Below are 72,089 nucleotides of genomic sequence, written 5' to 3'. Positions count from 1 at the left end.
GTTCACATTTGCAGGCTGGTAATGCCCCCATAAATGGTTTAAATCCACAGGTGCAGAAAGAGGGGCCACGAAAGAGTCAGCAACAGGTAAACCAGCATCCATTGCCTCGAGCTCCTAGACCTAATTACAAGAATCAGACTCAGCAGAATGAGGGGGTCGAGGTATGGGAAGGAGGGAATGAGAGAAATGCAGCAACTTCACAATTCCTGTTAAATGATACATTCCTCTGTAATGAACCATACCGACGGGGCCTGAGGGGGGAGGAAGAGGAGTGCGTGCTTGGCGCCTCCTTACCGGTAGACCAGACAGGGCCATACATTGAAGGAAAGGTTGAAGGAAATGACGTCACCTTTCTGTTGGACACTGGTGCTACCCGTTCGACTGTGAGAACAGCGGACGTTCCAAACCTACCCCTCTCGGGAGAAGCTATCCAAGTAGTGGGAGTATCAAATCAGATAATTAGTACTCCTGTAACTGAACCAATGGAGATTTCTATAGGGAATTTCAAAGAAATGCACAGATTTGTTGTCTGTGACTTGTTGTGCAAAATGAACTGTACCATCTTTTGCACACCAAAGGGCGTCGAAATTCAGACTCCAGATGAAGCCTGTACAAACAAATGTTGCTAAGGCCCGATGCAGCAATTAAAGCTCTGACAGTTCACGACTTACTTGAAGAACTCCAACAAAGGGTGATACCAGAGGTGTGGGATTTCACTGGGAGAGAGGTAGGATTAATGGCAAATGTGGACCCAGTTAAAATAGCCATTAAACCCAATGCTATCTACCCGAAAACTAGACAGTATAAAATGAGTGCAGAAGTGAAAGCTGGAGTTGCAATCGAAGTAAACAGATTGCTGGAGGCAAACATAATACAGGAGGTAATGAGCAGTCCTTGTAATTCACCAATAATTGGAATTAAAAAGCCTAGCGGAAAGTACAGGGTAGTGCAGGACCTGCGAGAGGTAAACCAGATTGTTGTACCTTGCTGTCCCATTGTGCCAAACCCTGCAGTGATCCTGTACCAGATTCCATGGAATGCGGAATGGTTCACTGTCATTGATTTATGTCATGCATTCTTTTCCATCCCATTACATCTAGACAGCAAATTTATTTTCTCGTTTGAGTTCGACAGTCATGTCTACGTCTGGAATCGTGTTCCTCAAGGGTACACAGAAAGTCCTTCGATTTTCAATCAGATTTTAAAAAGATGCCTTGAGTCCTTAGTCCTGCCAAAAGAATCTGTTTTGGTTCAGTACATAGACGACCTTCTAGTGGCGTCTAAAAGTCAAGGGGACTGTGTTACTGATACCATTGCCTTATTGAATCATTTAGGCAAGGGAGGACATAAAGTATCACCTGACAAATTGCAGTTCTGTAAAAATTCGGTGAAATATCTGGGGCACCAGATAGAAAAAGGTATCAGAAGGGTTACTTCAGAAAGAATTAGAATAATTCGAGATATGGAGTTACCTAGAACCCAGAAGGAAGTCAGAATGTTCCTAGGGGTTGTGGGATACTGCAGACAGTGGATTGTGGGATTTGCTGTTTTAGCCAAACCATTGATAAAAATGACCAAGAAAGGAGTAGATGATCCCGTTAGCTGGGATGATGAAAGCATGACTGCCTGGATAAAGTTACGAAATTGTCTGTGCTCAGCTCCTGCATTGGGAATGCCTGATTATTCAAAGAACTTTGAATTGTTCTGTGATACACGAGACAATTGTGCACTCTCAGTCCTAACACAAGAACATGGTCTGACCAGACGTCCAGTGGCCTACTTTTCAGCTACTCTGGACCCAGTGGCTGCTGGACTGCCTGCCTGGGTGTCTGAAAGCAGTAGCTGCCACTTGCGTTAGTCTGGAACAAAGTGAAAACATTGTCATGGGACATCCCGTAACGGTTTATGTTCCACATTCAGTTGTGATTCTGTTGACCCGAAACAAGACCCAGTACCTCACACCTAGTCGGCTGACTAAGTATGAGAGAATTCCTATTGGTGCAGAAAATGTGATAATTTCCCGATGTAATATCTTGAACCCTGCAACTTTGTTGCCCATCACCCAAAATGCAGAAGTGGAGGGTGAATTTGAACATAATTGCATTGACTTAACTGAGTTTAGCACCAAACCGCGACCTGATATAAAAGAAACGGCTCTACCTGTAGAGGACCTTGTGATGTTTGTGGATGGCTCCTGCTTAAGACATGAGGATGGAGGGTTGAGTGCTGCCTATGCCGTAGTCACACTGGAAACGACCCTGGAAGCATCCTATTTAAGTGAAATAAAATCTGCCCAAGTAGCCGAGTTAATTGCATTGGCAAGAGCTTGCAAGCAAGGGAAAAATAAGAGAGTAACCATGTATACTGACAGTCAATATGGTTACGGGGTTGTTCATGACTTCGGCCAGCTATGGTTGCAAAGAGAATTTATGACTTCCTCAGGTACCCCTATCAGAAATGGAAAAGTGGTACAAAACCTACTGGAAGCAATCCAGTTACCCAAAGAATTGGCGGTGGTCAAATGTGCTGCTCACAAATCTGGTAATGACGATGTGACAGCCAGGAATAGATATGCTGGCCAAATTGCCCAATACTGTGCCCGATACAAAAGGTCCCTAAAAATTAAATTATGGGGAGGCGGAAACAGCTGCCAACTTATGGTGTTTGAGAATGTATCTTCTTGGAGGGAACTGAAAGAGTTGCAGCAAGCAGCAGAGGAGGAGGAAAAGCAAAGATGGGAGACTGAGGAATGTCAGCCCAGGGACAGGGATGGCGTTATGGTTGATAAGACGGGTGTGCCTGTGTTGCCAGATAGCATGGTTGCCCCAAATGGCCCGTATGATCCATGGAGTCACACATATTGGGAAGGATGCGATATGCCGTATGCTCCATGAAGTGTTTTATAACTCAAAGTTTAGAAACATTGCGGTGATGCTTTGCCAGAGGTGTTTGGTGTGCCAGCAGTTTAACCGAGGGAAGAGGACTGTAGTAGAACAAAGTACAATTGAAAAGGCAGAAGGTCCCTTCGTCAGACTACAGGCAGAATTCATTCAGTTACCCATGTGCAAAGGGTATAGGTATGTCTTAGTGATAGTTTGCCTATTCTCAAGGTGGGTGGAAGCCTATCCAGCAAAGAAAAATGATGCCATTACTGTAGCCAAATTGTTACTCAGGGAGCTAATACCTAGGTATGGATTTCCAGAAACAATTGAAACAGACAGAGGTGGGCACTTTGCCAACGAAGTCTTAACAGAGCTCTATACAGCATTCAAAATTGAGCCTAAGCTACACTGTGCATATCATCCAGAGGCTTCTGGAATAGTCGAACAAGTGAATGGCACTATAAAATCAAGATTGGCAAAAATGTGTAATTCTACAAAATTGAACTGGATAGAGGCATTACCTCTTGTCCTGATGGGATTGAGAAGCATTCCAAACCGAAAAACAGGCCTGAGCCCCCATGAGATACTAATGGGAAGAGTGATGCGACAGGCATGGGTACCTGGACACAAACTGCTAAGTATTTCTGATGATTTGGTACTAGAATACTGCAGGCAGCTGGGTGACCAAGTGCGTTCTATCTCTCACCAGATTGGGGAGGCTGCTGTCGAATGGCCAACAACTCCAGCCCATAAACTGAAACCTGGGGATTGGGTTGTGTTGAAGAAACACACCCGGAAGAGTTGCCTTGCACCAAAGTGGGGAAAACCGAGGCAAGTGATCCTTGTCACTACCACTGCTGTGAAGTGCGCCGGCGTGCCAAAGTGGATCCACGCCAGCCATACCAAGAAGGTAACCGGAGAAGAAGCGACTGAAGCTGAAGGTGGTGCAGCTGAGGAGACTCCAGACGAGGGTCCGGATCTAGCTGATGTCATACTACCGAGCACCAGTCAAGACGAATGGTTCCCAGCAGACGATCTGATTCTTGATCCAATAAGAACCGGAAAGTATTCTTATCTAGATAGAGAGTGGGATAGTGAGGATAAGACAGGACTAGAAGAAGACGGTCAGGTTATCGAGATTCACGTCTGACCTGATCAGGGAGTAGGTCAAGTAGGGACAGACCAAGTCATCTACACACCTCCAAAGACTCCAGAAACCGAAAAGGGACAGATAGTAATTAGGGCTGAAGTTCATGCGAAAGAAAATCAAGGGATCGAAGTGCATGAACAGGAACAGATAGACATAGACGAACGTGTTCAGGAGGCAGAGCCCGAAACAATTGAAAATCAAAAACAAATCCAGAGTATACCTGAACAAGGCCAGTTTAAAAACCAGGCAGAAGAAACTGAAGAAAGACCTGGGACTAGTCAGACAGGAAGGGAAAAAGACACTGCCAAAGCGATAGTGCCACAACAAAACGAAAATAAAAGGGCTCGTGAAGAGGGCCAAACTACAGAACCAGCTAAAAGGCTCAAGAAGAAAAGTGAACCCAGATACATAAAGCGACTGAAATTAAGATTAAAAACAGTAGAAGAAAAGATAGAAGACCGAAAAAGAGCTGCTAGTGAAAGACAGAAAACAGGAACGCAGCAAAACAGACGCAGTACCAGAATAAAAAGACAAAATAAAAACTATCGAAGTCCTGAATGGACCTACTTGGTGCTGGAAGAAATTGATGATCCCGAAATAAGCGACAAAAGTGATCAAGATTCGATTGAGGATCTGAGTCCTGAGGAAGAAGACCCAACTTGAGAGTGAAACTGCGTAAGCCTCTTGTGTTGAGAAACAAAGAGGGGTTGGAAAAGCCACCTGTGAGCTAAAATGTCCGATTCAAATGTGAATGGAAGACCTAGAGGGTATTGTTGTAAGACTTGCTGTAAAATATGCTTATGTAGTGTAGCAATAGTAATAGTGATATGGATAGGACTAACAGTCATTATACCTTTTATGATAAGTAAAGATACTAACTTGTACCCTACTAAATCGATGACACCAGACACAGAAGTTGTACATACCGAAGAAACACCACGAAGTGTAGAAAGACGTGAAAATTCAGTTAGCCTGAAACAAACCCAACCTGACTTAGAAGCACCAGATGAGGAAGGACTACATTTTCACAGAATGAGAAACAGAACACATTTAAATGTCTTTGCAAATCTTTTACTGCATTATGTAGAAGCTATGGAAATAGAAGATTGTTATGTCTGCATGAAGCTACCTACTTCAGTAGCTGAAGGTGTGACCTATCACCATTTACCCCTGACCGATGGGATTTCCTGTAGTATATTAGCAAGCTTATTTTATAGAAGAACTTTACAGTACTACTATTCAAACACTGACGTGATTTATTCTGAACTTCCTATTCGGGGAAACCTGAACATTGTGCATGTTAGAAGCAAAGTGACTCGTTACATGGGAGAATACTTTATTGACTATAGGTGACATAGATTTAAATGAAGCTCGCAGAGATAATTTAACGTGTTCATTACATGAACAAGAGAAAATGTTTTTGAAAATGGCAGAAAAGAGAAGGGAGAATTTCCAAAGAAAGGCCAATGATAAGAGACAGAAAACTCCTAAGTGGGCTGAAAACATGGAAAGTACCTCAAATGGCGAAGCTAATCCTGCATTGTTGTTGGACTTTGAACGGAAAGGGAAACTCTGTCTTCATAGAGAAAAGACTAGTTATTATAACAATGTATTCATCGGTTCCAGTGAATGCGAACATAATTACAAGGTAATTGAAGGTTGGGGTTTCAAAAATGGGTCAGAACCTGTGTTTCCCGGGATTTATTATATATGTGGAAACAAGGCTTATTTCAAATTGCCGGATCACTGGTATGGAAGCTGCTATTTTGGCATCGTCTTCCTGAAAATATACCATGTGAACAACGCCGCTGGAAGCAATGAAAATACTAATGGTTTAGTACGTAGTAGACGTGAAAGTGTAGGAGAAATTATAGGTGATATATTTAGTGCACTGATACCTGGAGTGGGAGTGGTTCTGAATACTCACCGTATTTGCAAATTGTCTACAGTAGTGGATCGGTTATCTACTGACACTGCTGCAGGATTCCTGCTGGTCAATACTGAAATGGTTGCAATCAGATCAATGGTTTTACAGAATCGACTTGCTCTTGATACCTTATTGGCAAAAGAGGGCGGAGTCTGCAGGATGCTGAAGGCGCAATATTGTTGCACTTACATTCCTGATAAGAGCATATAAATTAAGAAATATGTGCAAAACATAACAAATTTGGAAAAAGAACTTAAACCACTGGAGGTTGATAGTGCCTGGAAGAGACTGACTGATGGTCTCTCCTCTGTAGGTAGTTGGTTTTCTAACATAGGGCGAAGTCTTGTCGGGAAAATACTAATGCCAATAGCTGGAATAAGTTTGATTGTGTTTATTATAATAATTTGCTGTAAATGCCAAAAATGCAGAAAGAAGTACACTGTAAATAGGAGGGTAGTGAAACGGAATGTGGATGAGCTGGAATTAGAGGAATTAAGAAATCAAATCTATAAGAAGGCCAAGAGTTTCCATCCTAATAAGGATGCTGAAAAGAGGCTCAACAACAAATTTATTGAGATAGAGATGAGTGAGATGTAAGAAAGAAAGTTGGCATCTGTTTCCATTAATGGTGATGATAGTAAATATCATCAAAGAGGGGATTGATGGAGCAAGGATTCGCACGTAAAGCGACTTGCTCTCAATCAAGAACCTCGTTAACTTGTAATAGTATTAACCAATCCCGTTTGTCATTAATATCGCACTTTTACAGTACACGTGGGTGTCCCAGAGACACTTGCCTATGTGTCTATTAATCCTAACAAAGCTTGCATACTACAAAATGGCTGCTTCGCAGAAATCCAGTCTGCGCATGCGTCAGTCATACCCATGTGATGAGACACACACGCAGGTTTGGAGGGATATTCTCGCTCATGCGCATTACTGCTAAAATGGCCGCTTGTCTTTAAACAAGCTCTCTGCTTGCCAATGCCACTTTGCACTTCTGTCTATTTCTGCATAACTCCTAACCGCTATAGTTATTAAAAAGTAAGGGGTGAAGTGTAGCTTATCATGGTGTACAGTGTATTAATTTCTTCTGTGTTTCTAATTTGTTTTCGCTTACTTTTCATGTACCGTGTATCTTGGGGCCTGGGAGTGGGGAGCCTCTCCATCTTAGAAGTCTATGCGAACCCAATCAGGTGACATGAGAACCGAGCCTTACATCAGTGGAACTCAGCCAGCTGGCTACCGAAGCTGAGATGCTCCTGGGAACCTGCCCCCTGACCCAGGGAGAAGAAGCTGAATTTCACCTGAAATTGTGACATTTGTTTCTTTCCACTGTGTGCTCTATTGTTCTCTTCTACACGTATGACTGGGAACTGGAATGTAAGGGGTGGGTACTGAAATATGAATATTAAATATGGGAACCCAGAATTTTAGGTGGTGACAATGATCTAACCACCTCTCCTGACCAATCATAAGTTGGGGACCCTGTCACTTGCAACATTTGTGGGTGGTCTAGGGACCTGAAAAGGGTATAACTAGCCTAGTTTTAGTTAGAGAAATTGTCCGACTTGTCCGAGTAGCAGACCTGTCACCGACCCTACGAACTCTATAGGTGATTGATACAGAGGGCTGCGGAGCACTCTGTCCGAAATTTCCACAAACTCCAAGGGGTGGAAATAGTCTTAAGTGCTGACAAAGCACTTTGCTGGGAGATTCGAGAACCCAATCGGGGTTACTGGCGGATTCCGTGCAGAGAGGGGGTAGCGCAGGCGTTGCATTGAAAGCTGCAGGTGTTGGTCGTGCCCTTTGGTGAGCCCAGTCCTGACCCAAATCCTGAGGGGTATCCTGTCCTGATTGACCATGAGCTGTACCTGCTCACCTACTGGCATCCTAAATCCTTGAGGGTCCTTGTCCTCGTCTTTTCCCGAAGCTTACCCGTGGCCAGGGTTAGTCCTCATTCCTGTCCTAGGTAAATATAACTTGTGGGTGTTCGTCTTTCTATCCTCCTTCCTCCTGTTCTTTAAATAAAGCCTCTATGCCCATGATACTCTCCCTGTCATCTCCAATGTCGTATATGCAAACTGTTTATTAGTTATGTTCCATTTTTCACTTCCTACCTATAGAACATTACTGATACTGTTTTACTTAATTAACATGATCTAAAATTCACTTGTGTTTAGAATTTAGGTTTGAATTAGCAGTTAGACCAAGATCAGTTTTATCACTTATAGGTCTTTAGAAATTTACTGACTAATGTGTTTTACACGTGCATACCTTAATGTAAGCCTGAAACTGAATAGCATGTTCCCTGTTACCCTTACCCAGTAGATTTTCCACTTGCACTCAATGGTGCTTGCCCTCATTCATAGCTATATTATAGTTGTAATCCTGATTATTGACGTACTGATTTGCATCATCCTTATACTCGTGTCACTTTGAATTTTAATTACTATATAAAATCCTTAAAACCCTTCAGGTGTCTGTGGTCATTTAAAGTTATTAAAAGAATTTTTGAATGATTAAAGTATTTTAGGATTATCTTATCTCTTGTCCTCTGATAGCTCCTGATCTGTCAGGAAGATAAGTGCCTGTGGTAAGTCAGGTACCATGGTAATAGTGTTTAAAAAGACACATAAAAATTACTGATAATGGTGCGTAAACTCGCCCGACTCACAAAAATATTGTCGTAATCACATCATGGGCCCAAGTGCGTGAAATCTGGAAAATCTAAGGGTCGGGCGACCTGCGCGCTCTATCACATGTTTGAATGATAATTCTGCTGTTTTGATATTAATATTTCTTTGTTGCCATAGCTCACTTGTACCTATAACGGTTGTTTAAAGACACATCTGGAAACATTTCAGAATCAATATTGATATTGCTTTTATAACTTTTTTATCATCCCTATTTCTGTCTGAATTGGATATCTGTCTGACTGTGTATCTGTCTGAAATTAATTTGACACCTGAAATACAATGCTTTGAAAAAGACCCAAAAATGTAAAGTGACTTGAGGTAGAAGTGAGCAATATTGATTAATACACTTGGAAAATTGCTCCCCTAATTATTTCAAATGATACTAGGGCATGATAGAGTAGATTGCCTAATTTTTAATGCAACTCAGTCCAACCAAATTTCCTATGCGCATTGCTCAAGGGAAAAATAACAGAGCAGAGCCATATCTGTAACGGTTGACCTGCTCCAGCTGTCTTTGCCTGCTCTGGTGCTCTTAAATGCTGCCTTACACAATACACAACCTCACAACTGTGAGTGTGTGCTGTTTGGCTAAGGATTTCCATTGAAAGCATACACTTTCAGTATAAATTTCTATGTCTAGACAATCATGGAATGATACCATGACTGCATATGTGCAGTGAACTTCAGCACAGATATAATGGCTGGGTTCTTTGTTAATGCTGCGTTCGTTTTTTATGCAAAGTCCGGTTCTGTTATCTTAGTAGATCGTGCTTTGCTTCAAAAACTGTGTGTGTTTGTATGTAATGCCATAGAAATGCCCCCTTGTATTAAAGCAATCCAAATTGATGCAAAGCAGTCTATAGTGCTCTTTGCACTAAAAAAGGGAACCTTTTTCTGCACAAAGTACCTTTTGAGCTAGAACTTCGATATTAATGCATTGCTTTGTGTGAGTATGTATCACTTCGTGATGGTACAAAGTTACAGTAAATTTTGGCCACAGCATTTTAACAAATGTTTAGGTGAAGTATACACAGAATGCAGCATTTTAACACTGTATTTTAAATGCACATTGGCAAATGAGTTGGCCTTATATCCTGTTGAGAACAGGTTTTACTTTGTATATCTGGAAAATAATGAAGTACTTGCCTGTGATACTTGGAGGAGCGACATGCATTATGAAACCAGCACCGCTGGGGAAGCACTGCAACTCCCATTAACTCCAGCTACAGTTTCCTGGACTTGTACTTATTAGTGCACTGTGGCCAATGGCAGGCCCGTCCATGCCCATTGGAGCCCGGAGGAGGCTGGGCGGGCCCACCCCTCTTACGCCCGCCATTCTACCATTTGTTCTTTTCTGTAACTGAAATCAGGATCGTGATGGGAAAGAAGAAGATAATCCCCAGGGTCACCACAGGGGTAACTATATACACTCTTGAATCTTTCCTAACTAAAGCTACTAGCCCAATTTGCAAGGAGATCATAATTCCAGAGAAAAGACTCTGGTTTGTAACGAAGGGTTACTCTCTTCCACTGGGCCAAATGTTAATGTTGTAGCTCAGGGGATTTTAGAGATTAGTAGTTAACAGTTGCACAGGCACTTATAAGTAAACTCAACTCAAAACCAGATAAACTAAGGAAGTCAACACCATTACAGATCAGCAGAGATCCTGGAAAAGACAATTCTGATTTACTGCCGACTCTTGCCCCTCCTGAGGACTTTTGCACTAAGTTATCTTCCATGTTACACCCAATCTTGTTACGTTTGGGTTCTATTGAACTGAACTGAGTTACTAAAAATTAGTACAGCCCCAATAGAAAATACTGCTTCAAACATTTATCCTACTCTTATGTAAATAACCCCCCACATTGCTATAACTCCACACTCCCAGGTTGGCATGGGTACAAATACTGGCAAAACAGGGCTTGCTCTGGAAAAGGTGCCCTGCACCGCCATGGCACAATCAAATAACCGCACAGCACAATCAAGCAGGCGAGATTCTAACTTATCGGTAAGGCCCACTGCTGAAACATCTTCAGACATTTCACCTTTGATAATGCGTAAGGATAAGCCAGTCTCTAGCAGATCGCTGGAGTGTTTCATCAACTCTAACACAACTTACATTAACTTAACCCCTTCCTCTCAGCGCAAATTTCACCACGGCGCGAGGGAGTCAGTGTTGGGTTCGGCGCTCAGGTACTTAAATCACGGTGGGCGGGTGCTCATGACGGCCGGGAGCCGTCAGAACACCACCCACTGATTAATTCTCCCACACAGGTGGGGAATTAACCACGAGTGGGCGGGGCGGCAATGTTCTGACGGCTCCCAGCCGTCATGAGCACACATCTAATGTGACTCATGAGGGCCGGGAGCCATCATGAGCAGTGAAGGTGTTAACACAAAGTGAACCTACTCAGTACCAGACAGAATCTAATCATCAAACCATCAACCTCCCGACCGCTGCCTGCCATTTAGTTTTAGTCCTGGTAAGCGATCCACCGCTTAGATCAACACAAAGAGAATCCATCATTCAACTTATAGACACATCTGGACATTGGCTCTCTAACTACACCAGATCAGGGCATTGAATGAATGAATGAAGGCATTTTTATACCGCGCAAAACTTAGCCCCAAGTGGCATCAAGGCGCAATACAGACAAACATAGAAGTCCAAACTACCAAGTAGCCAGAATAAAACGCCATTGGAAAGGCATAGTCTAATATCGTTGGGCTTAGTCTGGCTACTGTCACCAGGTGATAAGAGAGATTGATTCAGATTGAACAAATTATCAACAGAAATGTAATTTAAATCATGTGAAGAATGAGAGTTTTCTAGTTTGCTAATGACATTTATCTTTTGTTTATTAGTCTACATAATTGTGCATGAATACAGACTTCCTTAAGAAGGCTCACGCCGAAACGCGTTGAAATGGGAATGCACTTCTATATTTTATAAATCAAATGGACTGTTTGTTATTATTAACACTTATTATATTATATCTATTGTTTTCTTGTATGTAATAATTTATAATAAGATAAAAAATACTTTCTATAAAAAAGATGATATAAAAAGAAATAAAATAATAGAATATATCAGTACAATTACAGTGTAAGTTTAGTCATTAGCTTCTAGTTTTCGCTCTCTTAAGGACAACAAGCATAAACCCCAGTGCATTTCAGCTCTTTTTTACCCCACGTGTTGTATCCTTGCCAGGGTTCATCCCATTAGGCAGGGGCCCCTTTTCTTTCAGACTTTAACTTAAAGGCATGCCCAAGAAATAGCATGGATTTATGTGGGATTGTAGATCACAGGGAACCCCCTATTCCCCACTTTCATCATGATCTCCAGGGGGACGCTATAAACAGCATGCTGATGAAATGGCAATTTGAGCTCCGTAATGAAATAGACCTACCTACGGGGCAATATCCCCCCACCTTTCAAAGAGCCGAATGCTCGTCCACGATTGATTATATAATTTCTACTGATACCGTCAGAACAAGCATCACCAAGATGAAGATCACATTTTAAGAATGTAGCCATCATGCTATGCTTTCTTGTGCCTTACACTGGCATGATTTGATAATATGTAATTGTATTGTAATTGTAACGGTATTTGTAGAGCGCGATTGCTGCCCGTGGGCGTCCAAGCGCTGAGCTGACCAGAAAGTGACGGAGGGGGTGCTATGGTACAATGGGTTTGTCAAACAGCCATATGCCAAACCTAACCCTTGCTAGAAAAAAAGGCTTTGTTTTAGAATGGGATAAAATTGATGAGACCACATTAATAATTTCATAGTGGCAAACCAAGAAGATATAAAATAGTGCTTGGACCCACTCCTACATCAAATGAAGGTGATTGATGCGTTCAGTAATCTTAACTACTATTAAATCAAAACTGCCCCGTCCGATATCCGTAAGAGATACTCCACAGCATTGTGGTTTGATAGGAACTGCACAGTAAGCTCATCAAACCTTCGCAAAGCCCTTAAAGCACTACCCAGAGATAAAGATCATGTTCGCACAAGAAGGAACCTTTAAAAAACTAGCAAAGGAGAGCAGGCTGAGACAGCTTAAATCTGAGGTTTGGGATTATATAAAGCAGGCATCCTCTCTCCGTGACAGTAATACTTTTTGGAAGGTGATTCATTTGCCATTCCTGATAGAGAAGAGTGGACCCTCTCTGGATGAACATATTGCTGAAGATTCCTGGATAAGGCACTTTTAGGATATTTTTCAAAAACCAGGCGAGACCCTCTCACTGGATATTTGTCCGCATACCAAGGTCACTACTTACCTCTCTTTTGACCTTGAGGAAATTCAACTTGCTCTGTCCCAATCACCATCCTTGAAAGCAGTAGGGGTTGCTATGGATATCTTTCTTACAGATATTCTTTTTTCAATAGCCAAGACCAGACCTCAACCCTCCTGGAAACAATCTGTGACAATCCCAATCTACCAAAAAGGGGACCCTACTAACCTCTGCCAATTATCGCCCCTTTTCATTACTTGATAGTACTGCGAAACTTATGGAAAGGTTATTGCTAAACACATTGGAATTTTGGGTGGGGGAAAAAGATCCTTGCAGAATTACAGTATGGGTTTACACAGGGGAGGGGAAACATTGATCAGTGCCTCAACCTGACACTAATAATAGGAAAGTATACATTGGCCAAAAAAGGGCCAAATATATATGGCCTTTATTGACCTGTCTAAGGCCTTTTGCAGTGTGGTACACAGCACAATCTGGCACATTCTAAAGGAAATGGGAGTGGATGATGCAATAATTACATTTTATATGGGAGCTATACACGGACACTACTGCTATGGTCCAATGTAAAAACCCATTTTAAATTGAAAGTGGCATTGGACAAGGGTGTGTCTTGGCACCGTTTTTGTTAGTTCGTTACACAAATAAATTAAATGATGCCCTATATTAACAATTCGTAAGATACCCTCCAAGTACTGACATCTTCTCTCCCTATTCTTATTTATGCATATGATGCAGTTTGGCTGGCAAGGACTCCTCTGGCCCTCCAAAACCACATTTCACAATATGCAGACTCTATGACCGAATTGGACTAAAATGTAAACAAAATCTAAAACATTTATCATGGTGAAGGGTGGTGCTAAAAAGAAGATGATGAGATACCAACTAGCTGGGGAAAAAATAGAGCAAGTTCAGGGCCTCATTTATGAAACGTTACACATCGCTGCGAGAAAACAGCGATGCAACACTTTTCCTTGCGCCCTCCGTGCGACACCAATAATGCGTCATATTTACAGTATGACGCATCATGTTGGAAAGAGTTACAGACACGTCAGTATTTCTAACGTATCTGTAGGCGCAAAAATGACTCATTGCTGGAGTATGTCACCAACGTGACGCAACTCCAGCAAGGGGTATTACAGATGGGCAAGTCCCATGTGAAATGTGCCTGGGTCAGTCTTACGCCTGCCATGAGGCAGGCGTAAGATATTGACGCATTTGCATCCTAGAAGTGGCGCAGTGAAATCTTAAAGATTTCACTGCGTCACTTCTATGATCCTTTCTTGCGTCAGAATGCCCTGTGCATACATTATACCTCTCGCAGATATAATGTGGTGCACGGGTTTACAAAGTGACGCATCTACCTAGATGTGTCACTTTGTAAATATGGCGCAACAAGGCACATTTTTTACGCCACTGGTGCATCACAAAAAGTGATGCACCAGCAGCAAAAAAGTGATGCAAGGGCTCATAAATAAGCCCCTCAGTGTTTTAAGGGTCGTTTTTGATATTGAATTATGCTGAAAGGAGATGCTACATCTAGGGAAAATCATATGGCTGAAAGTATTGATGCTATACTTAAATTTTCTACAAGAACTGGGCTGCAAGCCAATACCGCAAATGTCCAAAATGTATCTGGCCAAAACTATATAAATTTTCACCTATGGGGCAGCAATATGGCATACAATGAACTTCAAGTTATAGAACATGTAGGAGAGTAGGGTCTGCTTCCTATGGTCACCCCCACTTTTTGCTGTAATTCTCTGGTTTTTCGACTTTAGTGTGGCTGTGTGCTTGCTAATCAGACCCACAGCCCAGCTGTTCTCTCTCTAAATTGATGCCATGTACTTTAGGTACATACCGGATTGGTTACTGGGTCACCCTTGTGAGCCCCTGTATAGTGTACCCTAGGTACCCAGGGCATAGGTGCATCCAAGGCCTACCAGGGGCTGCAGCATGCATTATGCCACCCCTGGCTGGCCATCTAAACTGACACCACAGGCTGATCACTCAGCTTGGGTAAGGTGGTGTAATCACCCCTTACTTAGATATAGTATATCTATATCTACCTTATATATAGACACATAGACACCTATAAATCACTCCTAAGGCAGGCCTTACAAATCCTGGAGGCAGAGTGCTTGGTTTTATGTGAGAGGGTGCCATAGCATGAGCTGAGCCCTCTGCAGCTTTCAGAACCATCTCCTTATAGCTGTTCTATGATATAGCCATACCATATACTCTTAAGCACATTATAATCCTCGCGGCTAATTCTAACTTTGGTTTGGCTTTATTGAAAAATGTTGTGTAAGATGTCAAACACTTTGGAACGCTACCCCCCCCCCACCAATCTGGTGGGGAAGGGTAGCATTCCATCCTTCTAGAGGGAGAAGACATTTATGTACTGCTTTACCCGGTTAAAGTTAAACAGTGCCTCAGCATCACAAAATGGAGGCTGCTGCCACAGACACAAGTCTGACCTCCTGCTGCTGGACGAAACTCCGGCAGGGGAGGCCTGGGCAATAGGTTTCCTGTCCAGGGAGGTGCCAGCACCTCCCCAGACAGTGTTTTGTCTATTGGGGCAGGGAGGGTTGCATCAGCAGATACTTTTCCAGACACTGCCTGGAGAACACAAGGTGCTCCATGCATAACCCGGTTGAAACCAGTTGCTGTGGCACTCCAGCCCCACTCTGGCATGAAACTGGACAAAGGGAAATGGGTGTAACCACCCCTACCCAGGTTCACCCATAGGAGGGACATAGAAGATAATCCAGCCCCTTTTATCAGAATAAAGATAGGAGCTGTATCTAGAGAGTTTAGATTATCCTGGACGGAAACTCTGAAATGAAACTCTTGGACCTTCGACGTTCTATATTGACTAGAAGACTGAAGACATCTCTCTTGTGGTCAAGGAGTGACCACCATGTGCAAACAGGCACCACCAGTAACTTGACAGTTTGCTTTGTCAATGCTCCTTTCGGAACCCGAAGACTCAGCTACTCACGAACTGGACTTCAAGACTTCTCCGACTCCGATCCAGATCCACAGCAAAGCTGAGACCCGTGGCGGACACGAGAAACGTGGGACCGGACACCCTGGACATCCTGCATTTTGCTAACTGAATCGACTCCTGAGGTAACTTGAAGTTGTGAATTGGGGAACAAGAAGCCCCAGACCCGAGCACCAACTGCACCAAAGCACAGCCCCCCACACTCCATGAGTGCTGCGTGGGGCCTGCCTTTGCATTTCAGCTTGATGCGTCTTCCCTGTTCCCAGTCCGTTGGCAAGTGAGCCCCCTGAAAATTCCATTTTGAATTTATACTGCTGGTCTGGTTGCTCCATACTTGCTCCTGCTTCCCTGCAAAGGAGAAGCACCCCAGACCTTGCTGGTCTGAACTGAAGCCCATCTTCACTTCCTGCATGGGTTGCATTTGCCAAGGCTTGTTGGGTCCAATTCGGACACCGATACCACAGTCAACTAGATCCTTTATGGGACAGCTGAAATCCAGCTCCTGGTTGTTGTTGATGCCTCCTGGTCCTCTTGGCTGAAGAGACAAGCTTCACCTTCTTCACCTGATTTGACGCAACATCGCCTGGTTTCTTCCTGGTTCCTTCCTGGTCACTGGCTAGTGACCCAGACTCTGTCCCCTCTGCTTTCAGGTTCTTCAGATCTTCGATCCACCCTTGGATCCACCGGACACTTTTCCTCTGGTCGCCTGCAGCACTTCTTTGCAGATCTCCATTGAAAACGACAACGAAACCCAACACGAAAATATACCTATGCACCCGGCTTCCCTGGGTGAGGTAACTCCAGTACTCCGGTGCTCCAGTGGGTCTTGACTCTTGAAGTGTCCTAGTTTAATAGGGTTCCATCCAAGTCCATCCGTAAGTGTCTTTAAATTGTACTTTTGTAACTTCTTCGATTCCTATTCTAAGTCAATGGTAACCCGCGGATGTGTTTAGACACTGCACGCGTCTCCCATGGGCCTCCTACTTCCTATCCTTTGGTTGTCTAGTGTAGCCCCAGCGATTCCCTAGGCCCTAGGCCTATTCACTATTTCTGTAGTGGCTCTTATACCACTATTTTAGTATATGGTTTGTGAGGCCCCTAGGGAAAAACTGTATTTGTGAAACTTATAGTGTGCTAATTGAGTAACTTGTAATGTACTTTTGCCTCTGACATAAAGAGTTCAGAGGGGTTGTGTTAGTAATAAATACATATATATTTGATATATACCTTGTGTGGTGTCCTTTCATTTGGTATTCAAGGGATTATAATTGGTAAAACAAACAGCTTCACATGCTCTTTGGAGTTTAGCCTAAGACTGCTGGCCCATGCTACCACTAGGATTGCTTGTCTATAAGGTTGACTTTACAACCATCATCAATAAGGGTCGATTTGGACTGCTGCAAGGTGCCACTAGATCTAGTGACACCATATGCCAGGATAACTTCTCACATTGGTGTGCAGCGGATGGGATTAGAGCTTGAATTTGTTTTACCATATAATCTTGTAATATCATTTGAAAGATCACATTAAGGTACCAGGAGGTACATATAAATCAAGTCTTATAATACTTTAAGTTCCACCGAACTTAGTTGTTGTAGAGAGAAGGGCTTAGCACACCCTGACTACAACACTAGAGAGGTTCTAGTAGATACCATTTAGTGTAGGTAGGTGCACACACCACACCTCACTAGAAAATGTCCTTAGAAGCAGGGCCTAGTGTGCCTCTGCCAGAAGTTGATCCTCCCAGGGTAGCTTCTAAATATGGCTCCTTCACTTTTCAGGAGTTGAGGAGTCTATGCTCAGTCAGAAGACTAAGACAAGGACAGAGTCCAACCTTTAATCACCTGGTAGATATTTTAATGGAGTATGATGCAGAAAGAGCATCCAACCCAGATCAAGCAGGAGGTACAGAGGGGGGCCATCCCTCATCTGAAGACCCCACTGATAAAAATCAAGGGGGCCATGAAGATGAAAAGGATGATAGCCAGGCAGAAGTCAGGGACTTGAACCAGGCTAACCTGGGACTACATGGGACTGAGAGTGGAAGGATCCAATCCAGACCCCCAAGTAGGCCTAACACTGAGCTCAAAAGAGCCAGATCACTCTCCAGTGACTCTAGCCACTCTGATGACTCAGTAGGGTCCAATGCCTCAGCTTTAAGGAGGATGCCATCCCCTCAGAGAAGAGAGCATAAAGCAAGGATGAGGAAATCTAAGCTTAGGATCAAGAGGCAAGAAGTTGCCCTTGCAAAAGAGACCCTGGCTCTTGAGAGAGAGAGTAAATTGTGTGGACTAGAGTCCACTGGTGGCAGCATAATTCCTAGAGATAGGGAAAGGTCTTATGACCATAAAAACCTGAGCAAAATGTTCCCTCCCTTTAAGATAGGGGAGACATACACAAGTGGATAACTGTTTTGGAGAGGGCCTGCAAAGTACAGCAGGTACCCCAGAGTCAGTGGGCAGCAATTCAGTGGCTCTCCTTTACAGATAAAGGTAGAGATAAGCTCCTAAAAGTACATGAACAGGATGCTGACAACTACACTGTCCTGAAGAGTGCTCTAATAGATGGGTTTTGCTTAACCACTGATCAGTACAGGTTGCTGTTCAGAGATACCCAGAAGGCACAGACTCAGGACTGGACTGACATTGTATATTGTGATACTAAGGCTCTGGAAGGCTGGTTACTGGGCAGTAAAGTAAGTGACTATACAGGATTGTATAACCTTATTATGAGAGAACAGATTCTTAATAATTGTCAGAACCAGTTATTGCATCAGCACCTGTTTGACTCTGATTTGACCTCTCCCCAAGAATTGGGTAAGAAGGCAGACAAATGGGTCAGAACCAGGGTAAAGCAGAAGGTACAGAACCAAGGTGGTGATCAGAAGAAGCAAGACCAAAAGTGAGGTTTTGTAAATTACGAATTCCTTCGTGCTCAGCCTCCATTTTGAGATCGCCGCCATTTTGTGTTGCCCTCACTCAGGAAGCTCGGCGAACACGATGTTTTTTTTGTTTCTGCCTTTGCGTGTCAGGTGGCTTCCTCGCCTATGTTTGCTAACGAGTGTCAGGGTCTGGCCGAGTACACTAATTCCTGTCTGAGCTGATTAATCCCTGTCCGGACTACATGTCATTTCACACCATTGTTTCCCTTAAGTTATCTTATCTGCTGCCCTTCGCTACACATCTCATGCATTCTCCTGTTTCTCGACTGTCCTTCTGTGACACACAGCTGTGTTTTCTCTGCTAGTAAACCGAATTGTGTGGATTCATTTGGGATTTACTTAAAGGGTCGAGTGACAAACAGAACCGGGAACTCAAGTTGTTTTGGACTTAAAACATTGTTTGTAACATTTGCTTTTAGCTCATGCTCGTGTGTGATTGTATTTTTGCATTGTGCTGTATGATATATAAACCTGGGTGCCACGGAGTTAAGTGGCAGTCTCTTTTGAACCTCGTTGTACTGACAACTTCTAAGACCACTGTACTAGCTGCAGCTAATAAATACCATCTTCTACGCCAGACGAAGAGTCTGTGTCTCTGTTTTGACAAGGCAGGTGAATCCCGGGGATTTAGGTGTACCCTGCACCACTGGGCCCTAACCCTGCGGTTCTCCAACTGGCCCCCAACGTGGGGCGACTTCAGCGGTAGCGGTTGAGCCCGAGGGTCGTGAGGAGCCCCGCAAGAAAACTCCGGAGGAGGCACACCACGTAATCGAACCCTGCATGTTGGAAGTGTACCGAAGGTCTTTGACGGCGTGGCTACTCCTCTCCGACGGCTGCTGACGACTGCTGCCCTGACTGTCGCCCTGCCTTGGACCCTTCTGAAGTTTTGGTAGAGCGAGACAATAGACTGACCTTCGCTGGCGCAGAACGATTTTTAGTTAAGTTTTTTTAGTGGGTCGCTCCCACAGACCTTTGTTTGAAAGATTTTGTTGTTTGGGTTGTACAAGGGATTCCCAGTTGGAGGAGTCATGTCCGATTCCTCCGGTTGGAACTCCGACTTATGAGCTCTATTCAAAACATGGTATTGGTCCCATTACCTTTAAGGAGACATGGGTCCGATATACGAAAAATAGTGGAGTTTTGAGTTGGCCCCAGAATGGTAGCTTCTATCCCGCTATATTGGATAATTTGGAAACAATTCTGTTCAGTAGAAAAGCCCGGCCGGCTATGTTTGACTCCTTTCGCCTCTGGCGTAAAGAAGCCAAACAGAAAGAAATTAAACAAGCGAAAAAGGATGAGAAAGCACAAGACATGTCAGTCCATCAGTCTGCTCAGCAGTGTAAAGATAACGAAGTAGATGATGCGAAGAAGATATCAGAGATACAATATCGTATGGCGATAGATAGATGCTATCCGATGTTGCCTACTTCCTCTTCAGATAAGAGTAAAGAATTAGAAGAAGATTCCCTAATGACTTGTTTATTGAATTCACCTCCGCCCTATGTTCAGAATGTGACTGCACCTCCGTTGCACCCTCCTGTTGTTCAACAAGTGGTTGCTCAATTACCCATTGTCCAGCAACCAGCTCAGCCCCTTAATGCTTCCTCGTCTACTTCTGCTCTGCCTTCGCAGCTTGTACTTCAGCCCCCGCCTTCTCCCACTCCTATTCTTCAACATGCTATGTCTCAGTCTCCATTGCCTTCTATATCTGTAATGCCCCCTATTCTTTCGAGGGATTCTCCTGTTTCACAGAGGAGGATAGCAGATGCTGTTACAAATTTCTTCTCTCCTTTTGTTAGGTCCCTGAAAATGTCTCCAGCTTTCTCTAGACGACAATCTCGCTGTCAACTTCCTTTTGCGGACGAGAAAGCAGCTCTGGGTTCTCACGCTCGCAAATGGATTGAGCATGGACCAGAATATAGTACCGATGATATTATGAGTTGTTTTCATCAATGGGGGGAGCCTACGCAGAGATATGTTTTCAACATCATGTGTAAAACTCTTATCAAAGGTTGGGAAGATATGGAGTTAGATACAGTCCCTTCGGACCTCCTGAAATTCCAAGGTGACTTTGACAAAGGTTTTATTGTAGGACACCGAGTTGAGGAAGCGGTAACTAGGCTCATTGCGTTTCGAACAATGTTTCTATTCCTGTCCTTTTCCGAGGTTGATTCCGTCAATAAAAAGGGTGGCAAGAATTATCCGATGCGTGAAGTCCCTCCCGTATGGAGAGACGCGGTGGTTGGTCCAACTGCTGTCCCTGCTCATTTCCAGCGTATATGGGTTCACGAACCCTAGAAGAGGTCCGAAGTATTGGCGCTTAAGCAAACTCTTCCCGACCCCTGTAAAAATCCTGCAGGATATTATAAAGAAGTGTTCCAAACAGTTGATGCTTGTATTATGAATTTGGCGGACATTGATATGTTATTTGGAAATGTTGTTCCGCAAGGTATATGGGCACGGATTTGTTGGGAAGATCATTTGGCCGAATTAGGTGGTGATTGGGCTGCTATTAGAGCTGCGGATGCGAATCAGGTGGGTGATGCAAAACCCGAGGATTTGATTACGGCTCTTCCAGGTAGAATAATAGAGTTAATGAAGACACTGATGCCGGCGGTACGAGTTAATTGGGATAAGTTGGCCGTGTGTAAGCAAAAGAAAGATGAAAGTGTCTCGGACTATTTCACTCATTTCGAAGAAACGTTTATAGATCATAGCGGTCAGGATTTGAGTGTAGAGGGTGGCCAGCGATTGTTTGTGGACAAGTTTGTATATAATTTGCTCCCAGAATTATTGAATAAATTGAAGAGTTCTAAAAGTGCATGGGCTGTCTCTTCTCCTGCCAAAATATTGGCTACTGCACAGTATTATGAGAATAGGGATAAGGAGGAGAAGGAGAAACAAGAGAAGAAACATAAGGATTTGAAAACTAAAGTTCTTCTAGAGCAGTCGTATCCGCCTCGTTCGAATCAGCATCAGCAAAACCCTCAATTTCAGAAGCCTCCACAGTTTAAGAGACTGTTGCAAAAACCTGAGTATTTTGCACCGAGACCTTTATTAGGTCCTAATCAATGTGCATATTGTAGAGAGGAGGGACATTTCAAGAGTAGTTGTCCAGTCTTATTACAGCGTAATAATGGGACGTCTGCTTCTCGAGGTCGTGGTAATTTTCAAACGGGATCTAGGGGAAGGGGACGAGGTGCACCCTCTCAGGAGCAGCATTTTCATGTCCCATCTACATCAAATTACTTTGACCAGCAGGCAGTTCCGTCTACGCAGTATTATAACGATGATTATTACGTTGAAGAAAGGGCTGACAATTTCCAGACAGAATAGGACAGCCAAGGACGAAGTGAGGGAGTTGTGTCGATTCCAGTAGATCAAGATGGGCCATATGTCACTGTTAATACAATGGGTGTCTCAGAACCGTTTCTTTTGGATACTGGTGCGATGAGAAGTTCGATTATTCATTCTAAACTCCCTGGAGCCCCTTTGTCTGGCTTAATAAATACTTCTGTGGGATTTTCTGGTGCTCCAGTTTGTAATCCGGTTTCTTGCCCCCTGCCTGTTTCGATTGGTCCTTATGATTTGGAAGCTCCACTGATTTTGACAACTGGTTGTAATGAGAACTTATTGGGTTTAGATTTGTTAAAAAGGTTGCATGCGACATTGTATTGTTCCCCGTCTGGTGTGCATCTCACGTTGGGGAAAAGATTAATGTCCCCTATGTATTTATCTCGGGACAAGTTTCCACCTGAGATACGTTCTCTCCCAGAAAGTCTTTGGGCCACGGGTCCGAATGACGTGGGTCGTCTTGCGATCCCACCGTACGTCGTCACAGTTAGAGATAATGTTCGAATGCCACTCATTCCTCAATATCGTATTTCTAGTGATGGAGAGAGAGCATTATTGGCCATTGTTGATGACTTCATTCAGAAAGGTGTCGTCGAAGAGACTAGAGGCACTGACTGTAATAACCCTGTTCTGCCGATCCTTAAAAGGACGGAACCTTCACAGCCTCCTGTCTATAGATTTGTTATTGATTTAAGGGAAGTCAACAAAATAGTGGTACCAAAGTTTCCTGTTGTGCCTTATTGACGATGATTCCTGCTTCGGCAGCTTGGTTCTCAGTGATCGATCTAAAGAATGCTTTCTTTAGCATCCCCATTGCTGAGGAGAGTAGGGATATTTTTGGTTTCTATTTAGGTGGCCAAAGTTTTTGCTTTAAGAGAGCTCCTCAAGGCTATTGTGAAAGTCCTTCTATTTACAGTAAAGCTCTTAAATGTCAACTTGATACTTTTCCTTTGCCTCCAGGTGCTACGCTTGTTCAGTATGTGGATGATTTGCTGGTGGCTGCTGATACGGAAGACGTGTGTAGGAGTGTGACTGTTGCGTTGTTGCATCATCTGGCTGTTCTGAATCATAAAGTATCCCTCTCCAAGTTGCAGTATGTCTGACAAGAAGTGACCTACTTAGGTCATCTCTTGTCGAAGAAGGGAAGGCGATTGACCCCAGAACGTATTCATGCTATTTCACAGATGTCTGTACCCACCACACAGAGAGAGGTACGTGCCTTTTTAGGTGTCACTTCCTACTGTAGACAATGGATTTCCCAATTTTTCTCTCTTGGCGAAACCATTGGTGGTATTAACGCTAAAAGATACGCCCCATCCGCTCCCTTGGACGGATGAATGTCAGAAAAGTTTTGTTGATTACGTACTGCCCTGTGTTCCGCTCCAGTGTTGGGTACCCCGGATTATAGTAAGACCTTTACATTGTACGTTCACGAGAGAGAAGGTTGCGCGTTGTCAGTCTTGACACAGCAATTCGGAGATAAGCAAAGGCCATGTGCCTATTTCTCCGCTACATTAGACCCAGTAGCTAAAGCTTTGCCCAGTTGTCTTAGAGCTACAGCAGCTGCCGCAATTTCTATTAGACAGTCTGCCGGATTAATATTAGACAACACACTCATTGTTATGGTTCCACATGCAGTGGATACCTTTTTAAATAGAACCAAGACGCAGCATCTCACGAGTGCTCGTTTGTCTGGTTACGAGCAGACACTTCTGGCGAGTCACATACATATCAAAAGATGTAACACGTTGAATCCAGCTACATTAATGCCACTCCCAGATGAGAAAGATGACCAGGAAAAGCATGATTGTTTTCTTCGAACAGAAAAAGAAAGGAAGAGGAGGATTGATTTAAAATACACTCCGCTTAAGGACCCGGACGGGATCCTATGGGTGGTAGGTTCTTGTTTTAAACTTCCAAATGGAGAAACCACTTCTGCCTATGCTGTTACCACCTTATGCACTATTGTTGAGATGGCACGTATTAGACATAATTCAGCCCAAGCAGCTGAATTGATAGCTTTGACTAGAGCATGTGTATTGTCGAAGGGAAAGAGAGTGAATGTGTATACAGATAGTCAGTATGCGTTTGGTGTTGCGCATAGATTTGGAAAGTTATGGAGGGAGAGAGGATTTTTTACCTCTCATGGGACAAAGATTCAGCATGGTCAGTTGGTAACTGATCTTCTTGAGTCACTTACTTTGCCAGCACAGATATCGATCATAAAGTGCAGCACACATAAGAAAATCACAGATGATGTGGGTCGTGGAAATGCGTTTGCAGACGAGATAGCGAAAACTACTGCTAGAAACACCACTAGTCGAATGTATGTGGCAGGCCCTGCAAATTGGGTGAAGGAAATTGGAATGTGTGAAGATACGATTGAGAGTGTGAAAACGATTCAGGGAGAAGCTACTGAGAAAGAATTGAGTATGTGGAAAGAAAGGACGGGAATGTTAGATCCAACGGGTTGTTGGACAGAGTTGTCGGAACATCAGCGATGGTTGTTACCGGACGCTTATGTGTTGCCGGTCGTGACCATGGCTCATGGCCCAGCTCACATTAGTACAAAAGGCATATGTAAGCTCTTGGCTTCTGTATGGCAGAATGGAGGAATTCCGAAATGTGCAGAAAATGTGGTTTAATGCATAACCCAGGAAAAGGAACCCCAACTCCAGCAGGCCATTTCTCTCCCCCGTCATATCCCTTTGAGGTGTTGCAGATCGATTACATTCATATGGATCGCTGTAACAACCTCAAGTATGTTCTTGTGGTGGTATGTGCCTTTTCCCGCTGGATAGTGGCCTACCCCTTAAAAGATAACACTGCTTTGTCAACTGCTAAAGTACTAATTAAGGAATTTTTCCCTAGGTTTGGTTTACCGTGCATTGTCTGGAGTGACAATGGAAGTGAATTTGTAGGCCAGATAATGCAGAAAGTATGTTCTGATCTCGGAATCAAACAAAAATTCCATGCGGCAAACCATCCACAGTCAGCGAGTTTGGTTGAGTGTTACAATGGTACGCTCAAGCTTAAGCTAGCTAAGATTCAAGCCAGTACAGGTCTTGCTTGGCCAGACGATTTGCCCCTAGCTCTTTTGTTAACCAGAACTACTGTACACTCTCGTATGGGGCTTAGCCCATATGAGGTGGTATTTGGACGTCCAGCAAATGTTTGGGGTGTCCCTCGTCCCAAAAGATACTCAGACATACCATATCCTCTGTTAATTGACTATCCGCACGATTTGACTACTAAATTAAGTGTTATTCGTCAACAGGTACAGAGTGTTCTGCCAGAGGCCTCCCCAGACCCAGGTCACACCATTGTGCCCGGCGACTGGGTCTGTGTGAAGAATTTTCAACGGACGAAGAATTTGGAGCCTCGGTGGTCCCCGCCTACGCAGGTGTTGCTCGCTACTTGCACGGCTGTCAAGGTGGTTGGAAAGCGCAACTGGGTGCGTGGAGTGCAGTGCAAAAAGGTGCCACTTCCATTACCCTTTGATCAGTGGACTCGCAGTGGTGTAAGAGAATCGGACACTGCAGCTGTTCCTTGTTTTGTTCCGTTCAGTGATGCTCAGATTTACGGGACTCAGTCTGAAAAAGCAGATGACGATATTCTTCAAGTTGCTGTGCCTGTGCATCGTCGAATAGACACCACCAACCCAGCAATACTGATTAAAGATCAGACCGTTCTGAGCAAAACACGGTACAATTTAAGACAAAGACCCAACGAACTGAACTCTTGAACACTTTTAATAATTGAAGACATTCTTTTTGTCCTTTTTGCCTTTTTGCGTAACATTAGTATTAGATGTGCCATCTGTCTCCGTCGCAGGTTCACGATAGGAGACTCAGACTGTAACCTGATTCTGTTCTTTAGTAAGTGGCTAGTGCCTCAGGTATACAGAAGTGATTAGCTGAGTGATTGGAGAAGAGTGCCGTGAGCTACATTTTTTTTTTAGATAAAGATGGATGGTACAATAATTGTAGGTAGGGAAAATAGGAAGCAAGAAATGAGAGCTAAATATTATAAATTATTACGTAGTCGATTTGGCGTAGCTTTGTGTGTTATTATGTTTTGTGTATTTTATTAGTCTGTCTCACACACAAGAGGGGAGAGGATCTAAATTACTGTCTACCACCCCGAACCCCCAGTAACAGCTATAATAACCACACAAAAGAGGGGTGGAGACAACAAACAAAACAAGCATAGACTCAACACCCAGGTGCAAATGTTGGCACACTTTTGTTTGTTGTCTTCACCCCTCTTTTGTGTGGTTATTATTTTATTAGTCTGCACAGGATGGATTGTTCATATCTTTTAATCAAGGAATGTTGCTAATACTATGACTTCTTTGCCTTCTCGACTTTCTGTCTGCTCACATAAAATGCATACTTTACCTCCACATGAACAGATAAGGAGAGCCGAGTATATGAATAATACGTTTATTCAGTTGTTGCACCAACATCAGTTGGCCATTAATATGACTGACTGTTGAGTGTGCGGACTTATGCCACATAATACACAAAAGGGAATGCCATATCTGGTTCTTCCTTTTTCATACCAAGGTTCAGCTTGGGCCTATTTGACAATGTTTTCGGCCGCATACCACAACAGACTTAGAAGCCCTGTGAGAACTCCTGGGAATGGATTACATTTTAGTCATAGCTCCTTGATGAAAAGCATAGTGGTAATGGCCAAGATTGTAGAAAAGAGTAAGATTCCATTGGATGAAAAGAGAGCTTATGATGGATGGAATGTTGCCCACTATGTCTCCATTCTCAGCGATAAAACTAGAAAAGGCGAGTCCTCCCCAGTGTGGACTGTGCCCCATAAAGGAAATCTTTGTCTCCAGATTAACAGCAAGAAAATTGATGATATCCAGAAATGTACATATACATATGTTCTTTCATCTCTTGATTTCCCTCCGCTAGTTCCATCTCAAGGAACATATTTTGTTTGTAATGATCGAGCCTACACTTGGTTACCTTCTAACTTTTCTGGAACTTGCTACATAGCTTTTCTCCTTCCCCCTACAAATACGGCTTCATTGGACCATCACAGAGTTAGACATAGCAGAGGCGTGTTCGATGCCAAAGACACAGCAGAACAAGAGGGAGGAGATTTCCTTAAGGGATTCCTTCCCTTTTGGGGTCCAATGGTTAACAGCAGACACATTAGGCAATTGGTTCGAGTGGTTGAGACCACTATTAATGTTACCGCAGGTGCGATAGGTAACATTACAGCAGAGCTACAAGCGGACCGTCTTATGACGCTTCAAAACCGAATTGCGCTAGACGTGATTCTAGCAGATCGAGGAGGTGTCTGTAGATATATCGGATCTAGTTGCTGCAATTATATTCCGGATGACGCTCCAGCAGTATACCAAGCTATTTCCAAATTGCACACAGTCTCTGAGTCGATACATCAGGATGAAGGAGATTGGTCTTTTATGAGATGGTTTTGGGGAATATTGTCAACTTGGGGATGGAAGATCTTAACATTCCTTGGAGAAATTCTAGCTGTCATATTCTCTTGTTGTGTGGTCCCGCAGTTTGTGGCCTGTTGGCTACCTTGTGCGTCCCACGATCTGCTGCTCAGAAGACAGAGACTATTAGAATGGTGGTGCAGCAACAACTTGAAGATCTCATGAATATCAGTGTTGACTCTGACTCAGATTAGCATGAGTTGGTTTGTTTTTGCCTGAGTATTGGCAAAAGGAGGGTCTGAGGTTTTGTAAATTACGAATTTGTTCGTGCTCAGCCTCCATTTTGAGATCGCCGCCATTCTGTGTTGCCCTCACTCAGGCAGCTCGGCGAACGCAATGTTTTTTTCATTTCTGCCTTTTCATGTCAGGTGGCTTCCTCGCCTATGTTTGCTAACAAGTGTCAGGGTCTGGCTGAGTACACTAATTCCTGTCTGAGCTGATTAATCCCCGTCCGGACTACATGTCATTTCACACCATTGTTTCCCTTAAGTTATCTTATCTGCTGTCCTTCGCTACACATCTCATGCATTCTCCTGTTTCTGGACTGTCCTTCTGTGACACACAGCTGTGTTTTCTCTGCTAGTAAACCAAATTGTGTGGATTCATTTGGGATTTACTTAAAGGGTCGAGTGACAAACAGAACCGGGAACTCGAGTTGTTTTGGACTTAAAACATTGTTTGTAACATTTGCTTATAGCTCATGCTCGTGTGTGATTGCATTTTTGCATTGTGCTTTATGATATATAAACCTGTGCGCCACGGAGTTAAGTGGCAGTCTCTTTTGAACCTCGTTGTACCGACGACTTCTAAGACCACTGTACTAGCTGCAGCTAATAAATACCATCTTCTACGCCAGATGAAGAGTCTGTGTCTCTGTTTTCACAAGGCAGGTGAATCCCGGGGATTTAGGCATAACCTGCGCCACCGGGCCCTAAGGCTGCGGTTCTCCAAAAGGGTGGGGAGAAAGCAAAAGACCAGAAGTCTTCGCCAGGTCCCCAAAAAGCTTATAATGAGGGGCGTTCGAAGAAATCCCAAAAGAAAGAAGGTCCAAAGAAACCATGGTGCAACTTTTGTAAAAGTAATACTCTCTGGACCAGTGATTGCACCAAGAAGGAGGCAGATCCAGCCACCATTGCCCGAAAGGCAACGGTTCCCCCTAGTACAGCTAATAGTTGTGGTTCTCAACAAAAGGGTGTAGTAGGGTTAACCCTGGGAACTGAGGTGGATTCTGGCCTAGTCAGAATACCAACTCAAGTTATCCTGATCTGTGATTTGGACATGGCTATGTCCTCTACTGTGAGCCCCAGTAACTTGGGCAAGTACAGACAGCCTCCTATGATTAATAACAAAGTGGCTCAGGCCTACAGGGACGCATGTGCAAGTGTCACCATGGTGACACCCAAATTTGTGGAACCTGGACAGATAATACTGGGTGACAATTACCTAGTGACCAATGCAAGCAATGTCACTACCACCCATAGTTTGGCAATTGTGAATTTCTCCTGGGGTGGGATAACTGGCCTCAAAAGGGTTGTTGTTAGTTCAGACCTCCCTGTAGAATGTTTGCTTGGCAATGACCTAGAATCTTCAGTCTAGTCTGAAGTGGAGTATAGGACTCATGCACAGATGTTAGGTATATCAGCCCATGTCCTTGCTGTGACCAGGTCATAGGTCAAAAATTGCAATACTGAGCAGGCTCTGGATCCTGAAACTAAGGACTAGTTGCCTACCAGGAGAAAAAGCAGGAGGGTCAAGGCAGTGCCTTCCCCCTTGCCTCAGAATGAGGATCAGCCGTCCCAGGAAGATGATTGTGAGACCCAAGAAGGAACTGCCCTAGAAGAGCTTCAGCCTGATCAGGTTGAGTTTCTTTGGACAGGGGGACCTTCAAGGGAAGATCTGAGGCAGGCGCAGTTGGACAGCCCTACTATTGAACCCCTTAGACTGCAAGCTGCTGCTGAGGCTGCTGGGAATGCTAATTGTACCCATAGAGTGTATTGGGATGAAGGGCTCCTGTTTTAGAGGCTAGTGACCTCAAGCCTGGTGTTTTCAGGAGGTTTGTCATACCTCTGGCATTCAGGGGCTTCCTTCTCACCTTAGCCCATGATAGTCCCCTAGCAGGACATCTTGGCCAGACTAAGACTTGGTACGGGCTTGTCCCTCACTTTCACTGGCCCCATATGTCAAAAGATACCAAGGAGTTTTGTCGCTCCTGTGTCACCTGCCAAGCCAGTGGCAAATCAGATGGCACCACAAAGGCCCCCCTAATACCACTACCTGTGGTGGGGGTTCTCTTTGAAAGAGTTGGGATAGACATTGTTGGACCAATGGATCCCCAAACAGCATCTGGGCACAGATTTATTCTGGTGGTAGTGGATCATGCCACCAGATACCCAGAAGCTATTCCCCTAAGGAGCACAACTGCACCTGTTGTGGCAAAGGCCCTCCTGGGTGTTTTCTCAAGAGTGGGTTTTCCGAAGGAGGTTGCCTCAGACAGAGTTGCAAACTTTATGTCTGGATATTTGACTGCTATGTGGAAAGAATGTGGACTGAACTACAAGTTCACCACACCCTACTATCCACAATGCAATGGTTTAGTTGAGAGATTCAACAAAACCTTAAAGGGCATAATTAAGGGTCTACTTGAAAAGCTCAGGCGAAGATAGGACATCCTACTGCCCTGCCTTTTGTTAGCCTACAGAGAAATCCCACAGAAGGGGGTTGGCTACAGCCCTTTTGAACTTCTGTTTGGGCATCCTGTAAGAAGACCCCTTTGTCTAGTGAAGGAGGGATGGGAGTTACCTCTCAAAGCTCCAAAACAAGACATAGTGGGCTGTGTACTTGGTCTCTGCTCCAGAATGGCTGAGTATATGAAGAAGGCATCTAAAAACCTTGAGGCTAGCCAGGAATTACAAAAAGCCTGGCATGACCAAAAGGCTGTACTGACTGTTTACCAGCCAGGACAAAAAGTGTGGGTGTTGGAGCCAGTGGCCCCAGCAGGTCTCCAAGACAAATGGTCTGGACCCCACACTATTGTTGAGTAGAAGGGAGAAGTCACCTACTTGGTTGATCTTGGAGCTCCCAGGGGCCCCCACAGGGTGCTTCAAGTCAACAAATTGAAACCATATGTTGACAGGGCTGACATGGGCTTGCTCATGGCTACTGATGAAGGACAGGAGGAAGAGAGTGACCGTCTCCCAGACCTGCTCTCTCAGAACCCTGGTGATGGGTCAGTTGATGGTGTAGTCTTGGCAGACAGCCTCACTGATCAGCAGCAAGTTCTGCTGGCCTACAGACATATTTTTTCCCTGACTCCAAGTCAGACAACCTGGTGCACTCATGAAGTGGACACTGGGGACAGTCTGCCTGTTAAAAGTAAGATTTACAGGCAATCTGATCTTGTCAGGGATTATATCAGGACAGAGGTCCAAAAGATTTTTGTATTTGTATTTCTTTGCATAGCACTAGAATCGACCCCTGAAGGGGTATCTCTGCACTTTTGCAGGGCTGTGAAGGAGTGACTATAGATTTAGGGGAAGAAAAAATAATACATATTAAATACGGCAGAAGAGGAATGTTTTGAGCATTTTTCTGAAATGAAGATGTTCGGGGCATTGTCTCAGGTGCACCAGGAGTTTGTTACAGAGGAGGGAGCCGCAATAGGCAAGGGCTTTTCCACCTAGTCTAGCCTTTCTTATTCGCGGCACCACCAACAGATGTTTGGCACCTGAGCGTAAGGATCTAGAAGGTATGTAAGGCACAAATTTCTCTGGGAGATATGAGGGGCCCAAGTTAGTCATCGCCTTATGGATGATACAACATATTTTAAACTGAATCCTTTTGTGGATCGGGAGCCAGTGCCATTCTCCAAGAGTTGGGGGTCATTGAGCCCTCAGAGAGCCCTTGGGCCAGTCCTGTAGTTCTAGTGCCTAGGGCAGAGTAAGGTTGTATACCTGGGTCACCTTGTTGGTGGAGGTCAGGTTCAACCATTGGATAGCAAGATCCAGACCATAAAGGACTGGACTGCTCCCACAACCCAGACTCAGGTCAGAGCTTTCTTGAGCCTGACTGGGTATTACAGAAAGGTTGTCAAAAGTTATGGGTCCATTGTGACACCTCTCAATGACTTAACGTCTAAGAAAATGCCAAAGAAAGTTCAGTGGACAGTAAGCTGTCAAAAGGCATTTGATGACCTGAAGCAGGCCATGTGCACTGCACCTATTCTGCAAAGTCCAGACTACTCCAAGGAATTCATTGTTCAAACAGATGCTTCTGAATTGGGTGTGGGTGCTGTTCTTTCACAACTGAATAAAGATGGTCAAGACCAGCCAGTAGCTTTTATTAACAGAAGACTGACCCCTAGAGAGAAACGTTGGTCAGCTATTGAGAGGGAGGCCTTTGCTATGGTTTGGGCCCTGAAGAAGCTGAGGCCATACTTGTTTGGTATTCACTTCAAGATTCAGACAGACCATAAGCCCCTCTTGTGGCTAAATCAGATGAAGGGTGAAAATCCCAAACTGCTCAGGTGGTCCATTTCCTTACAGGGGATGGACTATACAGTGGAACATAGACCTGGGAGTGACCATGCCAATGCAGATAGACTCTCCAGATATTTCCACTTAGAACATGAAGACTCAACTGGTCAAGGTTAGTTTAATGTCCCTGTGTTTGGGGGGGGGGGGTTGTGTAGGAGAGTAGAGTCTGCTTCCTATAGTAACCCCCATTTTTTGCTGTGATTTTCTGGTTTTTCAACTTTAGTGTGGCAGTGGGCTCACTAATCAGACCCACAGCCCAGCTGTTCTCTCTCTAAATTGATACCATGTACATTAGGTACATGCCAGATTGGTTACTGGGTCACCCTTGCGAGCCCCTGTATAGTGTACCCTAGGTACCCAGGGCATAGGTGCATCCAAGGCCCACCAGGGGCTGCAGCATGTATTATGCCACCCCTGGCTGGCCATCTAAACTGACACCACAGGCTGATCACTCAGCTTGGGCAAGGTGGTGTAATCACCCCTTACTTAGATATAGTATATCTGTATCGACCTTATATATATAGACACATATACACCTATAAGTCACTCCTATGGCAGGCCTTAAAAATCCTGGAGGCAGAGTGCTTGGTTTTATGTGAGAGGGTGCCCTAGCATGAGCTGAGCCCCTCTGCAGCTTTCAGAACCATCTCCTTATAGCTGTTCTATGATATAGCCATACCATATTCTCTTAAGTGCATTATAATCCTTGCGGTTAATGCTAACCTTAGTTTTGCTTTATAGAAACATGTTGTGTAAGGTGCCAAACACTTTGGAATACTACCCCTTACCAATTCTGGTGGTGAGGGTTGCATTCCACCCTTCTAGAGGGAGAAGACAAGTATGTACTGCTTTACCCGGTTATAGTTAAACAGAGCCTCAGCATCATAAAATGGAGCCTGCTGCCACAGACGCGAGTCTGACCTCCTCCTGCTGGACAAAACTCCGGCAGGGGAGGCCTGGACAATAGGTTTCCTGTCCAGGGAGGTGCCAGCTCCTTCTTAGACAGGGTTTTGTGTATTGGGGCAGGGAGGGCTGCATCAGCAGATGCTTTTCAGACACTGCCTGGAGCACACAAGGTGCTCCATGCATAGCCCTGTTGAAACCAGTTGCTGGGGCACTCCAGCCCACTCTGGCACAAAACTGGACAAAGGGAAAGGGGTGTAACCACCCCTTTCCCAGGTCCACCCATAGGAGGGACCTAGCAGATAATCCAGCCCTTTTTATCAGTATAAAGATATGAGCTGTGTCTAGAGACTTTAGATTATCCTTGACTTACACTCTGAAACAAAACTCTTGGACATTCAATGTTCTGTATCGACTAGAAGACTGAAGACATCTCCCTTGTGGTCAAGGAGTGACCACCCTGTGCAAACAGGCACCACCAGTTACTTACCAGTTTGCTTTTTGATGCTCCTGCCAGAACCCGAAGACTCAGCTACTCAGGAACTTGACTTTCAGACTTCTTTGACTCCGATCCACATCCACAGCAAAGCTGAGACCCATGGCGGACACGAGAGACGTGGGACCGGACACCCTGGCCATCCTGCATTTTGCTAACTGCATCGACTCCTGAGGAAACTCAAAGTTGTGCTTTGGGGAACGAGAAGCCCCAGACCAGAGCACCAACTGCACTGAAGCACAGCCCTCCACACTCCGCACTTGGGGACTGCCTTTGCATTTCAGCTTGACGTGTTTTCCCAGTTCCTAGTTTGTTGGTTAGTGTGCCCCCTGAAGAATCCATTTTGAATAAACTCCACTTGACTGGTTGCCCCAGGCTTGCTCCTGCTTCCCTGCAAAGGAGAAGCACCCCAGACCTTGCAGGGCTGAACTGAAGCCCATCTTCACTTCCTTTGTGGATTGCGTTTGCCAAGGCTTGTTGGGTCCAATCCGGATTCTTACACCGCAGTCAACTATATCCTTTGTGGGACAGCTTGAACCCAGCTCCTGGTCATCGTTGATGCCTCCTTGTCCTCGTGGCTGAAGAGACAAGCTTCACCTTCTTCACCTGATTCGACGCAACATCGCCTGGTTCCTTCCTGGTTACTTCCTGCTCACTGGCTAGTGATCCAGACTCTGTCTCCTCTGCTTTCAGGTTCTTCAGATCCTCGATCCACCCTTGGATCCACCTGGACACTTTTCCTCTGGTCGCCTGCAGCACTTCTTTGCAGATCTCCATTGAAAACGACGACGAAACCAAACACGAAAAGACAACAATGCACCCGTTTCCCTGGGTGGGGTAACTCGAGTTCTCCGGTGCTCCCGTGGGTCTTGACTCTCAAAGTGTCCTAGTTTAAAAGGGTTCCATCCAAGTCCATCCGTAAGTGTCCTTAAATTGTACTTTTGTAACTTCTTCGATTCCCATTCGAAGTCAATGGTAACCAGTGGCTGTGTTTAGACACTGCATGCGTCTCCCGTGGACCTCCTACTTCCTAACCTTTGGTTGTATAGTGTGGCCCTAGCAATTCCCTAGGCCCTAGGCCTACTCACTATATCTGTAGTGGCTCTTATACCACTATTTTAGTATATGGTTTGTGAGGCCCCTAGGCAAAACTATATTTGTGCAACTTATAGTATGCTAATTGAGTAACTTGTGTGCTTTGCCATTTTCTGCGGCTGGCTGGATCCTTTTGAGACACGGACCTGCACGTTCCTAACTCAAGGAGGGGGCACTTACCCTGAATTCCTCCAGTATTTCTTTCTGCTTGTGCCGGTTCCCGGGACTACATATCCCAGGCTTTCCTGAGGGGCGCGCACCATTGACGTCATCTCAAGTGCCCGGAGGCACTTAAATCACCTTGGCGCCTCCCGCGGCGTGGGACGCTGTGCTTTGCAATTTTCTGCGGCTGGCTGGAGCCTTTTGAGACATGGACCTGCACGTTCCTAGCTCAAGGAGGGAGCCACCCACCTAATTCTTGTATCTGGATTTAAAGTAAGCAGAACTATCTCCTATGACTGTGGACTAAGGGGATATTACTATTACTCTTCCACGAGTGGGGGGGTTATTGCTGGATAACTGCTCTATATAGTACTGTAATTTGGTGTTTGCTGCTGACGAATATTCATAGCCTGTTTTTACTTTGTGGAAGTCCATCCATAAGCATTTTACATCTAGTGGGCCTGTGAATCAAAAATCCACTTTAAGTGCAATACCAAGCGGGGGTTATGGCAACGAAACATAATCTAGTGGGCCAGAAGGTGGGGGGGGGCGGGGTAGGCACATTGGACGCCTTTTTGATCAGGGCTGAATCCGTGCTCCAGCATGAGATATAGCTCACGGAAAAAAGGCTTTCACTTGGAGTGTATGCAGAACACAAAAGATCATCTATGGGGGCCATAAGTTTGGCCAAGTCACCCGTGGTAGCCGCACAACTTGCAAGTCACTTAAATATAGACCTATCTGAACACTCACAGGGGGACACGGGGGACATGACCCGGAGCCTGATTCTGGAATTGAAAAACAAGCATGATTTTCGTCCGGTGGAGGGTATCACCGTTCCGGGTGAGTCCGTGCATGATGTTATACACGGGCTCACGGTGGTCCCTATTAACCCGCAGAATCCAATTTCCCTCCTGGTTCAAGCCTCATCCCATGTCAAACCCCACACCCCCACTGTTAAAGGGGGAGTCTGTGACAACCAATCAACTAGGCCAAAGAGACCCACAAGGGATAGTATTGGTGTTGTGGGTGGTTTGGGGGAACCATTTGCAAAACGAACAAGGGGCGGTCTAGCTACACAGGACCGATAAAGATAAAGGGAAAAGCAGGCACCAGAAAGGAAAATCCCCCCGTATACCTGACCCTGGTGTGGTTCAACCTGTAAACTCTAATGTGATTGAGCGATTTGACATAGGGGGTAATCAGGCCTACTGGGAACGCATGGAAACGCTAATATTAACTATCCTTGCACCATTCTGGACTAAGTTAGGGGCTATTGAAGACAAAATTGCCCGTTTAGCAAAAGCCTATGAAGCAAAGGATAATACAAATTTATTGAAAGCCCCAAGGGAAGGCAGTGTACTTAGCACACACTTGGGAAGTAAGGGAGTAGGTGGGACTCAGGACAAACCGACGACTCATGTGGTAGCTGACAGTTTGAATGTAACAAAACGTGTCCCAAATCCATCACCCCAGGTTGAGATTTTAGACATAGGGGGGCAGACCCTATCACCTGGAATCACACATCATGGGTCAGAGCAGCAGACTTTGTTGCCTTGTACAGGTAATCAAAATTTGCAAAGGCTAAATGATCTCCCTGGGTCTCTAAAATGTTCCCCCAGTATGCCAAGGTGGTGGCTATAACATGATAAACAATCTAACAAATAATATACTGCTGAAACCTGCCCAAGATATTATAGATCTCCCGCCAGCGGCCAGCCCCTTGGTTGTTGTCCTGGCTGGTGTTCCTCCGCTGAGATCGGACCAACCGGAATCCAGGACTCAATTAAAAAACAAAACCTTGGACTGGTTGGCCACACATAAAGGCTTTAGAACTTCAGTAGCTAACAATATTTTAATGGCACATTGAGTTGGGTGGCTTGGTAAATCGCAAAAAAGGATAGGGGGCGATTGCGTCATTGTCAACTTTCAAAGCCCCGTAAATGCACAAATGATCCTTGAAGTTCAAGATCATTTTTCCCCCACCACTTGTATTGTGGCCCTCCCGTTGGGGCATTTTTACAGGCCCCCCTTGAGGTCACATGGGGAGTTCACCCCGTTTATTGCGGTCTCAAATAGATTTGAGACCTTGTCCAATTTAGACGACCAGGGTTGGCTGCAAGTAAGGGATGTATCTATAAAGAAGCCACTAATAAAGAGGAGACTGGGAGAAAAAGAATCCCCACTAACAATGCCTGATCCCGTATTGGTAGCTATACCTTATATTGCATTGCCCAATCCTGTGACTTCAGCAGGCATGGAAGGAAAACATTTGGGACAGACTGTAACCGGGCCGAAGTTAAGATTCTTTCATGGAACATAGCCGGATTGCGGTCAAAAAGGGGGGACACAAATTGGGAGACTTTCCTCTCAATGCACCATATTATCGCCCTGCAGGAAACCTGGGACCCAAATGATTCTTATTATCTGGACGGGTATTGCTCTTTTAGAAGAAACGCTGTAGCATCAACAATGAGGAGACCTAGGGGGGAACTCTTGTTATTGATCCGCCTTAAACTACTGCATAAGACTAAGCTGATAGCGACAAGCTCACCAAATATTTTAGTCATTAAACTTACAGGCGATTTTCCTTCTAGGTTTACTGGTTGTAAACATTTACAATTCTTTTTCAAGAATGGATGATTTGGAGCATTTAAGATCTCTGGCTACCTTTTTGGATGATTATGAGTCCAACAATGACACGCCCTATCATCTATTAATCCTTGATGATTTTAACATTCATGTTTGTCAATCGAATTGTATGCAAGGTATTGAAGATGAGAACGGCCCGCAGGGGATAATCCATTTTGAACACACGAAGTATGGGGCCTATCTAGAGAGTTTTTTATCTGTTTATAACTTATTCTGCCCGGTTACAATCAGAAACCTCTTTCCCGGTTCCAACATATAGTGGGCAAGGACATCAAAGTATTATTGACTACATTTTAGTCCCATACCCATTGACGGACCTACTAGGCCCTTTTTGCCTAACACATTGGAGTATGAGTGATCAAACCCCCTTAATTTGGCTATTTTTATCCAGGCCTTTGAAATTGTGAAACCTCTGGCACTCATCTCTAATTCCAATATATCCACCAAAGATCAACAGTGGAGGCCAAGATGGGAGGCAATCACCCCGGAAAACTTCCTAGATAATTTATACAAAAGTCAATTAGAGGATTTTAGTATATGCTCGAACTTGGATTCTGACCCATCAACAATTTTAGGTGCTTTTGACCGCATAACGAAACAGGTAGCGGCCAACTTGACATTTCACTGTAAACTAAGGCCCAAGAAATATAAAAACTGGTTTGATCAAGCGTGCGCTGCTGCCCTGACTGCACTCCTGGGAGCGTTGAAAGAGCCCATGAGGGATGCCAATATGGTCATACAGGCTAGGAAGGCCAATAAAATTGCAATTAAAACAAGAAAGACTTAGTTAAAAGAAAAGGCTTGGGACAAACTCAGTCAAGCAAGTGTCTTGTCTAGTAGCACCAGATTCTAGAAAGTGGTTAATAGCCCAATGTTTGACGAGTCAACAGACTCTGTTAAAGACTGTCTTATTTCTCCAAAAAGGTGGGTTGAACACTTTAGTGGCTTGTACACTGATGTGAGCCAGGAGTTGTCTATTTCACAAGGGGAAAACTTATATGCCTCAAATGTGCTATTTACAGAGGAGGAAGTAACTGAGGCGATCATGTCTGCATTAAAGGGAAAAGCACCAGGCCAGACGGTGTACCGGCCACTTTTTATAGGGCAGATCCCCCTGTATGGGCTAGGATTTTGACCCTTGTTTTAATGCTGTGACTATGGTCGGCTTTCCGATGTCTTGGGCTAAAGCTGTTATAATCCCAATATTTAAAAAGGGCTCAAGAGAGGATCCAGCCTGTTATAGACCGATCCCACTCTTGGACTCTGCAGCCAAGATAATGGGGAAGGCCGTACTTGCCCGTCTTGGTTGGACAAAAATAGCATCATCTCAGATCTGCAGTATGGGTTTAGGCAGGGAAAGGGCATGACGGGACAATGCCTTACTCTACACCTAGTAATAGGGTAGTACATAGGTTGCTAAGCATGTGGACATCCATTTAGCTTTTATGGATTTATCCACTGCTTTCGACCTTGTAAATAGGCAAAAACTTTGGGCTTCCTTCTACAGTATTGGGTTAGAACTGGCTTTGATCTTCTTCCTGGCAGCCATCCATGAAAATACTTCGGCGGTGGTTCGCTATAAGGAGAAAGGCAGCCTAACTGAGGCATGGCCAGTTAAGCGAGGGGTGCGACAGGGGTGCATTCTTGCACCCCTGCTGTTTACACTTTACATCAATACATTGGGAGACACTCTATTCTCCTCTTGTAAGGATGTCCCTAGAGCTGGTACAAAAATGATCCCTGCATTATTGTATGCAGATGATGCGGTTTTGGTGACAAGGACTTTGCGAGGGTTACAATCTCTTTTAGATTGTTTCATTGATTTTATGGACTCTCTAGACCTAATTACAAACCTCAAAAAGTCGCATTATATGTCAATCAGTAAGGGACAGGCATAAAAGGCTACATTTTATTGCAAGGGCCTAGAACTTACTAAAGTCCCTGCTTTCCCATATCTAGGCGTCCTTTTTGACAAAAGACGATCATGGGTTATGCAATGTGCAAACAAAACGAACACCATTGCTAGGGCGACTGGGGCATTATTAGGGTTTGCAAGAAGGATAGGCTCTAAACCACTCCCGGCCCCCATGAAGATTTACAACGCTAACTGCCTCCCAATGGTGACGTATGGGAGTGATGTATGGGGTTATATAGAGACTAACGATATACAGACAGAAGAAAATGTTTTTTCCGAACGTTGTTATCGCTTCCAGCCTCTGCTCCAATTTTTAACCTTCATGAGGACTTTGGTGCGGGCTTTATTTCAGATCAGATTGCGGTTGCCTAATTACTATGTTGGTTAAGAATATGGGGACAGCCGTCACCTAATCTGAATCAGTTGATCATTCAGGACTGTGTGTCTTTAGACAAAGGACTCAACATCCCGTGGATCTGCTATATTAAGACACAAATGGACTCACTGGGCTGTTCTGACTTATTTTCAAGTCCTAGAGCTCTTGGCAAGGTGGCCATTAGAGACTTGAAGTCCCAGTTCCTGAATAGATCGATGTTAATAAGGGAGGAAGTGGAATTAGCCAAACCCTCAGTGAGGAGTTTTGTTATGTTGAATTCAGGTAGAGAAATACAGCCATACCTGATGTACATAAACAAACCCTATCACCTGTTTGTGCTAATAAGGTTCAAGTATAATATGCTCCCCTGGCTATTGTCGTTCCCAAAAGGCTTTTCTAAAGAGGAGTCTCTGGGCCCTTGCCCTTGTGATAATTTCTCAGAGCAGAATACCCTTCACATGGTATTTTTCTGTGATTTTTATGTAACATTACACAGGAAATTTATGTTACCATTGTTAAGAGGGGGTAACTTTGAGCAAGTCAGGCCAGCTTTAGCCTATTTGCAAATGCTCTGTTCAACGGTCATGTGTTTTGGGGTAGCTAGCTATATTTCAGGGGCAATTAGGCGAAGGAACAAGCTTCAATTATAGTGCCGTCTCTCTTCTCCTTTTTTAAGTATTTTATGTAAAATTGACTTTTTAAATGTTGGTTTGCTGTGTGATAAACTTTTTAATATATTTATTTGAACGCCACGGGTGTTTCTTGTTGGAAGCTCGTATTATTGGGCGGCAAATGGATTTTCTGTAATTGGCATATGAATTGTACTTAATGTTTGTTTTATTTTGTGTCATAGGTAGTATGAAATGTGACCTGTGTTTTGATGGTTTTAAATTTTAACAGAATAAAGTAATTTTTGACTTGACTTTGAGTAACTTGTAATGTACCTTTTCCTTCTCAGCTCATAAAGAGTTCAGAGGGGTTGTGTTAGTAATAAATACATATATATTTGATATATACCTTGTGTGGTGTCCTTTCATTTGGTATTCAAGGGATTATAATTGGTAAAACAAACAGCTTCACATGCTCTTTGGAGTTGATCCTAAGACTGCTTGTCCGTGCTACCACTAGGATAGCTTGTCTATAAGTTTGACTTTACAACCACCATCAATAAGGGTCGATTCGGACTGGTGCAAGGTGCCACTTGAACTAGTGACACCATATGCCAGGCTAACATCTCACAGAAAATACATTTGTTAAAAGACTATTATCAGTCCCTCTAGCATGCAATACATTTAATTCACATAAGGAAGTAAGGCTGCCCTTTATTACTGATGTTATTAAACTAGCCCCACTTTCCCTTGGCTATCAGTGTGGAAAAGAAGTACTGTTGGCCTGAATCAGTAGATTTTGAAAGACATACTGAACTCAGAACTGCCTCATAAAATCCCCTGGATACTATACGTCAGACAAATCATTATACCCTTGGGGCTTGCATATTTATACAACACTCCTACTCTCTGTGAACATTTTCCAAAATCAAAAATAAAAGATATTTTTAACAAGAAAGCAGCCTTAGATAGGTGCAACAGATACAGAGAGAAACAATCTATAGAAGTTTATGAATGTTTACCTCAGATACCCAAAGTCCCTTGCTCCTACCTTGCATTCGTAGAGAACAAACAGCACCGTTATATTCTGAAAATTTTATTTTTATTGTAATCACTTTTATGATTGGCTCTTGTATGCAATGAGATGATGTTTAGATATACTTGTATGGATTTTTTGAAGTGCAAAATAAAGTCTTTGATTGATTGATTGAATGAAATACTACTATTAATATTATTTTTATTTTGGAGGGAAACCTGCTTCTAACATAACAACATCATAAAGTATAATATATATTGTCACCTGCAATATTAAGAATAAAACAATTAAAGCATTTATTTCATCTGTAATACTAAAATCCTAAAATACTTCAATTGATCTTCACCTTATCCGTTGAAGCCTATAGTAAATAGCTTGAAACCCGAAAGACAATCCGCACAGTATTATCTGTTCTCGAAATTCAAATTGCATCTGCATAGCATCTCATGCCCAAAAAGCACCAGATTGGGAATAACCAGATCTTCCTTGAATGATGATAAATAAATAAAAAAACAAGAAATGCACTTTCCTGACTCAGGGAATACTTTACATGAAGGACAAAAGTTTGAAATGGTCAGCTCTCGACATTTACTGCAAAATGTATTCCCTGCTAAAATCCCACACTTACATTTCAGAAAGCTCAATCTCGCTGTTCTGTACGATCCATAAAAATTTCAAATTCCAAGTTAAATTTGAAGTTGAGAAATCCTTCTGTCAGGGTACTTGCTGTTGTCTCCACTATCCAGCTATTTAAAGGACCTAACATCTCCTTAGTGATCTGCTCAAGGTTGTCCATGGCTACATGCAAGTCCAGCTTGTACATTCAGGAATTAATGTGGTTAAACCATGTTATAGATCAATTCAAATCTAACACTTTTAAATCTGCAAATGCTAGTTTGTAGGATCTGTGAGTCTTATTGAATAGATCAGTGGTTTGAGCTTGGCAACATTTGCAATGTTCCTTAAACCCAACTCCAAGCGCATAGGTGTAAGTGGGGTACTTTGGGGCAACTTGTGAATTGATTCCATGAAGTTATTATCTGTTTTTACCAAATTTTTAATGTCATCTACCCCAAATATCTGTGCCATGCAATGCTACACCAAGCCCTTTTGCATGATAGAGAGCCAATGCTGGAAAAATAGTTGGAAAATTAGATTAATTTATTATCTTCATGACCGCTAACCCTGTTTGCTGCAGTGGCATTTGGCTTTGTATCATTTGGGGGTGCTCATGACAATGAGTTAGTAATCGGCACACCCAAATGATCAAAGTCTCTGACTTGCGCCAAGTCAGAGGATCCCAACGTCACCTTCCCTCTAAAGGACCTACTTCTTGCAGTTGTTAGATAACCAATCTATTAACCTTTGCAAGCCCACTTGAGTTCCAAAATAGTGAATCCTTAACTTTGTACAGGGCATGATTAAATGAAGTGCAATGTTTCAGACTTTTCTTTCTACTTACCGTTTTATCATTCTCTGCAAATATTTCAAATGTTCATATTGTGAAATAGTACTTTTATTCCTGCAACCTTCTGTCTTACATATAACGCTTTCATTCACAAAGGCCCTATGGTAAATGTTTAAATATATAGCTGAATTGACATTTCCAATACCAGTGACATCTTTTTGCCAATTTCCTTTTATTAATTCATCTTATGTGGACTCACTCTCCAGAAAAAGGGACTGGTGTAGAGTATGGCGGATTGGTACTCTATCACAGATGTGTCCTGTCCTGTTCAGCTAACCTGTCCACCTCATCACCAGTGTATTAGGATATAATGGTGAAAGTCTATCAGCTGCCTTTGTGATGGAGTACCCACCTGCCAAACTCTAAATCAGGCCCGAAGTTCGCAGTTTGTTTTGGTCCGTTTGTCCCTTTAAACTCCATTTTTGGTGCACGTTTTCTGGTACCCAATGTACAGCGATTAAATTACCTATTTTTTATGATCAATGATATTGGTGATCAGATGCCAAGTGTCTGAAAATTGCATTTTTGCCCTGTGCTTTCATTAAAAAAGTTATTTGCAGTCAAAAATTGTGTTGCATGGGTATTACAGAGCAAATCGAAAAACAAGTGCATTTTGATTTTATCTTCTTTCAGATAAGGGCCTAAACATTATAGTTAAGCATTCATAATATAGTCCTCTGTGTTCTTATACATCAGAAAAATGAGACATGCTTTGAGATACTTAGGTACTTTATTAGTAAGTGACACAAGGGACAATCATGATTCTAAAAAAACCTTTGAAGAACCTTGATTGAAGGAAATTCCTTGGATGAAAAGGTAGAAAAGGAGAAAATCCAATTAGCTATCGCCAGCCCTCTGTGTGATGACTGAAGTATTACAAATGCTTGACAGCCACATCCTTTAAAAGAGAAGAACATAAATGCTTAGAAGGAGATCATAAATCAAACACCAACAAAAAGTTAATTTCCCCAAATGATCATCCTTCTCACAAGCACACAGAAGGCATGGTTCTAATCAATAACACCCAGAGCAATTATTTCACTCATCACCTTATCATATAAATGATTTCACTCAGTCACCAATAAGGGACTCCTATCCATACAAACACTGAATGGTGAAGTGGCTATTCTACTCAGGCAGTTACCATACACGACTATTCGTCTTAAGAGAAACCTGTTCACCAAAATAAAATATTCTGTTAGAGTCTCAGTTTAACGGATCATTACACATCCAGGCCACATGAAGAAATGTTTTCAAATAACATCCACGCATATTATTCCACTCAAACATCAGTTAAAGAGATCAAGTACCAAACATTGAATGATATCAATTTGTATAGTGCCAGAAATTGTCATTGTACTCACAATCCACTCAATCAGTAACTGGTTGGAACTAAGTAGGAATTATTTCCATTGTGCTATTGGACCTGAATGTTCTGTTGCACTATCTAGCGGACGCCATTGACAATAACAAGCTTTGATCTGATTCTGTGATTCAAGCCAATGAGAGTGAGCGTGAAGTCTCCTTAAACTACTGATCGTGCAATTGAGAAGTATTTTGAGAGTATGATGTAAATTAAATCACTAACCCAAGATTATGCAGCACATCCAGTCTAAATGCAAAGCACAAAACTTTGCAATGAACAAGACTTAGTTATTGATCCCAGAACAGGGGATATCTAAAAAGATCATAGCAGAGTAATTCATTTGTTTGCACAACATAATGGCACAAAGAATATGTTCTGGAACAATCTGCTGGCATATAGTATTATACAGAAGAGACAGTTGTGTATTCAGAGGGTAGTGGCTAATGATACCTAATTTGGCAGAGAGTATTCCCAATCTAATAGTCTGCTGCTGATGGTAAAAAGTATCAGAAATGGAAGTGGCATCTGCAAGTTTAAAACATATTCATAACTCAGTGCAGGAGATAAATATTCTATTTTAACATCTGTTCATACACCTGATGCAGAATATTTCTGTAACTATCTCAACAATCTTCTTGGATCAGGAGTGAAATTACCAAGCATTCTCAAAATAGAAGTTATTACCTAAATTAACGTCCCAGGGGACCACCATCAAGTCCACCTTTTTCTCCTCCAAGAAGACAATTAAAAAGTCCACTGTGTTCTCCCCCGCCAAGCAGGCCTTCAAGAAGCCCACCGTTTCCTCCAAGAAGACCCCCAAGAAGCCCATTCGGCCCCAAAATCGTGTCCTGGGCATAAGAAAATGTTATTAATAAGATGCAATCTTTTTTCACTTCTAAAATTGTATATTTAACAATGTGTTTTGTTTGATATTACGATGACATCAATACTTAATTACAATGTAAAAGTTACCATATAAATCAAAAAGAACATTCCGATAAGTTATCTGGGACCGAATGTACAACCATTCATTTTTGCTAATCACAAATTGCGTCAATTTGCGACTTGCTATTTGCGACTCGCAAAAATGAATGTACAACACTGTCTCAGGCAATGTCTGCGATTCCCAGTGAGGAATCATTAATATTCATGAGGTTGTCACAATTTGCGACCCAATTAGGAATGACTCACACTCACAGGGATGGTGGCCTGCTGGGATCAGCAGACCACCATGTCTGTGACTGTTTTTTCAATAAAGCAGTTTAATAAAAAAAATCATTCCATTTTTTTTAACCCCTTGGCAGCGGGGTGTTTTCCCACCGCTGTGCGGGGGAAGAGGGGCAGTTAGCAGCGCCGCTGTGCTGTTGACGAGCTCGGCTCATCATGAGGCACAGCGGAGCTGCCCTTGTGACGAGCTGAACTCGTCACACCACACCCATTTTTCAAACGTTCAGCACAGCGGGGAAATTATCCCCGCGTGCGAACGTTCCAACGGCTGTGACGAGCTCAGCTTGTCATGAGGGCAGCTCAACCGTCCCTCATGACGAGCTGAGCTTGTAAACAGCTCACAAGGGGTTAAAGGAAAATTGGATGCATTTAAAGAAGAAAAATTTAACTTTTCAGTTTAATTTTTTAAGGACAGGGAGTGGTATCCGGGACCAGTGCCTGCTCTTAAAAAATATTTTCACACCCATTGCCATTGGTGAGTGGTTTACCACCCATTTGAAAAGGGTGGTAAACTGCAAGTGTTTTGCTACCGCAAATGCGGACGCAAAACAATGGTACATGCCATTTACCCTCGCTATTGGCACGTCCCTTCCTAATAGCGGGTTGCAAACCATATTTTGTGATTCACTAATAGGTTAGCGACACGCAAAATATGGTTTGTACATGGGCTTGACCTTTTTAGCTGTTGCAAACAGGCCGAATTCACGTTTGCCACCGCAAAAAACGGTCGTACATCCGCCCCTCAAAGTGCTAAATGAAATGTATTGCAAGTCAAAGGCATGTGCTGATGACAAGGAATGTGTGCAGCGAGCCAACAATATTTTTTTTTATTCATGCTTTATAAGGTTATCAAACAGACAAGGAAAATTGATAATTTGCCTCTTTCAGCATTCTCTTTTCATAGCTCAGCCTAGTGTACACACACTATAAGACTGTGTAAGATTTAATACAGGATGCATATTCGCGTGACATTTCTCTGCCCTTTCATTGCTGGCGTGGGAAATGCAAAATTAAATATCTGATTTCAATGTTGCTGAAAGTCCTGTTACCTTTTCTGTTAGATTCTCACTATTAAATTGGATTGTATTAACTACTACCTCACTGTGTTTGCTTCGAAAATGATAAATATCTCACTTGTCTGAACTGCTCTGCACACAAATGTGGTGCCATGCTCAAGTTTCATGCCCATTTCATCCCAGAATGCCAGGTCAAGCCATAAAAAAATGTAGTCAAGTTTTTTATGAATTGCATGCAGCTAATTTCTTTTTTTGTAAAGACATTTTGACAAAATTCAGTATCCCAATGGTTCTCATTTCACTGCAAACACTGCACATATAAAGCAACTGTCGGACTTGCGTGGGGTGTCAAAGGTTTCCAACATGTGTATGTGCTGTTAGCAGCTTCTAACAGTTTTAAGCATGTTTTAAAAAAGTACTCTCAGCGGCTTGGCGATAAGGCGAGCGCAAGGTAAGTGGTCTTATTTAATTTTTTTATTTTACTTTCACTATCCCGCCATCAGTTCACGTGCCATTCACCGCCCTGCCCCATCCCACTGCCTGACTGTGGTTACCTGTGCCATTCACGCCTGATTCCTAACCTGTCCTTGCCACACAGCGCACCAAGGTGACTTGCTGTGCTGCACTGCATGCCTTCCTCATAAATGAGGACCCTAATGAGCAATTTTATCTGGAGTACTTTTTTCAGTAACATTTTTAAAATGTATTCAAACTTTACTGATTTAGTAATTGTTTAAAGTTACAACAATACTTTCTCATTTTTATATTTCACAACTTTCACTGCACTTTAAATGCACTTCCTTGACAAACTGTCTTTCGAGGAATCCTTTTTCCCAAATCAGGTGTTATTAGTCATATCTTTGTATTCACAATGCTTGTCTAGGCAGTTTGTTTCCTAAGGGTATTTTAGTTGTTTACTTGTGTTTTTTTTCCTGGCCATTCCACGGCTTTAGAGTAATTTAGTAACAGAGAAATTAAGAAAATGGATTTACCAGTACTCCTGATAATGTACCAAGAAGAGGTCCTAGGAGATTTTTCTGCACATAAACAAGAGCAATGAACATGTTATTAATAATGAGATATAAGTTCATACCTTAATATTCATCTCTATTAACAGTGGTGGCAGTCATGTGCAACTTACAAGGGGGCAGTGGCCCACTTGCACACATGCACACTCCCTTAAACCCATGCATTCACATGCAGACATTCACCCACACAGCCATTCACAACATTCACTCACAAATAGACATGCATTTATGCATACATGCACGCACCAAACTGTCAATAAAAACAACACTTAGCTGCTGCAGCTCTCGGGCAGGAAGCCTTGTATGTGCCAGGAGGGTTGGGTCTGCTGCTTCCTAGGTCAGCCAATGAGGGCAGGCAAAAGTCCCTACTTTGCTACAGGAGTAGGATGGGGTTTGAGAGACTGCTTACCGCACGCACTCTGTGATGAGGTGTCAGCGATAGACATTCAACCCTGGGCACTTCAGGGCTTAAAGCTGAAGTGCCCACGCAAGCGGCTCTGATACTCTCTCTCATCACGAGGGAGATGGCCTCAAGGACATTTGTGGAGCTAAGGAGGTAATGCCCACAGGGGCTGTGAAATCCTCTGCCCAGCAAAGTTCAGTTCCGGCAGCCCGGAGCATGCGCATTTAGTCGATGTCTAGCTCCTGGCTGCCCAACCTGAAACTAAAGAGTGATCCGTCAGCCTGACAGACACTCTTTATGTAAAAAAGGTGCAGAGGCATGGTTACTGCTGTTTATTAGTAATGACAACATGTGGACAGAGCAACTTATTCATTACGAAAAATGCATGGCCATGCAATAATGCAAAAGTATGCACTGATTGACAGTATTACACATCACCACAATAAAATGTAAATTAGAGAGGGTGTTTTTACCAATAATTTGAGAACTCCGCCCAACAAGCTGCCAAGAAGGGTTTCACATTTCTTGGGTTCCATGTTTTCAACAGACCCAGAACCCTACATCAGAGGAGAAAAGGTTACAATCCAATTGAGATTTCATGATTGTTTACAAGTTCAGACTCTTATGGTTGTGCAAGTGTTTTTAATTGGACCTTGTTCCTCAGAATACAGTAATGTTATAATTTCGATGTTACATTTTTTAGAGTGAGAAATGTATATCTAGAAATGTTTGAGATCAGCAGCACTTTAGCAACACTAGGTCTGCTGGGGCTTCAAGTTAAATCTAATGGTAAACATATTAAAACCTGTACATAAGCATGTTGTCTCTCAAACTATGAATAGAGTTATAGGGTTAAAGTAGAAAGGTATGCAATTGGGGTTCTTTATTTTAGTGCAACAACAAACATTATGGTGGGATTTAAAATTTGGCAAAAAATGGGGAATTGCACAAAGAAAACAGAAGGCAGGAACCTGCCATATTCAAAATTAGAGCTGTTGCATGTTCTTCTCTTGTGAATACTTGAACGTGTGTCCATGAGGGGTATACATGAAAGACATAACAGAGTTAAAAAAACTTAAGTCTAAGTAATACAGAGACTAGTTTTAGACTCTTGGATGAGAAATATCACAGAAGAGCACACCAAATCGCCAGAAGAATGATCCAAGCTATGACCGGTCACAATGCAACACATTGGGGTAAAGATGGTATTCTTTCTAATCAAAATTAAATGCTCCTAGAAAGTTGTTTGCATATAATAGTATGCGCAAAAGCACAAGAGAAAGATAAACTGGATATATTTTGCATAATTACACTCCAAGAGATTGTATAGCTGCATACTGATGACATTTTAGAGTTAAAGAAATGGCTTTATGACATTTAATTGCAAAAGTGTAGTTCATCTAAAATACAATTGGTCCCTCCATTGCAGAGAATATAACTGATAGATTACCTTCAAGAATTTGCATGTAATGGATTTGCTTTACCTGAACTATTGCCCCCATTTCTTGGATCTGCATCTGGGAAAAACCCTGGAAAGGAGTTTAAAAAGTGAGGAAGAGGTACTTCTTTTATGGGATGAAAACACAGACAGACAAGGAATGCTAGTGTATTGTAGCCTTTGCATGGAACAATGCCTTCTTAAAGACTTATATTCCGGCTAATACAATTGTCAGTTCAACATTTATGTAAAAGGTCACCTGACTTTAAATCTATCAAAGCCATTTTGATTTCTTAAAATCTTTTCATAGTTCTTCTATGAATGTATATTGTAATTATGGTATTAAGTGACATTTTAATCTTTGCCATATTTTTTATTTTCTATAAATATTTATTGTTATTTGGCCACAGTTTACCTCGCATTTTGAACATAAAAACATAGAAATGAACATGCATGTTTGTGATATGTACAGCAGTACAAAACAAAGACTTGTATTTTGTTGTCTAAAGTACGAAGAAATTTACTTTGAATAACATAGCAGTTCAAAAGCAAAATAAAAGTCTATTTGGAATATAAAAAGATGACGGGGTATAGGAAGTATCAAAATAAGCAAGTGTGGGTTGCAGAGAGTAGCAATAATAGGCTGAACAGAATATATCATTGCAAAATTCTTTCAGTCACTATTTAGGAGACAGAGAGGCACAACCAACAGTTCTGAAGTCCTTTTTGTGAAAGGGTTCCCAACACACTCTGAATGACTCATTTGTCAGTACGCTACCATATGTAGGTCATAACAAAGAGTAAATCACAAGAACTACAATATTATTAAAAGAGAATGTATCACACTCTGGAGATATGCCACTATGACAGTGTCTTTAAGTAGAGATATTTGTGGATAGCATTAGTACAACAGGGCTGTTTTGTGATTTATATTTGGGGTCCATGAGTCCTTCAACATCATTTTGAATGAAGCTTCTTTTATTATAAATACTGCTGCATCATCATACCTGTAGTCACTTGACACATTATAGAGGGTGAGAATGAAAGTAACAATGAATTTCTGTAAACAGTACTGCAATATACTATCATTTTATGGAGCAGGAGGGCAAAGGATTTGTAAGCACAAAAAACATTATGTACTACAAGATGCTGTGAGTAGGTATGTGGGTCAAGCGGAAGTAATGCATTTCTTCATGGCCACAGTGGACCGATTACGGGAGAGAATGTTTTGGGAAAAGTTAAGCAGGTTTTATGATGCTGAATGATTTTGCTTCGTTATCCATTTTATTTATTGTCCATTATTATCTTTACTGGCATTCTATATTGTTTTATCTTCTTTGTCTCATAATTGATGGCAAATTCTAAATATGATAAAACTTCACCCATTTTTACAATTTTAGCAGAATCTGAAGGAGAAATTTGACATCAGCAAGGACTGTGGGATAATGGAGATGTTTGGCAACACTTTGGGAGCAAAGGAACAATTGTTTAAATACATAAATTGAAAGAAGGAAACTCGAAGATACTTCATCGTTAGACACTTCATATTTGAATAACATTAACATACGTCACAGGCTGTAAAATGTTAAATTAACTAAGGAAGTGCCAACTAATCCACTAAAGAGGTTTCAGGGTATTGAGAACCCTGGTAAAAATGAGTACCTTTAAAACCCCCTACAGGGATCAACGCTTCACAGATGAAGCTCAAATCATGGATAAAATGCACTGTTAGACTTCTTTATGTTTGGACAATTGAGCAGACAGGAGTACGGTAAAATGACTACGAATAAGTTGTGAATGTCCCAAATTAACAGGAGCCCAATGACTCACTGATCTGAAGGGAAGTAGGTATGGTGTATATCACACTCTGAAACTAACATTTATATTATTTACTGATTAGTAAATAAATATTGTCTTACCATCTGCCGCATCACATCTTCAACAGAGCACCTCAAGTCATCAGCCAATTCTTCCTAAGGATCAATTAAGAAACACAAAATCTAATTTATACATGTTTTACTGAGAAAACCCAGCAGTGACAAACTTGCAAATAAGTGTCTATTCCTAATTGTTGGATATTTTTGTGAAGACTGAGTCATATCTAATTGGGTAAATCCCACTCATTCATTTGTCAGTAAATGACCCAAATGCATCTCATAAAAGATTAGAATTTTAGAAGTCTTTAATGATGTTAATCACTGCAAATGATCTCTTACCACCTCTGCCTCACTAGTGTTTGCATCAGGGCGGTCTGTAACATTTACATCAATAATAGAAGGGATGAATGTATGAATTACAAAAGAAAATGTCACCCTTCCATTATTTTTTGTAAATACATTTATTTCTTCACAGACACTAACAAATATAGAATGACATACTCAAGGGGGTATATACATTAAATACTAAACCAAAGGCAGAGGCGTACATTTATAGAGACAACAAGATACATTTATTAGTTGACAGGCAGATCACATATAGAACTAGTGTACTGTTTCAAATGAATAATTTGTTATAATAACACATATTCAAATCATGAAAGAAATAAAGTATCTGTTTTACCAAAACAGTGAGGAGATTGTGCAGACTACATTTCATTTCAAATGTCCTGTCCTTTGATGTGCTTTTCTGAAAAAGAAAAAGAAAGTTGTGATAAAAACATTACATTTTGAAAAAGCTGTCTAAGTGAGACCACTCATCAATTGAGTACAATAGGGAGCGGTTTTTCCCTATGGCTTTAGTTATTCGCTAGGCCAGGTAAAACCAATATTTTTATTTTATTTAGTTTGGGAAACATTTATCACAATAACTGAGGGAAACATTCAATCTAAAGTAAAATATGAACATAAACATTGCCAGTGAAGCAAGTTGAGCCATTGGTTATAAAATAGTCCTCAGGCCATTCGTTCCTACTGGAAGTCCATCCTAAGGTATCTAGACTGAGGGTTTCACACTAAGTAACTGTAGAGTGGTGGAACAGCTTTCATTCTCAGTGAGACACTTTGAAGAAAGAACATATCACAGTACTACTTGTTTCACTGTAAAGGGTTAGGAATACATCATTGCTCTCATTGGGTGATTTGCAACTTGCAATGGTAGAAATACGTCAGTACATTCCCGGTTACACTGCACAGTTGTAGAAATATGATTTAAATTCTGACTGACTATACTCTCCAGGTTTGGAAGTGAAGTAATTTTACTCGAGCTCCTGTTCTTGGGTCTAAATTTCACAGTACTGCACCTCAATACATTTAATACTGGTAAAAAGCCGGTAAAGAGCCATCACCTTCTGATGCTATTCAGCATATCAGTTCGTTTTTTATGTGTGTATGTGGACATGTATGAATATAATATTTTGTGGAGCAATGTACATGGTCAAAGGCAAGCTTAAAATCTGCAAGTAATAGAGATAACTGAGTAGTGGATGAGTAATAGTTGGTCTTCATTTCATTCCTAAAATGGGGCAGTGTTGGGTTTCTCCTAATAGGTTTGGGTATGTTGTTCCAGGTCCTTGGTGCATAGATGGAAAATGTCTGCTGTCTTGTTTTTGACTTTTTTACATTTATTTGTCTGTAGTCTGATACTCTCCTGGCTGTGAGTGAGCCTAGGACCATCAGAGATGGTGAGCCTGGCTGCTAGACAAGTGGAGTTGCTGGTTGTGATGTTCTTGTAAATGATCCAGCTGGTTTTAAAGATGGTGCAGATTGGGAAGGGGAGTCAATGGAGTTCTTTAAGGATGGGGTGATGTGATCATATTTCTTCATGATCTGGATGAGATGTGCTGGTGCATGTAGGATGCTTCTTGTGACTTGTTTTCAGAGTACTCACCATCAGGTATGTGCTCCCTTTGGATAAGTTTCCTCCACCTCCTGGCCTTATTGTCATTGACAAGTTCTGAAATGTTCTTCTCCTGTCCACTGATTCACCAGTGAGCTTGGCTGATGTTGTGCAGACCCTGGCTGACTTGTTTGGTTGGTGATTTGTGAAGTGCTATTGAACATGTTATATTCTTGGTGTGTGTGCAGAGCATAATGGGGAGGGATGTGGAGAACATTGATGATTGTTTTTGTATTTACAAAATAGAGGGCGAAAAAACAGAACCCATACTTCTTAAAAAGAAATGCCCAGTTTACAGCCACTGGTATAAATTCAGACTGATGCATTTCAGGGGCTAAAATAAAAGAAGAAGATCCCAAGGCTTTTAGTCTGGTCTCTGAATTTGTTATCTGTGTCTTCTAAACTAGTCTAGCTGAAGTGTGAATGTTTCACTTTAACATCTACGTATGTGTTATGATTGAATCTCTGGCGGCAACAGCAAAATATAAAAGTCAGGAATACAGTGCTAGATTGATCTCTGATTTGATGAATGATGATTATATTCTTAGGAGTGATGACCTTCAGTATAATTGCACAGATTATTCAACTTGAAAAAAGCTAATCAAATTCTTCAGGAAATTCTTCATGAAGATGATGGATATCGAGGAATATGAAAAACATTTGAAAAATCCCACAAAATGCATTGTAAAAGGGTTTGTCTAAAGCCCTACAGAGTATGTGGATTTCTGTAATCAAACGAACCTCCCTTTCCAACCTTATATGGTGGAACGTATGTCAGAATTCACTTGGAACTATAATGAGTTATTCGTACCCATGATATGTATGCTTTGCTGCTAAACTCTTTTATGCGGTACAAAAGGGGGTGGTGATGGACGGAGCATCTGAACCAATCAAACACTCACACCCAGTCATCAGATCTTGATTTAATCCATCACCGTTCTTTAGCCCACTCTGCCACCCCAGTTCAGACATGGCCATATGCAAATCAGTCCGACCTTGTGCCTCATGGGAGCAGTCCAGCCCGAACTGCCAAGCCATGCCTTCCCAGGACCGGATTCAAGCTTTCTAGGACCGGTTTCTGGCATTACAGCCGTCTTCCGGCCAGGCTTGCTTGAATCCAGTGGCAAAGTGAGCAAGGGACTCACGTCTGAGCATACCTTGCCAACTTATGGCGAACAAAGCGGTACAAATGGGGGTTAATTCTTTATGGAAAGCTTTGAAACGGCAATCCTTGTCTGTCATTCTTAAGAGAATATGTCCGCCTATTGGTGCAAAATTACCTTTCTACAAATAGTCAGAGTTCTAGTCCTAATCATTGACCTGCTCTATTGGCGAGAATTTGAGACTAAATAATGTGCCGACAGCAGTTGTAAATAACACCTACAGCATGCTCCTTCCAAATACCAAATTCATGTGGGTATGCTATTTCTTTTTAGAAGCTGATGAAATGTGATGATTTATAAAATCAGATCAGACCACTTTGAAAAGCATGTTTACGGTTGCAAACTCAGAATCTGAGATTTTGCGACTTTATAAATGATTAGTATATATGACCAATAATCTTGCCCTGTTTGTAATAAATCTTTGAGCATATCCTGTATTGGAAGGCGTACGATTAAAGTGTAAGACTACCTACAATTTTGAAGTTTCCAACTTTCCTAGGGAAATCTGGCCCTGGATCGCTCAGCTATCGCCCCTTAGACTGTGGTCACTCACTCAGATTACACCATTGTGGGCTAATATGAACGTGTTTCAAAGATGTACGAGTATGTAAGCTTTCTGTGAATACCTAGCTCTCAGAAAACGAATCATTTGAATCTGATTAGAAACACAAGTAGCCCTTTACGTTGAGAATATTTATAACCTCCCATAACCATGCCAGTATAACTTTAAAGACCTGCACTCTAATTCTACCACTGAAAAATCAGGACTTACCAAGGAAGTAATGCACATTTTCACTGCAGGGACATGATGACCACCCATGCAAGTGCTACAACATCCCTTCTGCTTGATTTTATGGCTACTTAAGAGAAATGCTGTTTTTATCCTGAAGTTCAGTTAAGATAAGAAATGAAAATTTTACCATGATCATTTGGTAATTCTTCAGGTTGCTCTTTATGCATCGTGTGAAGTAATAGGCATCTTCTTGCTGAAAAAAATCAATATAAGTAGTCAATCAGTTTCTGCACTTAAAAGGAATGTAAGAAAAGTCTATCTGTCCCAAGGGCATATTTACAAAAGAATGGAGGAGCGTGCTTTAAGCTAAAATTGATGCCACGTTTTGCCGTTCTGAAAACGCAAGGATGCGCCATATTTACGAAGATTTGCCCCACCCCTGTGTTTTCCTTTGTCTGGCACTAAATTAAGCTGGCTATCACCAATGCAGGCCCCCTTGCACCATAGTGCAAGGGTGCCTGCATTGAGGGATTATTGTTGATGTGCAGGAGGGTGTCCTTTCCTGCACATAAACATTCACTAATGGTGATGTGTAACTCCTATGTAACTCCTATGTATGCTGCATTGTGCACCTTCCTGCACATAAACAATCATGCATGGTGATTTGCTGTTTCTACGTGTGCTACACTATGCAGCACACATAGAAACAGCAAAATTGAGGATAGTATAAATATTTCTCCTAGTTTCACCATGTTAAGAACCAGGTTATTTTTCATCTTAATTTTGGTGCTGCCCATAATGAAGCCATCCTTGTAAATAGGGGGTAGCATCGAACTCAATGGGTGTTGTGGCGGAACGCCCACTGCAACACCTATTGCCTGCCCCTTCACACATAGCATGAAAGGGGGCCTTATTTACAAAGCGGTGTTAAGGCACGTTAAGTGACTTAAGACTGCTTTGTAATTAAGGCAAAGGTTTTATTGCCACAGGAACATCACAAAAAGTGACATTCCTGAGGCAATAAGCCCTTGTAAATATGCCTTCCAGTGTTCGATGTTTGTTATGGTGAAGGGCAAAGAGAGTGCAGTCATCTCTCCTTTCCACAAGAATCTTCCATGTATGTGGCCTTTCATATTTTAGATGGATATAAGAATCGCTCTAGTGCAAGCCTGGCTACACTCTATTTTTTCTTAGAAACTGTGAACTGAAACTGCAGTAATATTTGTTTTGCTTTTCTGTAAAGAGCGAAATGTTCCACAATTAACGTATTTGCTCAACAATAACCTTTTGCTCAAGGCCAAACATGGAACAATATAGTTCACTATAGTTTAAATAATAGAATCTGCAGCATAGGGTGTAGAATTTTAAAGCATAATTAGGTATGTATTCACTTCCCTTAGATATGTAGTCAGGGGGTGAACTACACTGCATGGAGCGGCATTGACTCTCGGAGGTTCATGTTGCTAAGGTTTCAGGAGAGCAGTTAGCTGATGATCTTAACCCCATTGCCGTGGGGCTAATTTCCCCATGGCGTGGGGGAAGGGGGGCCGCGCGCGGTACAGCAATTTTGATTACGCGCTCGGCTCGTCATGTGGCACAGTGGCACTGTGCTGTTGACGAGCTGAGCTCGTCATGGCCCGGCCCGCTCAATCGAACGCCCAGCACAGCGGGGAATTATCCCCGAGGGGGCGTTCCGCGAAGGCCATGATGATCTCAGCTCGTCATCAGCACAGCGCCACGGTGCTGCATGACGAGCTGAGCTCGTCATCAGCATGGAACAGGTTAAGATCTCAATAGCTAGCTGTTGAGCCCATGAAGTAAGCACCTCTTAACCAACGGAGACATACATACCTTCATGCTTGAAGATTTCTGCTGCAGGCTGTAGTCAGCAGGGATTGCTGTAAAAGATAGACATGTTAACCATATCACCTGGCCCTGGCTCACTCAGGATTCTTTAACATATTATGTTTTCCTGTTGGCACAAATAGACTTTGACCCACCACTGCATTTGGTCAGAAAGCAGCACACGGCTGAATTTCTGAACACTTATTACAAAATAAACAATCCCTAAGAGATACTTTTTCACGATTATGGAAAATGCAGGAAGTTCTCTTTCCAATACAACACACATTTTAACGCATTTGCATCTCTAACCCTGACAACTTCACTGTCTACCATTTAGTTATTTTAAATTTTGTGTAAATAATTGAAAATCCTAATTTAAGCGTGTTCCTGCCACCACTTTTTAAATCCTCAAATTTAAAACTAGCTGAATGGAATCCTTTAAATAGGGTAAAACCTTTAGCCTGACAGGCTGAATGTAGCTGTAATTTCAAATGCATGGGTACGTGAAAGAATCTTTACAGTGCAAGCAACAATCATATTCCACTATGGAACATGCTATGAAGAAAGCCTATTTTTCCTCATTGTGTAAAGAAATATTGTGCTAGCGAGAAACAGTGGAAGAAGCAGGAAAAGGGAGGCCATACACAGAACACACTTGGAACGAATACCTGATCAGACAACACTATGTCGGATCCAGTTGCTTACCATCCTCAATCATTTAATAAAAAGAAGCCTGAAATGAAAGTCGTCAGTTTCAGCCCCTGCTACTTTGCTCACAGTACCTAGGGAGAGTGGCAAAATGACTAGCAGCAAGAGTTCATAGGTCAATCCATTAACTGTTTGTGTCACACTGCCAAAATGACTCATTAATAACTAGTAGATCACGTCAAGACCGAGTGTCAAATAACAGATCACCCAGAAAAATAACTAGAAATGTTTTCCCATTATCAGGTGCCTGATCCTCTTGGAAAATGTTTTCAATTCATTTGATTGGTTCTCTCCCCTTTAGATAGTTGTGTTTCATTTTCTGAATTGATTTTGAACTTTTTTAATAGTTTAATAATAAGATGGAATCCATAAGGATTCATTAATGTGATGTCTTAAAAAGGTACTGATATATCCGTGGGAAACCATGAAAAGGGGACTGTGATTGGCTAGGAAGTGAGCTAAACAGATTATACTACAATGTTAGGCAAGGGTTCAGAAAACATCCATCACACTGCATAGAGACTATACACTGCTTTTTAAGCAAAATGTGACATCTTATTTCCAAACATCCAACCTGGAGCTCATCATGTTTGCCTTCGTATGAAAGTGAATTGAACCACTGTTTAAACATTACTCTGAATAACGACAAAATAAATGCATTTTTAGGTCACACAGCTTTAAAAAGTGAGTGTTCCCAAGAATCTTTATACGAAAGTAGTTCTCTCAAAACGTGGCAGACTTTGGTATACAGTCCCTTAATTCAAGGAACCCTTACTTACCCAAGCATCCACCGAGAGCCACGAGGAGGAGGGCAACAGGCAACATCATGTTTGCTGTAGGCCTGGTATTTGAGCTTTTTGCAGAACTGCTGATCACTCAAACACCTGTGAAAAGGTCCATGCCTGAGGCCTCTATTTATGCCGATAGCAAGTGCCTTAGGAGGCAGGATCTTCCCAGGAACATGCGCTATGGTCATCGCCTGGGTCCTGTCAACCAGAACATCACAGAGATTTTCCAAACAATGGGCGTTTTGGACCTATTTGTAAAAGATTTAGTGGATTACATAGATAAGGACTGCGAGGCATGAGAAAGTGGCTGGGACTCTTTGCAAATAATGTGTTTTTTTGTTCTTTATTTACCTCCTTAAGGGCCTTCTAGATCCTTCTATTGATAGAAGCATGAATCTTCCCACCTGTATTAGCCCTCAGCTGCTACTAAGTCAAACCATATTCCCACTGTGTCTTGGAAAAAGCGCTAAAATGACTCCTTTGGGTGGGAGCCTCGTGTCCGAATGCAATTGTACAAAAATAATACAATAGCAAAGCTAAAATGAACATTGAAAACTCAGCAATATATAGCAAGCTTGTTATGTGGTGTCTTTCTAAAACAAAAATATAACAAAAATACAGCAAGGGATACGTTTTATGTTGTTCTGATGTATGTAAGTGAATGTCTTTCTGATTATTTGAACTTACTAAACCTACCCTCGTCAGCCAACATTGAATTGGTTCTCTTTGGCAATGGACAGTAGTTGACCTCCAGAACTTGCATGAAGATGTAAAACATGTACAGTGCTAAGAAGTGTTAGCAGATGTTCATACATCTACAGCAGATATAATGCAGTGAGAGTGGTAGTACTCGACACTGAGAATCATTCTTAGTGTTGAAACAGCTGGCCTAAAAGATTCACTTTCTCTAAATATAGGAAAACTCAAAAACATATCATCCTGCTGACTCTCAGCTCTTGGTCCTGGAGAGCACAAATCAAAAGCAGCAAACATTAAATCACTCTTCGTATTTTATCAAGGTAATTTCTTGTGATTTGGGATGGTACCCTTGCTTAATACACAAAACAGGCAACCTTATCACAATGCAAGGTCATTTTCATCTATACTCGTTTACCCATTTACTATTTACGGCACATTGGACAGCCAGATTAGTCACATGACTTTGTAAATGGCCAGAGATTGGCCTGGACTGAATCAAATTCTTCCATTCAAACTATCGTGGCGAAATCTCATTACTTAGCTTTTCATATCACTGCTCTTATTCAATGGCAATATCTGTATTTTACTTACATATTCAATCACTATCATGTCTATTTTAAGAAATATGCACAGCTAGAATTTATTTCCAACTTTAAATAAACAGTAAATCTGGCATCCATGCCAACAAGAACAACGGACTCAAGCACATTTTATACCAGATTAAAGAGAGAAAATGTAATATCTCTGGTTCAACTAATTGAATTTTTGTCATTGTAGTCTTCTTTTATTTATTAAAGAAAGGGTTCTATTGTTCTAACTTGACGTGGAAACCTTTTTTTGTGGTGTTTTTACTTTATTACTGTCTGAAGAGTTGCACAAATTATTTACACATTACCTCTAAGTTAAGCCTGACTGCTCTGTGCCAAGCTACCAGAGGGTTGACTACAAGTTAACCTAGGGTTGGTTTGTGCCACAACCTGATGAGGCCGGTGGTTGCTGTTTGGCAAGGGCTCAAAACCCAGTCAACCTAAAACCCAATTTCTTACTGTCAAATGTGTAATCTCTGCATTTACCATTATTTCTTTGCCAGGCGTTGCAAAAATCGAGTCTCTATTTGGGGTGCCTATTTGAAGGAGTTTGTGATGACATGTCTAGAAAATTATCAGCAGAATGGTACGGTCACATACAAGTATTAAAAGGCCCTTGAAGTATAGCTAGACACCAGTGCAATAGGTCAGTGTCATCAATATTTGGTCCATAATAGCTAGCTAAGGTTAGTGCCTTCTGTCCTACGTTAACTTCTGCAACCAACCACCGGCCCGTTCAACTAATTTTTACTTTACAAGTTCTATCTCTGAGTTTGATCTACTTAAAATAGCTACTCCTTTCTTTAGGTGTTGTTGACTGGTAGCTATTATCTCCTCCATCCTACTGAACGTTGTCATGAACTCTCTGCACTGATGCCTTTATAGGCGAGTTTCATGCAACATTATTATATGTGCCTTTGGCTCTTTAAAATATTGCTATGTAGATCGCTGTCTCCTTGCCTCCTTTAACAAAACAATGGGTGTGTTGGTCCTATTTGTTAAACGATTTAGTAGATTACTCAAATAAGGAGTACAAGGCATGAGAAAGTGGCTGGGACTCTCTGTAAATATTGTGATTTTTGTTCTTTGTTTACCTCCTAAAGGCCCTCTTGATCCTTCTATTGATAGAAGCATGAAACTTCCCACCTGTATTACCTCTCAGCTGCTACTAAGTCAAATCAGATTCCCACTGTGACTTGGAAAGAGCGCTAAAATGACTCCTTTGGGTGGGAAACTCGTGTCCGAATGCAATTGTACAAACATAGCAACTGCTAAAATGAACATTGTGAACTCAGTATTCTATAGAAAGCTTGTTATGTTGTGTTGTTCTAAAACACAAATACAGTAGGGGATATGTTTCATGTTGTGCTGATGTATGTAAGTGAATGTCCTTCTAATTATTTGAACTTACTAAACATACCCTTGTCAACCAACATTGAATTGGCTCTCTTGGACAATGGAGAGTTGAACTCCAGAGCTTGTGTATAAAGATGTAAAACATGTACAGTGCTAAGAAGTGTTAGCAAATGTTCATCATAAGATGGAGAGAGGATAAGTCTCCTGCTAGTCACCGCCTTCTGCCATATTTCCAAGTTTCTATCTTTATACACTGATTCAAACTGGTCATTCCCATGTAGATCCTAGAGTACAATATTTTACATTGTTTCCTAAATGCTCCCAACCTCCCCGCCCACCTATAGAAATCCTCCCATTTCTTATTTTTGGCATCTCTAGGAATGTCTAAATGAGTTATTCCCCCATTTGTCCAACTACTTCCATGTGTTTCCTTCCCATTCTCTCCCTTGATACCTGCAATACATTAATGAACTGCTTTTCAAAAATGTTATGCATTTTTTTCCCCCACTTTACTCCTAGGAATGCTGGGAATCACAGTTGGACACTTGCTGCAACTTTACCTAATTCCTCCATATGTTTACCTAATTCCCACTGTCTATCTTCTGTAGCTCAAGAGATACCAGACCTAATGAGAAAAGAGAGGGACCACAGCCTGCAAGGACTTCTCCTTAAGTCACAGGCTCACAAATTACCCAGGATTTAACAGGGGTTCTTCTGACCTGGTTTAAAGTTAAATGGGTCTCTGTGTGAGGCCTGCATTACTTGCATTAGTTCAATAGAAGGCACAATCTGCAGTAAGGCTGATTTCAGTAATTTAGCCACAAAATGTTTCATATCATTTCCCTCCAATCTTTCTGCCACTTTTAGGATTTTGTGGTTAATCTTGTTGTTGTTGTTTCAAGTCCTTCTTTTATGCACAGTTGTGCCTACAAAGTAGGGAGAAGCTTTTAAAGGCATGACTGTAAAGTTCACAGATGCCCTGCCTTCGTGGCCCTGATTACAGACTAACTATGCAGCCCTTTGTGTGGAGGCATGATACATCCTATTCAAGTGTAAGTGAGACTGGCCCCAGCTAATTCCTCCCATCCTGCAATTTATGGCCCACCCAGGCACCCCTAAGCTCCACATTGTTTGTGGCTGCCTAGTAGGAATGTACAAAGCCCAACTGTCACCTATACCCAGACCTGTAACCCAGAGACAGGCTGCAGGCACCAAATGGCTACGGCAAATAAATGCCATGGCGTAATATCTCTTAGGCCCCAAACATTGTGCTGTCTGGAACAACAGAAATAATTTCCTCTTTAAGAAGAGTTGGTACTTTGCTGCTACTTTCCATTCTCTCTAGACTATCACCTAACACCCTGCCTTGCTGTTTTAGCCAAGTTATTTCCTGTGTGTTCAGGGTCACCTCAATGTATGTTTAACTCATCTAATGTACTTTCCAGAGCCCCTATGCACTTAGCCAAACTCTCTATTTATTCCTCCAGATTTAGGCAAGACTCCTAAATCTTTTTCTGATTTGATTCAGAAAAAACAAACCTACACTTTACTTCTTTTGTTAAGGCCCTAATCATCTCCTAAAAATGTTACCACCCCTGCAGATCCTGACTTTCTATGTTGGGGTTCTGTGAAGGATTCCTCTCTAGCTCCATCGCCTGGCCAACCTTATTGAAGGTAGTGCAAGATGTCTCTCCTGTTCCTTTCGAGTTTGCTGACGTGATATCATCAGGGGCCACCTCTGCAAGTAGGGTAAACCTACTTCTCACTTGTAAATCCACCAAAATATCTTCTTTTCCTCCTGATTCAGGACTCAGTTTATCCTCTGGTGACACTGCACCCTTGCAAACTTGCTTTGGGACCACGGCTACTGGGGATACTGCCCAGCGGCCTCCCCTTGACTTCCCAGACCTGTGTGGGCTCCCAAGTCCATTTTTGCTTTAAGAAAGGTTATTAGCGTAGGAGTTTATTAAAGTATTGCTTCTCCTGAGCGTATTGAATGTCCTGATGAGGATTTGCTTGTGGATGTGGCCCCTTTGAGAAGTGAGGGTTTCAAATAGTTTTCCCGAAAATCTAGTTTTTATTTATATATTTGTTTTAGCTTTCTGTTGGCCTTCCTTATTTACAGTCACTACGACCAGTGTAGATTTTAACATATAGTCCCCAACTTAAATTTCAACTGATCTCAAAGAGTATTTACTCATCGTGCAAGCCCCCTCACTTTTGTCATAGCTTTGGACCCAGCTTTTTAGGGGTTTTCAGCCTAATGTAGTCACCTTACCTTCTCTTACAGGTTAGGGAGTCTCTTCTGGCTTCCGCCATGAGCCAGTTATAACACTTGCCATATCCCAGCCTTCCACAAGCTGCTTGAGGATTCCTAAAATGGCCCTGTATTTCTCTTTGGGGCCATGAGGCTCATCTGTATACCCTGGAGTGTGCTCAGCTTCTCCTCTGCTGCTGCAGGCAGTGCAATTACTGATCCCCTCAGTTGATTCGCTGACATGCCGGTGTTTGAGATTGTTATGTCTTGCCTAGCTGAAGTGTGGTGTGTTGTATTTGTCTGAGCTCCCAGGCTGCCAGAAACCACCACAGTGTGGTTCGCTGAAATCAGAGGAAGGGTCATCCGGGACAGTGAGAAATCCAAGGTCGTATTTTTTATTTACTGCATTATCGGCATGCAGGAGGGAGAAGGGTGGATAATTGTGTGTATTATGCTTGCGAGCCCAGAGGACAGCTCATGATTGGGCATATAGCTGGCTGCCATGATTCCTCAAATTTCAAGAAGAATTTCACATTCCTTGTAAAAAATGTCACCATCTCTCTCATATCTGTTTATGGATTATAAGGAGTCAGATAGGATTTCCACAATAGAACACCTCCCAATACACCATTCAGACCATGCAGCCCTACTACCTAAACTCAAGAATCCAGACCACAAAAGATGAGTGAGGTTGCCAATAGATAGAAAGCTACTCTTCCAAACTGAGGTGGTGAAAAAATAACAGAACGGAAGACAACAGTTCTTCTGTTGGAACTTGCCCTCTGTCCCAATCAATGTGACTTTGGACGCATATATTCCCCTGTTGAAAGGGAGCCTGCTCGGTATATCTGCTGCTTGGAACAAAAGGGAAATTTTGAGGAAGGCGATCCTAGAGAGGGAGATCTCCAAAGTGGAAGCTGCCTTGAAAGAGAGCAGAGTGGAAAGGTACTCAGAGAAGCGTTAAGGGAATTATTGACTTTCCAGTTAGAATTCATATATGGATCAGAAAGTGAGGCTGCAGTGGGATGTTAGCAGGAATAGGAATTATGAATATGGGGATCAGTGTAGGAAACTACTGGCATGGAAAACAAGGTCAGAAAGAACCAGGAGCCATATTAAGGATGTACATTATCTGCCAACTGGAGACGCTCTAGTAGATAGTGAAAAGTTTGTGCAGGAGTTCCATAGGTTTTTCCAAGACTTATATGGGGAAGATCTATTCTCTCAAGGTAGAAGAGTGGATATAAAACAAACAAATACCCAAGCTAACTGTAGTACAGCAGCAAGCTCTGTATCATGAGATTACAGGAGAAGAGATAGTGATCACAATTGAGAAATCAAAGAGAGGTACAGTGACAGGGCCAGGTGGCATTCCCAATGAATTGAATGCTGTTCTGGTGAAAGAGGTGGTTCAATCTTTTGAAATCCATCCTTTTGAATAGTACACCCATACCTGAATCTTGCAATGAAGCAATAATCTCACTGATCTTGAAGCCGAACAAAAATCCAACCGAATGCTAGTTATATCGCCCTATCTCCATGCTTAACTGCAATTATTAAATCTTTGCTAACATCTTACCAGCACAATTAAGAAGAGTGGTGTGGGAGTTATAAATCTGGTCCAGAAGGGCTTTCCCCCTGAAAGACATTTACAGGAAGTAACAAACTCACTGATTAGATCCATAGATTTAGCAGTGGAAACAACATCTACACTGGTGATTATTTTCCTTGATGTAGCCAAGGCTATTGACAGAGTCAATTGTGTTTACTTAATGACAGTTTTGAAGCATGTTGGGGCAGGGTACATGTTCTTGAAGGTGATTCAACAATTCCACAGCACTCCATGGCTCAGGTGCTAGTAAATGATAGTCTGTTTACTCCAGTTAAAATTAAGAGGGGCACTAGGGAGGGATGATACACTTACACAATATTGATGTAAAAAATATAGACATCCTATACATATAGGGATCGAATCCGATTCGGGAAAAAAAAACGTCCTACGATTCGTATTCGTAGCCGTACGATTCGAACAAAGCCAGCCGATTTGCGTAGTACGATCCGTTTCCAAATAATACGTCCGAATGTTTACCAACAGTACGAAAAACAAGCAAAGCTCCGTACGATAAGGACTCGGGTAGTGAACCGTACAATTTGTAAACATGCCATACAACCCGCCAAGTACGATCCGGACCGGGGACCGAGAACGGGAAAACGCTGTTCGTGTCGGAACTGCAATTTGTACGGAAAACATCACGCATGGGCGAGCCGCACAATCATATACGAAACAAACCCCCCCTTAACGAAGCACATGCTAACCCCGTAAAAACGTCGCGTCTGATAGAGCAACACAATAAATTACAAAACAAACCCCCCTCAACGACGCCCACGCGTACCCCGTAAAAACGTTGCGTATTACGGAGATACACAAATAACTATAAAACGAACCCGCCCTCAACGACGCGCACGCGTACCCCATAAAAACGTTGCATATGATAGAGATAAACAATAAATTACGAAACAAACCCCCCAACGAACCGTGCACGTACCCTGTAAAAACGTCGTGTATGAGAAATCTACACAATAAATTATGAAACAAACCCCCCTCAACGAACCATACGCGTACCCCTAAAACAGCACAAGGAGGGTGCAAACGAGCCGCACAATACCACAAAACATGTCTCCTGTGTACAAATCATTCCTAAGCAATGTCCTGGCCAGATCCAACCTGACAAACAGAGGGCCCAATTCACACCCACCCCTTATAACACATCCACCAAAATTTCAAACTAAGGCACACCCACAAATGGACCAATAAAAAGGGCTCACACCCACAAACCAGCATCCTTTGCCTTTGTAACATACCGATTTACCTACAAAGACTGACAACACACCAACAAATGCACACATCCACCTTCACACATACCCCAATCATATTCAGACCCACACACCCCCTTCACATTCAGACCCACCCCCCCATCCATACACACCATCACCCCCAATCACATTCACCCCACAACATGTCTGCACCGAAGAATCCAAAGTTCACAAACCAGGAGATGGAGATCCTTGCAGATGAAGTCATCAGTTTAGAGCCACAGCTGTTTTGCGCATTGGTCAGACAGACCAGCATAACTGACAAAACACGGCTGTGGGAGAGGATCGTCAATAGGGCTAATGCTGTTGAACCCATCAGGCACACCAGGAGGGATTACCAGAACAGGTGGTACGATCTGCGGAGGATGGTGAAGCGGAAGATGGATGAGGACTACGCCCAGAGCCAGTACACTGGAGGTGGTGGTCCCCGCAGACCAGTACAGTACCATCCCTGGGAGGAGAAGGTCATGGCACTGCTACCACCGGTGGGAGTACATGGAAATGAAGGAGTCGTGGAGCCTAGTGAGTATACAAACAGCTCATGACACATGGGGGAACTCCCTGCAGTGCCCAGACATAAGAGGGGCGGTTGCAGAGGAATCCCAGCAGGGCCCAGACATAAGATGGGTGGGTGCAGAGGAGTCCCAGAAGTGCCCACAGAGTATGGGGGGGTTGGATATGACTCCCAGCAGTGCCCAGACATATGAGGGGTGGTTGAATATGACTCCCAGCAGTGCCTAGACAGTATGGGGGTGGTTGGATATGACTCCCAGCAGTGCCCAGACAGTATGGAGTGGTTGGATATGACTCCCAGCAGTGGCCAGACAGTATGGGGGTGGTTGGATATGACTCCCAGCAGTACCCAGACAGAATGGGGTAGGTGCAGAGGACTCCCAGCAGTGCCCAGACAGTATGGGGGTTAGTGCAGAGGACTCCCAGCAGTGCCCGGACAGTATGGGGGTGGGTAAAGAGGACTCCCAGTAGTGCCCAGACATAAGAGGGGTGGGTGAATATGACTCCCAGCCGTGCCCAGACATATGAGGTTTGGGTGGATATGACTCCCAGCAGTGCCCAGACAGTATGGGGGTGGTTGGATATGACTCCCAGCAGTGCCCAGACAGTATTGGGGTGGGTGCAGAGGACTCCCAGCATTGCCATTCAGTATGGGGGTGGTTGGATTTGACTCTCAGGAGTGCCCAGAAATAAGAGGGGTGGGTGCAGAGGAGTCCAAACAGTGCACAAACATAAGAGGGCTGGGTGCAGTTGAGTCCCAGCAGTGCCCAGATATATGAGGGGTGTGTGGATATGACTCCTAATATTGCAACAGTATGGGGCGGGGTGCAAGGGGTAGGGCCATAAGGTTGCAAGGGGGAGGGTAGGAGGGTGCAAGGGGGATGGTGAAGAATCTAAAAAATTGGCCACCCCGACCAACAATGCTGTGGACGCCCTTGCCCAATTGCAGTCATCCCACATGACCCAGGTACACACCCATGCACCATGCTCAATGTACATGGTGTGTGAATGTACTGACAAGATATCTGACACTGGGCCCTGGTGTAGGCAGCACAAGGCCCTCCTGTGACCAGTGTAAACACTAACACCTGGACAACAAGGTCACTTATATTGCACAGGAACTTACAACCACTGTCATGGCAGCCTGCTTCATGGGGGACGGCCACACCACTAGTGTCGCCCAGTTGCAAATCAGACTCAAATTACCAGCATGGTCTGTCACACACACCCCTTAACTAAACATAGACTCCTGGGACAGGCAATGGAGTGGCCCACTGTCACAATTGTCATGTAACACAACAAATACATATCTGATGAAGTATCCAAGCAAAAAATGCACAGTACCGATTCACAAGTCCCTTGCACTTATATCACAACCCCGTAGCATCACCTTTGTGAGGCAACGGACACACAAAATTTGTGCCATGTTTCTGGGTATTGACAAGGTGATGCATCTGGGACATGTGCCACGTACTTAAGCCCTGCGCCAGAAGTCTGTGTACTGGTTGTGTTGTGGTGGTGGATGGCTGCCAGTCACGGCACAGCAACACCTCACAAAAGTGGCTGAGTTAAATCTTAAACAATTAACCCAGTCAATTTTATGCACATGCTGCCTCAAAAGTCTGTGCATACTTGAAGCAGAGGTAAGGATTGACACAGCATTGTGCAGATAGGGCCACACAGAGCATTGTTGTATCTGCATAGCGTCAGCGACACAACTCCAGCAATGTGCCACTTCCATGGCACAGATGCGGGACGCAGCTGTTATGTTTTTCCACCATGGTGATCTACAGTGCAAAGGTGTTGCATCCATGCTGGCATAGCTGTGGTGCTCAATGACTGCCAAATCCCTGCTGATATGCCTGGCTATGCCAGTCATTGTAAATAGACCCTCACATGTCAATGACTCCTGAGCACATGTCTATCTGACCCCACAAAATAGCCATCCACAAGTGAACATTGAGACAAATCCTAAGCAGGTCGAACAGTCACCACGACAATGTATATGAAAATTGGATTTTGCATAAAATGGCATTAACATCATTTGACTCTCACACCCACAGGGCAACGTGCGGAACCTACCCCCAACCAGGGGGAGATGGATCACAGTCCCAGGCAACGCAGGATCCTGTTCCCACCAACAGCGACGCCTCCCACCACTCCATGGATGACCCCGACCAACCTGGCACCTCTGGATCCCAAACCTGTGCAGCAGCTGGATCAGGGCCAACCACCACACCCATTCCTGCCACATCCCAGCAGAGAGCTCGGAGCCCTGCCCACAATCCATAACTGAGCCAGTCAGACAATGAGGGTCAAGGTTCGCTGTGCACCCAGGAGGTGGCAGACAACACCACCATGGTCAACCCTCAGGGGTCCCGTCGACCCGATGTGCCCACAACAGCAGGCCAGGCTCATGTGGGCAGGGGTGGTGGGAGTGGCACAAGGCAGAGGCGAGAACCTGGCCAGCAAGCTGCGAGCTCTGGTATATCTGAACTCAGAAACATCATGGAGGTATACCAGCGGGACACCAGGGAGTTCAGCCAGGGAGTGGGGGCCCTCATCGAATTAAAAAACCAGCAGGCCGAGCAACACGCCAGTCAACGACGACACCAAGGACGATTGGAGGCAAGACTGGCTGAGTTCTTGGCGGTGCAGAGGGACATTAGCAGTTCACTCTGTCAGATTTCTGACAACATGCAGCACCCTCCCTGTGTCACCAGGCCAGAAACATCGAGGCAAAGACTGCCAACTGGCACATGGAGGGAGGAGGAAGCGGAATTATCCGACAGAGCGTCCATGAAGATGTTTAGAGGCAGTGGGCCATATGCATCTCCCAGGTCACCTGGTCTGGCATCTTGCCTTTGTGTGCACCAGCATCACCATATTGAATGTCTGACTCTCCCACATGGACTTGCTGGTCGCAGTGTCACCAATGAAGCCAAACACTGTGGTCTGGACTCTGTTGACTCAAACTGCAAGGTATCACATCTCCCTCTGTGAACTTTGGATTCCCAGCATTTTTGTATAGCACCTACCACCTACTCATATTTCACAAACAAGATGGATAAATAAATATAACAAACACAATACGTATTGATGTGAAAGTCTATTTCCCAGAGTCAACAACATACGTGTGGGGATATGCCATAGTATGCCAGAGTGTGGAACAAACTCAAGCCATCCATACACTGGGATCTGAGTCTGGTTGAGGGCACACATAGGTCACAATGCATCATCAACTACATACATGGAGGGCAATACTCACCCATGATGGTTACTATTTGCTCGGGGGTGGCTTGCCATACTACTATGACAGACAGTTATGGAACAGTCTCATGAAGGTGTAGAGGTCATGGGTAATGTGTAGGTGTCCAGGTGTGTTTGTTGAGGTGGGAGAACTATCACCCGCATGCATTTGTATTGTGGATGTGATGAATGTTGCCCAGGGCAAGGGTGACTGGACGGACATTGTTCCACGGGGTGTTGGATGGGAGCCGTCTATATTTGTTTTTTCGGGCTGTGGTTGTGGAATGTCTACTGAGTGTGGCTGTGGAGTATGAAGGTGATCCTGCATTTGACAGTGGGACTGTTTTAGTTATCTCAGGTGGACGGTCATGTGGCTGTGTATTTAGAGGATGAGTTGTGCGCATGCACCCTGGATGTGCACAAGTACTCCTGGAGTCTGGCTCTTGTTCCTGTGTAGAGGTTGTTGCCGTAGTTGAGCCTCTGGTGTTGTGGGCCTTGGTGGCTGTCTGTCTTGAATAGGACTGGATCTCTCTGAAGATAATTTACAGCATGTAGAGGGACTAGCAGCATGAGGTAGTGATGGTGTTGACTTGGAGAACTGGATGCAAACCTTAATGTACCAATGCAGGATGGTGGTGTTTATCCCCCAGCCAGTAGTTGTTCTACCCCTGACACATGTATTCTGTGTAGGTGCTGGCCTGCGTGCTGATGTACTACTCCAATGTCTGAGGAGCAATCAATAAAGTAGTGCCCCAGCTCAGTGGTCTCTGGTTTAAACACAATTTATGTTGAAGCCTCTCTGCTCGATTAGCAGATGTGTTCATCCACTTTCCCTACTGACCCTTTGCCCGCCAAGCAATACAACATCCTTGCTAAGCTTCTCATTCACCATTTAAACACCATTTGGAACCTTCAGCTCACTTTGGTCTCTAATGCGGATGCGTGTAGACACACCTTCCTAATGCCCATCTTAAGTAAAGGCAACGCAGATCCTGAATATCCTTCCAATCATACACTGAACTCCATTCATCTTTACCGGGCAAGAATCCAGTGAAATTTTCCTGGCAGCAACTGATGCCCTTTGTTGAAGATAATAGCATCCTTCACGACTCGCACTCCAGCTTCCATCCCGGCTATGGTACGCAGTTGGGCCGCATAGAAATGGCAGACTCAATACGCTGGGAGGTCAACGGAGGTTCCAAGGCAGGGTTGGTGTTGTTAGACATGTCTACATCTCTTGACACCGTCGACTATCCCATACTTCTAAACCACATGAAGACCATAGGTGTGGGCGCCTCAGTGCTGAACAGGATATTGGCCTAACTATCTGACCACACACAGCTGATCCGCACATAACCATTCTTCTCCCCAGTAAGACCACTGAATTGGGGCGTGCCGCAGGGCTCTGCTCTGAGACCGCTGAATTGTAATATTGACTTACCCTGCTGGCTGAATCGATTGCCATGTCTGCATTAAAAATAATATCATATGCTGATGATCTGCAGCTTCTAATCACCTAAAAATCTGTCTGAGCAGCAAACTTTGACCCTCTCCAAAATGGTCTTAAATTTGCGGCTTAGATGGTACTCATTTTCTTGAAAGTACATCCACATAACACCTAGGTTCTATACTCCTAAACCAACCTTCTACCCTCTCTTCTCAATTTTGGTGGCTAGAGTAACTGTACATTGCTCCGGCACACAAGGACTTGGTCAGGGATCTGTGAGTCAGATGGGACAATCAGCTATGCCTTCCCACACAGGTACAAGAGGCGGGTGCAGCTTCTGTAGGCACAATTTAAATCATTTACAGATCTATCAGCTATCTGCACAATGTACCCCAGAAAACGGTGGTTCATGCACTGATCACCTCCCATTTTGACTACGCAAAATGCCCATCCGTGTGTCTAACATTAGGCTTGCTACGTATACTGCAGACGCTCAAAAATGCATCTGACGGCCTGACATGTGGAGTCTCAGTTTGACAACATATCTTCCCATTTCTTCGACTAGTCCATTGGCTGACCATGGCTACACAACAAGATT

The 72,089-nt window shown here is 43.1% G+C and overlaps 1 protein-coding gene across 1 annotated transcript; it reads right to left on the bottom strand.

Annotated features, from left to right (window-relative positions):
• Positions 1-45,015: 45,015 nt before the first annotated feature.
• On the bottom strand, positions 45,016-58,549 carry LOC147703268 (uncharacterized). The gene is made up of 9 exons (XM_086928904.1): positions 58,501-58,549; positions 57,020-57,066; positions 55,356-55,421; positions 51,998-52,063; positions 51,358-51,411; positions 49,485-49,529; positions 48,474-48,557; positions 47,562-47,606; positions 45,016-45,174 (listed from the first exon to the last, which is right to left on the bottom strand). Exons 1-9 carry the CDS (start codon positions 58,547-58,549, stop codon positions 45,016-45,018), a joined length of 615 nt encoding a protein of 204 aa, XP_086785030.1.
• Positions 58,550-72,089: the final 13,540 nt, after the last annotated feature.

This window comes from Lissotriton vulgaris, chromosome 7, assembly GCF_964263255.1.
Source record: "Lissotriton vulgaris chromosome 7, aLisVul1.2, whole genome shotgun sequence".
Taxonomy (NCBI): domain Eukaryota; kingdom Metazoa; phylum Chordata; class Amphibia; order Caudata; family Salamandridae; genus Lissotriton; species Lissotriton vulgaris.
The sequence above is the reverse complement of the archived record's forward strand: the minus strand, read 5'-3'. Positions and strand labels throughout refer to the sequence as shown.

Excerpts from the sequence above, each read along its gene's own strand:
- LOC147703268 (XM_086928904.1), bottom strand. The coding sequence starts at position 58,549 with ATGATGTTGCCTGTTGCCCTCCTCCTCGTGGCTCTCGGTGGATGCTTG. Across the intron at positions 57,067-58,500 it reads GGCTCTCGGTGGATGCTTGG|CAATCCCTGCTGACTACAGC; the intron begins GTAAGTAAGGGT and ends TATCTTTTACAG. Across the intron at positions 48,558-49,484 it reads AAATGGGGGCAATAGTTCAG|GGTTCTGGGTCTGTTGAAAA; the intron begins GTAAAGCAAATC and ends CCTCTGATGTAG.